General features: G+C 38.6%; 3 protein-coding genes across 5 annotated transcripts; 1 reads left to right on the forward strand and 2 right to left on the reverse strand.

The window, feature by feature from the left end:
• Positions 1 to 20,446: 20,446 nt before the first annotated feature.
• bloc1s3 (biogenesis of lysosomal organelles complex-1, subunit 3) lies at positions 20,447 to 22,604 on the reverse strand. Of its 2 annotated transcripts, none has more exons than XM_059331713.1 (5): positions 22,535 to 22,604; positions 22,218 to 22,361; positions 21,544 to 21,730; positions 21,337 to 21,437; positions 20,447 to 21,187 (listed from the first exon to the last, which is right to left on the reverse strand). In XM_059331713.1, the coding sequence occupies exons 2-5, from the start codon at positions 22,329 to 22,331 to the stop codon at positions 21,002 to 21,004; spliced, it is 588 nt and encodes a 195-aa protein (XP_059187696.1). In that variant the 5' UTR covers positions 22,332 to 22,361; positions 22,535 to 22,604; the 3' UTR covers positions 20,447 to 21,001. The 2 variants fall into 2 exon arrangements, with proteins under 2 accessions (XP_059187696.1, XP_059187695.1); XM_059331712.1 differs by having other exon boundaries at positions 22,443 to 22,568.
• A 222-nt stretch (positions 22,605 to 22,826) lies between these two features.
• trappc6bl (trafficking protein particle complex subunit 6B, like) lies at positions 22,827 to 26,884 on the forward strand. Of its 2 annotated transcripts, XM_059331715.1 has the most exons (7): positions 22,827 to 22,968; positions 23,288 to 23,385; positions 23,675 to 23,742; positions 23,832 to 23,949; positions 24,221 to 24,304; positions 24,479 to 24,572; positions 25,161 to 26,884. In XM_059331715.1, the coding sequence occupies exons 2-7, from the start codon at positions 23,290 to 23,292 to the stop codon at positions 25,190 to 25,192; spliced, it is 492 nt and encodes a 163-aa protein (XP_059187698.1). In that variant the 5' UTR covers positions 22,827 to 22,968; positions 23,288 to 23,289; the 3' UTR covers positions 25,193 to 26,884. The 2 variants fall into 2 exon arrangements, with proteins under 2 accessions (XP_059187698.1, XP_059187697.1); XM_059331714.1 differs by having other exon boundaries at positions 22,933 to 23,385.
• A 7,865-nt stretch (positions 26,885 to 34,749) lies between these two features.
• Positions 34,750 to 39,331, reverse strand: zgc:114130 (uncharacterized protein LOC570332 homolog). Its single transcript, XM_059332079.1, has 2 exons — positions 39,162 to 39,331; positions 34,750 to 36,717 (listed from the first exon to the last, which is right to left on the reverse strand). The coding sequence occupies exons 1-2, from the start codon at positions 39,213 to 39,215 to the stop codon at positions 35,470 to 35,472; spliced, it is 1,302 nt and encodes a 433-aa protein (XP_059188062.1). The 5' UTR covers positions 39,216 to 39,331; the 3' UTR covers positions 34,750 to 35,469.
• Between the last annotated feature and the right edge of the window lie 32,758 nt (positions 39,332 to 72,089).

Raw genomic sequence — 72,089 nt, forward strand, 5'->3', positions numbered from 1 at the left:
TGCTGCCTTATTGCTCAGCATGCAAAGATATATCTTTTGGCAACAAACAGCTGGTCTTTAGAGCTCAGTTGTGAGAGCTATGTGTGTGTGCGTCATTGATTTCTGCAAAGCCTGAAAAGAGCGTCAGTAATGTAGCAACAGCTGTAAGATCATTGATTGAGACTTTCTGTGGAGTCAATAACACTACCGATCACTGGCTCCAATCAATATCTGTAATTCCTCCTTTCCCTGGCCACTCCATATTGTATAGACAAGGTACAGTGCACCACATAGAAGTCAATTTGTTGATATTGTATTTGCGTTATTAGTATTTTGCCTTGTTTACCCATAATCAAGTGCCTTGCAGCGTGATTCGGGTTAAAAAGGTCAGATTTCCTCACCATGAGATGTCAATGTCAAGAGTTTAAAATGACCCCTTTTCCATCAAGGCAGTTCCAGGACTGGTTCACAGCAGGTGCCTAATCAGGAACCAGTTCCTCGCGTTTGGACAGCCAAAGAACCAGCTCTCTGCCTAGAAAACTGGTTCCAGAGCGGCACCAACTCTTTGCTGATCTCAAACCACTAACTGCTTACGGCAGGGGCTGGGGGCAGGATTATTGTGACCAACAAGACCAACGTAAGGCTCTGGTTGGCAGGCTAGCTTTAGCGGGCTAGAGTTAGTGTACAACAAAGGCTAACTAAGTCTTACTTTTAGTGGTATTAAGAGCGTAATTGTCATCCATAGCATTCAAGACAAGCAGCACAAATGTGCCTAACCAGTTGAGTTTGGATGCCAATGTAGGCTCGCAAAGCCAGGAGCAACATTTGAAAAGAGACAATGTTGTCTCTCTGTCGTGTTTCGATCCCTGACCATGGCAGCCTAGATGTCAAAGTATCCTTGGGCAAGATAGTGAACCCCAAATGGCTCCCGATGCTGCGTTCATCGGTGTATGAATGAATCACCACCTAATGGTACCGTACCGTTTACGGTAGCCTCGGCCAGTATGAATGTGTGAGTGATGTGTGAGAATGGGTTAATGAGCGCAGTCTGTAGTGTAAAGTACTTTGGATAAAATCGCTATATAAGTGAACCCAGATACAAAAGCTTTATCCTGACAGTATTTAGAGTTCACTCTCTGCAACCCAAATAATTTTTGGTTATGTTAATGTGTCAAAGGCCCCACTGACAGCTGAGACAGACAGAGATTACTTTTATGTGTTAAGTATTGGACAACACACTGCAACACAGTTCTTAAACTGGTGCCAAACCTGGAATCTTGCAATTACATGGTCAGCATCCTAACTCCCCAGGACACTCGAAGACAGGGAGACTGGAGGTTAAGCAATAAAACTTTAATTCATTCATTTATTTTGCTGGCTTGCTGTTGACTAACAGCTGCCAGCTATGTGGCACAGGTGGTGTTGCTGGTGGCTGTGTGAAGCGAAATGAAATTTGCCGTTATTAAAACCCTTCTATGGTTATTACTATGATTCCTGGGTGGATAAAGCAGTGAGTCAATTCAATGTGACTTTTCAGATTCAGCATAATTAAACATGTTTTAGGGTATTTTTTCATTCCATGTTCCACAATAATTAAACATAATATATAATAATAAATACCACCATGGCAAATATACATTGCTTGTTACTTAAAATCATTAGCATCCACTGTGAATAATAGCTGCCCAAGATGATGAAGTAGACCAAACTCTTTATGGATGGTCAGTTGCTCATTAGCAGCATTGGAGTCAGTGCCAGTCAGTTCTAGTAAAAAAAACTTTGAGGACATTCAGTACTAGATCTACTTTGCTCGCTGTAAAGTTGTTGGTAAATTAGGTTCATGCAAGTTTTAAAGTATATGTTGTGTTTATACTGAAACACAACTTTATGCACACAACTTTATACTGAGAAAGCAAGAGCGTGCAAAAGTGTGAGGATGAAGAGAAAAACGTGGGATGACAGCATGTGCATGATTAATGTAAATATGCTATAATCCTCTATTACAAAATAAATGAATGTGTGCAGATACACACCTTCATAGCATAACAGTACAATTAGAGTACACATGAGATGAAATGTGTCTAGTCTACCTTTTGCTAATGTTTCAGACACACAGAGGAACATATAGAGTATCTTGCAGGGAAAGCTTGCTGCTATTTGGGACTTTAAGACACACATATTTTTTTTATCTCTTATTTCTTCTCTATCTTTTGTTCCATATATCTATCCAACCATCCATGTATCTAGTTGCTGCAATGCTGTAGCCAATGGGGATCCTAACTAAACTAAACTTGCCATACTCAAAGAGATGGAGGCTTGTGGAAACACAAATTCAATAGAAGCAGTAATTAAGTTACGTGTAAGTTAACATGTATTACGTTACATGTTACTTAATTACTGCTATAAAAATCAATCCACACACATTAAGGATTGCAATTTTCCTAAATCTTTGCAATACTGGAAGACACATACTTTCTCTTCTAAATTAATGCAAGTCGAACCCCTGGTGATGAGCCCTTGTCAGATACAATTAAATCTCATTCTCAGCAGACTTTCTTCCATCTGAAGTCCCTGAGGCAGTTCTTACACCCAGGGGTCACACTGCGACTCTACAAAAGCTCCATCCATTGAAATCTTACTAATAAAACATTCAAATTAGACAGTTTGTTTGTGAAGCTTGTTGAGAGCATGTGTAATGAGGGGCAAAATAGTCCTTCAAGAACATTAAACCTCCTGGTTATGTCTGCACAGATTAGTGGTTACCAGCTATTTCAGGGAAAAGCACAACTGCTCACAGTTACCAGAACTTTCTAAAACAAACTTTTAAAGATACTACCAATGTTTTTTTTTTATCTTGGTGTAATTTAAAATATGCATCTCATAGGCTTTTTTATGCATTCTCGATGTTTCCAGGAGATTGCCCAGATAGTGGATGTCCTCTCAGACTCACAGAGTAATGCACAGTGCCCTGCAGATGGACCAACTGTAGGGAAATCATATCACACCCTATATAAGTTAATTTGACAGCGAAATAAGCAGAGCAGCTATCTGCACCAATTATGATGAATATTATGCATGAGCTTCATGGGGCAGACCGCCTGGCATTGCTTATTCATTGGGGACGCTGTTGGTGAACTTCTCTGTGCTCTTCTGGATTTCTACTGCATGGCACTTGTGGTCCGGTTTAAAACAAAGAATAATATTTTGCATGTGCAGCTTTAATGACATGTTAACTAAAATAATGCCTGGTTTGAAAACATATATAAATGTTACGGAAGTAATAGATTTTTTTCTTTTACCATTTTACTACTTTTTAGTTAAATTCAGTTTTCATATATTGAACTCTTAAACTAAACAAGTGGGATGGGAAAAAGCCTTCATGGTAAAAAAGCAAGACAATCAAATTTGAATCCTCATGCTCTTTTGTGACAGTAATGTGGTGCTATAGTAGAGATTTGAATGGCTGAAACGAAATGGACATTTTCAAATATTAATTTGAATGGCTAAAGTCTTAAGCTGCTGTGGTTCATTAAGATGTGTTTGAAGTGATGGAAGGAGGGAGGAAAAGAAACAAAGAAAGAAAGAAAGAGTGGAAGAGAAAGAGTGTGTTCTTGGAATAACTGTGTGTGTTGGGAGTAGCATAGTCTAATGTGTGAGCTTGTGACTGGATGGTAGAATGCTGCTGTTGGCATAATACTGTAAATAAATAGCGTAAATATGTGTAGCACTGACTCATTCTCCCTCTCTATATGCATACACATTCACAGCATACACATACATATGTGCTGTGACAAATATATTAAAAGTGAAATGTTGTAAATGCCTAGAGGATGTATCACAACTCAACAGACATGTAGAGAAAAGGGTATATGCGCACTCAAGTGTCTCTTATATTTCTGTCTAATTTCAAGTTCAGGGAAGACATAGGATATAGGACAGAGGACATGAAGTGAACTTTAATTAATGGTAGTAGACAGATATAAAAATATCAAAGTTCAGATGAAGATGCAACCCAATTAGAAGTTGATTTTCTCAGAACACTGTCTGTACACGATAGTGCCTTAATGACGATGGCAGGCTTACTGGGGCTTAAATGTCGGGCCTGCTGTTCTTCTGTGTCTCAGCGTGGGTTCTCTCCAGGTCCTCCAGCTTCCTCCAACAGTCCAAAGTCCAGCTTAGGTTTAATTGGTGACTCTAAATTGCCCGTAGGTGTGAATGACAGCGTGATTGGTTGTCTGTCTCTATGTGTCAGCCCTGCGATCGTCTGGCGACCTGTTCAGGGTGCACCCCACCTCTCGCTGGGATCGGCTCCAGCCCCCCGCGACACAAGTTCAGATTAGCAGTTAAGGATAATGGATGGACAGATTTTAGAAATTTGCACCACCACTGAGAAGAACAATGTTGTGCCAGAGAAGTCACAGAGGTTTCCTGTGCAGAGCTATGATGATGAGCGCACTCAGTCCAGACCAGAGGAAAGACAAAACACATTCATATTGAATAGTTCAATATTATGTATGTTTATAGGCTAAAAGACAACCATGGAATTATATGCATATTTACTGTATATTTTAATAATGATGTTTAACATTCTGTTCAGTCTGTATAAATGTATTGTTATCAACTGCACCCTATTACATGGCTATATGCTAAAGGTTCCCGGTTCCCAGCCGGTGCCCAATTGCGAATGGTTCCTTTGGTTTTCCACCGCCAAAGAGCCGGCTCCCGGCCACGAAAACTGATTCTACAGCGGCACCAAGTCTTTGCTGGTCTTGAACTGCGAACCGCTACATCAGGGGCTGGGGGCGGTGTTATCTGACCAACAAGACCAACACGGTGCCGTTGAGAGAGACCTACTAAAACGTGTATCATTCAAAATTTGATTTGTTTAACTGCAATGTGCTTCATACGGGCGAGCTAGTGCTAATGTTAGTGGGCAATCAATATCGTGCTAACGTTAGCCGGCGATCAATATCGTGCTAGCATTAGCCGGCTAGCAAGACCAAGACCAACACGGTGCTGTTGAGAGAGACCAACTAAATCGTGTATCATTCATTTATTTGACTTGTCTAACTGCAATGTGATTGATATGGGCTAGCGCTAGTGGGCTATCGGGCCAGCGCCAGCAGGCTAGCATTAGCTTAGAGCAGGGGTGTCAAACTCAAATACACAATGGGCCAAAATTTAAAACTTGAATAAAATCGCGGGCCAACATTGAACAAATTAACCTTTTAATATATACCAAACATGTTTTGCTTTAACATTAAATATGGAACCAGCAACGCTTATAAACATACAATCTATAACTAAATAGTGCAGACATGCAAAATCAAATTTCAAATAAAAAACACATCAATGTCATTAATTTATTAAATAAAAATGAAATAAAAATTGTATGCCTCTTTTCTATTTGCATCCTTCTGATTTAAATATCAAAATAAAGTTTTTCAACAGGTTACTACATTTAAAAATAAAATAACAATAATAAATCTAGTATTAGCGGTAAATGCGCCGTATAATACCGGCGGGTCAGCTTTTACAGTATAATAATAATATAATAATTTGGTATTGCCTCACGGGCCAAATAAAATTACACTGCGGGCCAAATTTGGCCCGCGGGCCAGAGTTTGACACCCCTGGCTTAGAGCAAAGTCCAACATTAACATCTTACGTTCAGTGTTAATAAGAATGTATTGGGCGTCCATAGTCATTAAAATGAGCAGCACAGATGTGTTGTAGAGACATTTAGTCTGCCGTTGATATTATACTTGCCGAGAGGCCGAGACATACAGACGTTAACAGTGATGTAATGACATGGGTCTAGAGCATGTGGAAAATCAAAGAGGTTCAGAGCTGGTTCCTAAGTCGAACCACACAAACACCGGCTGGGAACTGGCCCTGGTCGAAAAAGGGTATATAAGAGTAACATGATCAGCACCATGGACAGCACAACAGTCAAACAAGCAAGACTATAAGAGCGTGCAGCTCAGGGGACATTGTATTCTACTCTCACATATCTATTATTCGACATTAACAAATATTCCCCCCCAAAAGAACCAATCATTTTAAGCAGCTAAACGCTATAAAACAATTCACGAAAACAATTTGCACAAAATGTTATGTGTTGCATCAGTGCAAACAGGCCTACTAGGCTAATAATTATCTTGACTTATTGTCAACTTATTGTCTCACTTGTATATTCATGAGTTTTATATTGTGTGTACTGATTAGAAGGGCACTCAATTGACTATTTGTTATTGTCTATTGTTCCCATGGGGGGTTCTCAATGATTGTTGCAGTGGCATACTGTGACAGGAGGGACTTTAAAACGTCCATAGACCCAGGGCCAAAACCTCTGTTTGTACACAATGTTGCATGCAAAATATGTAGTTATGTTAAGCCAATTGTACATATCAAAGTACTTATCCTTAATAAAAAGTACAACATTTTAAAAGGACATGTACACTTAAAAAGCGTATAGTTTGACATCTGAAAAAGAAAATATTGTACTATGTATCAGTATTTAGTGGCAGATTATTTTCTGAACTTCATTGTGCTTTTGGTCATTTTTAGTGGGCCTACAGTATGCACTATAGTTTGTGTGTTAATGACTGATCTGCAGTTTGATTTGTAAAGAAATTGTAGCTTTAGCTGCTGTGGACAACAATGAGGAGTTCAGTTTCATGTTTCACGTTTAAAGTGGAAAACACTCCAACAAGTGGCCAGCTGTTTTCTCTCACAGCTCCAGGGACAGAAAGTATAACCACAGTTTTGTTTGCAGGAAACAGTTTCACAGTCTGTATTGAGTCAAACTTCATTACAACAACACATCCTATTATAACACTTGGACAGCTACGTAAAGGTGAAAGGATGTCCGTATGTCATCTCTTCTCTCTATTGGCCTTTCTTCTGTTCTCATCTACGCCTTGTTTCCCCCATATTTTGACATCTCCTTGCTTGTTTCTGTCTTTTATCTATGGCCTTTATGGCCCTGAGTTTTGAGGTGTGCCATGCATTCCCTCTAATTGGGTTGGAAATAATCACGTTACACTGTTGAATGGCTAAGCTGCATCAAAAGATAGTGCTATGTCCCTGTCCTTACTCTACACAAACACACACACGCACACGCGCAAACAGACACATGCACACACGCACATGCGCACGCACACACACACACACACCCCTGGGCTGCCAGAACAGCTGCTGGATGTTGAAATGTTTCCCAGCGCACCAACAAAATGAAAAGATAGAACAACAAGTGGAGATTAAAGCAAACATAAAAGAAGAGGAGGCAGGAGAAGAGAGATGGTTTTTGTGTTTACATGTACAGTAAAACAAAGAGTTATCCAAGGGAGTGTCTTTTCAAATATCTGTATTACTTGAATTGAATAGATGTGAATTATTGACAGAATTAGCCGAGGTGGTGGACCTAATTGTTAACAGTTAGTGGAAATCTCACATCCTGTGTAAAGCCCAGGAGTCATTCTCATTTGAGCACACACAGAGATATAAATACACACACTCTCCTCTGTCCTCATCCTAACCTCGCTCTCTCTCCCCACTCCCAAACTGTCTCTGAGGACTGCAGATAATTCCCTCATCAGCATCCTTTTTAACAGACACCATTGATCCTGCATCAGCACGAACGCTTAGTGAGGAGGAAAGAAGACGATGAGCAGAGATAAGGGGGACTATAATAGGGATTTTAAGACCAGCTTAAGTTTATTGATGTTTTTATGATATATTGATCATAAATGCAATCTTATCTGAGTACTAATAGAGGAGGGACAAAAGAAAGGGATAGGGAAAAGTTGAGGAGGGAGGAGAATAACAGAGTATTACATAAGAGGATGGGGGGATTAATATTAGAGGAGAAGAAGAGGTCACTGCTGATGAAGATGAGGTGAATGCGAAGAAAGCCTGAGGAGCATCCCGGTGTGAGATGTTCCCCAGGTCAATATCCTCTTAATGTGACACATGCAGGAGACCTTTCAAACGGTTTTATGTCCTCAGAAATGGTTTTCCTAGAGTTAAAATGTCCAATGTATACTTGCCTGGGTCAATATGTTGAAATCCCCCTACTGCTTATGGCCTATTGATGTTTTACAACTCAATACGCCCTAAAACTTGAAGGTGGTCTTATCTCCACAGTGGCTGAACAGATTTTTACCATTAAACTGTGTACACTTCGCCGGGAGAAGAGTGGACAGCAGTTCTGGACAGGGACTTTCAGTTAGCGGCTGTAGCACCTCAACTTCAGCCAGAGCAAGCCCCAACGATGGGGGTCTCATCCCAGACCGCCCAACTCTCCGTCGGATCAGGAAACTTTCTTTCGATGCTGCTGACCGCCTGGTTGTGGCTCTATTTGAGTTTCCACAGCTGCTAACTGAAGGTCCATCTCAAGAGCTACTGTCTGCTCCCCTCCAGGCAAAGGATAAAATCAATATATGTTGGTCAATGTTGATATTATGACAGGCTGCAGCACATAAATATGATGGATTATTTCATTCAAGTTGAGGATTTTATTGAGGATTTTATGTTTCGAGTGATCACATCATAAAAGTTGATGATAGTCATTCAAAGCTTCATTCGAAAAACTCAATAGAATGTAAATAAAAAATGACATTCAGTAGAAGTGAGAACAAGATCAGTAGGAGAAGTAAAAGTTAGAGTATAAAGGTGGGAAAATATGAAGAAAACAAGATGGGATGATGGCCAAGCTGAGTCAAAGAGAACTGGAAGAATGAGAAAAATGAAAGACGCATTTATTCATACTGGTGCAGATGTGGGTCAGACAGCACACAAAGTAAAAATCTCATTTCATTCTCCACTGAATTTTAATGTTTTATTTATTAATATTCAATGCCCAAATGCATGCAGAGACATGTTTGTGACTAAAAATATGTTCTAGGGGAAGATATTCAGCTACTCTGTGTCAATGAAGAGCAAAGAACTCCAGCACACTGCCTTCTACACTTGCAATTATGTGAGATTTATTGGGAATAATAATAACCTGATGAAGGTCTCTGTACCGAAACACTGCTCCCGATGAATCTCCTCTAATTACAAGTGTAGAAGACAGTGTGGGGAGTTTTACATTCTGCTACATTCAGCCACCTGTCAGCCCACAGGTGTGCAGAAGTTCTGCTTTTTCAGCTCCTGTGTCAGAAATAATTAACATGTTTCTTTCTCTTCTGCCCCCTATTTCCACTCTCCTCTGCCCTTCCACCTCTGCCCTCATCACTGTCTTCATACCCAGGTGTCGCGCCCTGTGGGGGTGGGGTTCTGTGATGGTAACCATGGTCCCCGGCAGCCGCTATGTCTGCAGCGCTCACGCCAGAGAGGAAGACGCCACCAACGACCGCGAGGAGCGAATTTTAGCCGTGCTGGGCATCATCGGAACCGTGCTCAATCTTTTAGTGGTCATATTTGTCTACATCTACACCTCCGTCACCTAAGGTTTTTCTGCACAAGAGACGTTGGCACTGTCCCCAACTTTTTTTCTCTACACTGCCAGCCTCCTCCTCTTTAGGTATTTATGAGAGGGTTTGATTATTCAGAGTGAGCAGTAAGATGTGAGGATCATTGGCAGTGTGTTCAGCTGGATAGTAGCCATATTTATCTACACCTGCATCACTGCTTATCCCTTAAGACAGCTTTGCTCTGTTAGACTGCTGCCAGTCACAAAGAAGCAGCTGTATTTGCACATACTTGCAATTTTCTAAACTGTGTCTTTCCCATTTTTCAAGACAACTTCAAAAATCCACATGTCTGTTGACAGTGTGTCCACCCTGGTTATGTCTCTGTATTTATGACATCTGGTGGTCACTCATGGTGGTCATATGTGACTGTGTTGCATTTTCCACCATGTAGAAGTGTGTTTCTTTAACAATCAAGCTACTTTTTGAAATTTAAAACAATATAACTGCCACTCAAATCTATATATTTGACAAAAAGACACTTTTTAGTATGACATGAAAGGTGTCAAAAGGGACCAACTTTGCCGAGTGAGTTATTAATGGAGGAACCTATAAGCCTATCTACTTCTGAGCACCTTTAAAAGTACTTGAATAAAAACATAGAGATAATTACTCACATCCACTGCTAAAGTCCAGTTTCTGTAGGGAATATAGTGACTGAAAAAAGGTTTACATGGACCTAATGTGTCCACACCTGAGCACACCAGAGGAGAGGTTCCTGGCTGTGCTGGGAGTCATCGGCATCGTACTCAACCTCCTGCTGCTCATCTTCGTCTATATATACACCTCCGTCTGATTTACACAGTGTCAGATATGAGGTCCCCCTAACAGCACCTGCCCCTGTAGAGTGTGTTGTTCAAGCACACCTGTATATAAAGCACAGCCGGTTTTATGGCCGATTTGATGAAAGAACTAAAAGGGGAAAGAAAAGCTTAAGAGAAAGAGATTTTTATAATAGAAATAGACTTTAAAAATATATGGGTTTTTTGCATAAATGGGTGTTTGTGTTTTTGTAGATATAGTGGTATTTCACATATGTGCATGATAAGATGTTTACTTAAGCTTGGATTATTATATCACACTTAATGAAAAATTCCTGATGTAAAGACTGTTCCTACAGTATTCTGTTTGTTCTACATGCTTATTGATGTTAAAAACACCCAGACATGGAACTGCATGGTGTTGATGTTTCAGTGTGTGCAGTGGCTCTGCACACCCTCAAAGATCCCTCTGTGGAAGGTCAGTACAGCGGGATAATGGTCTATTTTCTAGTGTCGTGTTTCTGTGATTGGATCTGTAAGCCAGACACGGACCAGCATCGGAGAGGGCAAAGTGTGGAACTGAGACAATGTCCAACAAACGGAGACAGCGGCCTGTTGCAGCACGACACAAAGGAATGCAACAGCAGCAAAAGAATCAGGTTGAACCAGTGTGGATTGCCTGAAAAAAGAGGAGATAAAAGCTCCGTACAAGGCCTCACCATCTGTCTTGAAACTCATAAAGGCACCAAAAACTCTGTGGGATTGGGTTACAACATTTCCACTAGAGCTGCATGTCACTCTGGATATGATTTTAGGTCTAAGCACTGTGCCTCTAATGGAGGAGCAAACCTAAACGCAGCTGACACGCGTGCGGAGAGGACTGGCCTGAATCTACACTTCATCTTCGTCATTCTCTTCTCTACCAACAAGCTAACGCCAGAGAAGACATAGTACTGAGAGGACACATATGAGTCTCTGCTGTCTTTACACAAAGCACAATACTTTTATACATACACACACACACACACGCACACACACACACACAACATCAGTCAGACTTCCTGGAGGTGAAGCCAAAACAAGGAGGACCCCAGAAACAGATTTCTGCTTCTGTGACTGCTCACTTAAGAAATTCACATGCTGGCTTGTAATAATAGGTATATGACATTTTTTATAATCATTGAATATACAATTTCTTCTTACATAGTGTGTGTATGCTCTTAGAATTAGCATCAGTTTATTATTGAGTGTTTTGTTTGGACAGGTTTGCAAGCAAATCCAAAAGTCACGTTCACTACATTGGAAAATATTTGGTATGAAACAAATATCCTATTTTTATAAAGTGTAGAATAGTACAGATAAGTATCTCCATGGCCACGTCTACAGAATGCTGGATCAACAAGTGACCGCAATTTGACTGCAGGAATACCATCAATTTACCAAGATATTAATGCTTTGTTGAGTTCTAAAACAGCAAAGAGGACGAATCTAAATGGTATTCAGCTACCTGACTTAGGACTCACAGCCACACATATTCATTTACTTCAGGACCCTATTGGACAAAATACATCATCTCTAACCTTAAACACAAGCTGCTTAATCACAATACTTTATCTAACTTCATCCTATTTCTGGAAATCTAAAAGGGAAAATTAAGGCTTATCACAATTTGGGTTTTTTTTTTCCTCGTCAATTCTCTCAGTTATGTTCACATTGTACTTACCAACGTAATTGCTGAGATGTGGGAACAAAAAAAATGTCCACTGCAGTAACTAACAACCTTGACTAACAAGGTTAGTCAAACTTATTTGCAAGAGAAAACTGAGGCAAAACTTTCAACAGTTATACCCATGCTGTCTGTTTAAAGAAAAAAACTTCCTTGAAAACTTTGACCTACCATATTTACTGTAATAATGCACCCTCAAGAATTTGCTATTCAGTGGGCAAATATTAGCAATATTACAGGTTTACTCACTTTTGATTTTACCTTCAAATGAAGCTCATCTGGCAAAGATATTGGCTTTTTTTTTTACTACTTGTATAAAAAGCTGAGAGCTACTGAGATCTTAACAATTATTTCAGAATAAGTAATTTACAGAAATAATACCTGAATTGTAGCAAACCATTATTTTAAGTCTTAACCCTTTGAGAAGTGAGAACCAGGCAAAAAAATCTCACTCTCAAAACCTAAAGCTCACACTGGTCCTCACAAAGATAGAAAGATGCACATCTCCTCATGAGTTTTATTTTACACTATCTTTCAGCACACATCAAGAGATCCAACTGTTAGCACGCTGAGATCGATGTGACTTGCACATTTACTTCCTGTCACATCTCATAACTGTACAGTGGAGTTTGTTGAGCTAAATCCATTTTAAGAGTGCACCAAAGCACAGCGTGAGCCACCTTTGGTTTGCCAGACATCTGCTGTCAGACTGTGACAGTCCAAGCCACAGCTGTGCAGATACACATTCAAAGCCACTTTGAAATACTTAAAAGCTCTGGAGATATTTTTGGTTCACTTTGTGTTGCCTCTAAATGGTCAATGGATGTAAGCAAACAAAACTATTAGCAATTATTCAACTCAGGTTTACTAAGATACGGGAACAGGCTCTAAGATACCACTGTCTGATAAAGGCCTCTTTATAAAAGGATTTTATCAATGGTTAAAGTGTCATATACAAAAAAACATCAATAAGAATAACTTTTGGGTTGTGTGTTTATTACTTCTCACCCTCCATCTGAATTTTGGCCGTCATAATAATCACGTGAACAATCTAAAGGCTTCTTCTTATAAACCCCTTTTAAAGGGCCTCACTCCAAAGTGGTATTAAATTAACTGAAGTAGGTTATCAAAGGCCATAAGTAAAAAAAAATATTTGTAGATATTGTGCTGATAATAAATATTTTTAACTTGATAATTTCCATGCCAATATATTACATATATATTAATAACTCCAATGCAGATTGACACATATTATACAGCTAAGACATTCAACAAAAATGAGTGCAGATTTATAGTGATTATCATAGTTAGGAATGATGAGAGAGAAACTTCCATCATGTCAGCAGCTTCAACTGATTTTAGATCAAAGTCTGTTTATTGGCTACAGTACCTGAAATACATGTAATTGTGTTTTCTGCCTGCAGTTCAAGTTTACACTTGAGACCAGTTTTTAATATGACAGACTCACTGCCAGGCAGGCCAATGAGAGGAGAGAGCCTAGAGGGAAGGTCCCGGCCATCTGCTGTCCCAACAGACATTCAGCCACCTCCTCAAAGTACACACATGCATACACACACAGCATGGACTTTAACAAAACGAATGTCTCACTCATGCATCAAATTACAGAACTTTTCACATGGTTTATGATCCATTTGATGCCTGCTATTGGTCTTTTTATTGGTCTTTCTTTTATCATTTCACAAGGTAAATTGGCCGACATGTGCACACACATTGTGTTATGGAAATAGTCTTCAATGCCAAAGGAAAAACAGGTGCATCAAAGTACATCTGGGACTCCTAACCACTGCCCCAGGCACAAATTGTTAGCACAAAACAGCGAAAACAGGAAAGCAATGTTCAAAGACAGGCAAATGCTCATTCTGGAGTCTGAGCCAGCCAGCGAATGTGTTATGTTCAGCCAAAGCAAAGATGGATTCTCATGTTTTTTCATGATGTATGAGCTGAATTGATTTTTAGCCTGAGAGGGCACATTGGACACAAAGTGTCTCAGACAAGACAAGAGAAAATAATGTGGATAAGAGGATCCCTAAGATATTTTAATGTCATTTCAAAGCAACAAAGCTGAAGAATATTGAATTATCAAAGACTTAAGTCGGAAAAACACTGATTTGCATGGGAAGGCTGAATACTGCCCAGTTTTGTATACATTTATGCACAACATATTCCAGTTTTACAGTAATTTCTTCATTAGCTGCAACACAAGGTTGAGAAAATGCCCTGGCATTTATGTGATTCAGGCAACTGCCATGTGTAAGAAAGCCTGGGAAATTATGTTGATGTTGAACCAAAGTTTTGTGTGACACAATGATTTACTCACTAACATTCCAGGACAGAAGCTGCTAGGGTATTAATCAAGCAAACTGTAAATTTTAAATGGGAGACCCCACATATAATGTTACCCTCTATCAGAAAGTGATAGTTATTTTATAAGAAGTGTTTCAGAAGTGTGAAAGGACATAATTTCTAGTAAAGCTGATAAAATAAACAGTTTGTTACGATCCTTGAGAGTTACCTTTGAACAAATGCTGTGAGATCTGGTGTACTTTCATGTAATGTGTATAGTTATAGTAATGCCAATAAAAAATGAGAAACACCACTGTCAAAGAGTAAGACCCTTCTTTTATATGACTGGAAAAATCTTAAATATTTTTTAAATTTTAAAATACCCTTAGCTATGTGAAATGTCAGTGCATATTGTTTTTAAACTCCGAATTTCAAATTGCAGACCAATGAGGGGGTTGTTCTTCAGGGATTACATTTAATGGGCTGAAAACAATATGGTTTTCTTCAATTTCTTGTTCATTTTATTGCCTGGTACAACTAAAGGTACATTTGTTTGGACAAATATGATGATAACAACAAAAATAGCTCATAGGATTTTAATCTAAGAGCTGATATCTAGACATTTTCCATGGTTTTCTTGATAATGGTTTTGGTTATTATCTAGAAAACCATGGAGAATGGCTAAATATCAGCTCTAAAATCAAAATCTTATGAGCTATTTTTGTTGTTATCATTATATTTGTCCTAACAAATGAATCTTTAGTAAAACCAGGTATTAAAATGAACAAGAAATTGAAGATAACAATGGTCTAATCATTTTTTCCATGACTGTAAATGGAAAAACCCCCTTCACATTTCAAAATAAGAGCAAATATGAAAAGCGCATATTGTTTTTAAACTCTGAATTTCAATTTGCAGACAAATGAGGGGTTTGTTCATCAGGGATTACATTATATGTGTTGAAAACAAGCAGCAACCCTGAAAAATGAATCCAAAGTTGAAGTTCCAAAAACTGCAGATCATCAAGTTGCCACTTGAGGCTGGTTCAAAAAACAAGTAAATCCATATAGACCCCCATGTTAAAAAGCCCAACAGTAAAAATGTTTACAGCCTGGTACAAAATATGTATTTGGTCTCTAAAGCTAATTTCTCCATTCATGACAACTGCACAGTGGGTGATTTTTTTAAATATAAACCACCTGTTTAATTTATGTTATCATATAAAGTTATGCATAATTAAGGGCGTGGCTGCTTTGAGTGACAGGTGTGTGCCACCACAGGTGGTGTGTTTTAGCAACCTGTCTGAAGTCAGGCGCTCCCAAGATGGCGACAACCATACTGAGCTTCATTTTGGCTCTTCAGAAATCTATATTTTGTACAGTCTATGGTTGACATCATGATCATATTTGAGGTTTCCATTTTCGTACTTCTATCACTGAGTTTTTATAACCTTCTGCCTCAATGACTCTTGCCTTAAATTACTTCTGGGACACTGAAATTTAGTCCAATCAAGTTGAGCAGCCTTACTCCTCCAAATTCTTTTTAGTCTTGTTGTGTAATCACATTTTCACTTTTAACACCCAGATTGAACTTGAGTGCTTGGTGCTGTTGTTCGCCTTAGCTCCTCTGAGAGTTTTTCCTCTTGTTTATTCTTCCGGCTTGTCAGTGGGATGCATCCTAATTTTGTGTTGTCTTGAATGCACTATCTGTACGAAAACAAGGTCATCACCCACGGAGCAGAGCTCTTTTAAAGTAGTATAGCTGCTTTGGCAGACCTGTGCTGTTGTGTGCAGCCATGTTCAGCCAGCCAAATAAACTAACAGTGTGTCCTCAGGCGCCCAGTGATACAGCCACTGACCTGGCTAACGTGGGTGGCTGCCCCCTGCACACACACACATACACACACAAATACAAATGCATTTATAAAAGACCAGCCTATAGTCCCCGGAATAGATCTGACTACACTTCAAATGTATGATTTAATAATCTAGTGTCTCTGTCCTCTCTCCCTGCTCTCCTTTACCCTCTGCACCCTCTGTACCACAAACACTTATGATCTATCCTCATCGCCCTGGTCCATTGTTTGCCCTGTTCCTATTTTAGTCTTTAGTTAGTTTGCCAACTCAAGCATAAACCCCATCCCTGACTCTGAGCCCCGAGCCACTGTCACTGGAACAAGGAAAGATGTTTTATGTAAACAGTAAAATAATGTCCTACTTGCCTGTTGAGTGTAACAAGTCCCTCAGAGGTTCACCCAGCCTTGAAGGAAAATACCCACTGAGTCACATAGTTTATGGTTTCCAACCTCCTTCAGATGCACCTAGGTCTCTGTTTACTGCACAAGCTACGATGTGTCCGCGAAGATTTAAGTCATTTACATTTCACTTTCAAACTGAATCACATTCCCACTGGGATAATTCCCGAAACAGGTCCCAAAACAACATGAGTTTAGTTTACCACTGTGAACCTATTTTACTGCTGACCTCATAATAAGGACACAGTAAAAGGGAAATGATAAGTAAAATAGATATATATTTTTAAATCCTTAGTTGAAACAGGGTTCCCTGCATTTCTTTCAGCAGCATGCAGCAAAAAAACAGGTGCATCTCAGCTCTAGGAAGAAAAAAGAATCAACGAGGTGTCATTTCCTCATTTACCTGACATCATTGTTCACATTGGTGTTCATATTGCTATTTGACAGCCAATCTATTTTCTCGGCCTCAGCTTTAGCAAAAACAGAAGTACAGATATTTTCTTGTGAACAACATATTGTACAACTGTCCACATTTCTGGTGTTATTTTAATACATTTTCTTTCTAATAAGCACCAATAGAAAGGATAGGAGAATGTAACATTGATCATAATCTTCATCATCCTCATTTGGGTGGTGATGTTTTTCTTTGTTATTAATGTTTTGGTCCTGATAGTGTTTTCAGTGTTTGCCCTCATTCTAAATTAATTATCACTCATATGCCTCAATCAGGACCAGGTCCCATTATACTCATGTTATCTGCATCCCATGAGAGTTTCTGATCACTTAATTAATTGCTTCCATGGTCTGCTACCTCTGTTCCAGTGAAGGGAGAAAGATGAAGCCCAGTGTTTTACCTGATCGTACATACAGCTATCATTCCAGGGATTTTTTTTACCAGTGTAGATAAGGTAAGAGGGAGGATAAGCTGGCAAAAAACAATGCTTTTACATATATATTATGTATGTACAGTCAGTTACAAGTTCATTAGGTACACCTTAAGCTATATTTAGCTGCTATAATGCAGTCTTAATTTAATACGTCTTTCTGTTATTTAGCTGATCTCACTGATGTAAATGGAGAACAAAATCATAGAAACGGTCTTTAGTACAATGCATTACAATTCAACAGCACCACAAACTAATACAAATATGAAACAGTTGATTTAACATCTCTATACAGTTTAAACGAAGAATGAAAGTCAAAGCATTCATTAAGGTTCCATTTATTGCATGATTCTTTTATTAGACTGAATTTGCTTTAGCTGCTAAATGTAATAAAGTAATTTTGATTTGATTTGATTGCTTTAGGTAGTTATTTGTAATTTGGTAGCTGCCCTTAACAGCTTGTTGACCAAAAGTAAGACTTATGATTTAACCCTCGTTTTTCAATTTATGGTATCAGTAATCAGGCGCTATCTGCTCAAATGTATTTCTAAAGCTGAAAATTGAACAGAGCATTTTGAGACAAATTATAGTTTGCAAGAAGTAAACTAGTGGTATCTGAAGACAAATGACCTGAGGGAGCTTCATCGTGTCCCACACCAACACTTCGCCTCTGCCCCCCAGCTTTACCTGTAATGAAGCCCCAGTGGATCTCTGTTATCAGTGTTCTACAGTTGTTCTATAAAGGGGAAACTAATTCCCTAAAGAAAACTGGAGTAGTTGGATATGACGGTGTCTGGTAGTTCTAAATAGATATTTCTACACACACACACACACACACACACACACACACACACACACAAGCACATCTTATCCATCTCACTTGAAGACACAGCAATAATTAGAAAGCAGACACACAAACACACACATAAGAGGGCACCAGTGAGGTGTGAGACCTCTTCTCCTCTATGTGTGACCTGACACAGAAAGAGTGGCTTAGCAGCGGAGCAGCTTCTTGGCCTTGTGTGACAACCATTAGCCACACAGCGAAAGAAAACAGCATCCCTTTATTCTCATTTATTACAGACCCGTGGGTCTCTGGAGCCCTGGGAGAAGAGGATATAAAGAAGACTCTAATTCGGAGAGCTACCAGTGGTGCACAAAGTCATCATCCCTGTGAATATTTGGATCTGTTTGTTTTGGGGACTGAACAGGATTAAGTCTGAAGTGAATTTAACTATGCTGAGTGATTTTGGATGGAGAGACATGGAGCCAACTGAGCCGAGGAATGACAGAATGAAGGGAAACAGCAGAGAGGTACATTTCAGAATTTCAGCTCATGAGAGGAAATATTACTTCTTTTTATTTGTCACTATGTTATCATATTACACAGAGTAGGGAAAAGAAAGAAACAGAATATGCCACACATTCATGTGTCTATAAATACATGCAATATAACTTATACTGGATATGATATTAGACCAGTCGTGGAGAGTAACTAACTGAATTTACCTAAGTACTGTCTGAGTTACTTTACAGATTCAGATAAATAGCCTAATGTGGAACACAATCAACGAAAAAAAAAAAAATTATTATGATTTGAAATTAGCTCCGCCTTTACCAGTCGCAACATTAAAGTGATGTGCATCAATAAATACATTTACATTATTCGGACGTGGGCCATTCTGCATGGAAAGTACTTTTACTTTTACTTAAAATATATTGTGATGCAGTGTACAGTCACTTAGATGTAATTTTGCATGCATGACTTTTACATAATTCTACACTGTAATAATGCTACTTTTACTTAAGTGCATGATCTGAGTATTTCTTCCACCACTGCATTAGACTATTATTAGATTAGATTATTACGCATAATTAAAGACAGGAGATAGACAGCAGGCATGGATTTAAGACACCAGAAAGGAAAAGAAACATTTTGTGTTGTTGTTTGTGTCGATGGCGCCATCTGGTAGCTGAAAGATGTCAACGCTAACATTTAATCTAATAATCCCAACCTAGAGTGCATGTACATTGAGGAGACACACTGCAAATATTTCTGTCTCTTTCTTTCAGGTGGCTGATCCCGTCTGTGTGCTTCCGAAATCGGACAGATGGAAGGTGGACACGGAGCACATGCTCGGCCTCACCGGTATCGTGAGCACCTTTCTCAACCTGGTGGTAGTGGTGTTAGTGTATGTCTACACGCCTATCTGACATGCCTACATGCAGATGTTATGGATGGATTTATTGTGGAGCTACTGACTGTCGGATGACATGGACAGGTGTATTTAATGAAACATCACCTAATCGATGGATGGATGGAAGGACAACCAGAAAGATGCTTTCAACATAGGAGAGTGTTTTCATGATATGTCAGGCATATAATATCAGTAGCATTCTAATATTAGAGCTGAGAATAATTTGGTGGTATTCAGTCTGATAGAACCAACCTTAGTTGTGTTTGTAACAGTGATTAGGTCACATGACATTCTGAAAGTCCTAATCCATGAGTTGAGATTTCCACCTCCACTGGGTAAATTGTGTGTGCTGTTGATTTTCTGTGAGTTAACAAACTTTGAACAGGACATATTTTTGTGAATTTTGTCGGAAAAATGTTTGCAATATATGTTTGTATTTGTTTTGTGCACATGATTGATGCCACTGGGTTTTAAAAGTAGATTTATATTTGTAACCAACACATTTTAAGTGAGTTTATCTCATTAAACCATCGGTGCAGCAGCAACTGGCTTCTATTTCTATGACTGACAGCTGGAGACAGTATCTCTAAGGTATTAATTGAAGCAACCCAGTACCAAGTAATATTGTAAATATCTGTCTATACCTAAACGCCTAAGAGACGTCTATATATCTAGACATACTAAACTGGTGTTTCTCTGCATTTTTGGACAAAATGCACAATGACCGCTTTGGACATTTTAAGACATATGGAGGTATGGCATTTTTATTACAATGTTTGGACATACTATAATTTGGCTTTCTTTTTTTGCATTTTTTAACAAAATGCACTATAAACGTTTTTTGACATAAAACATTTTCCAGCATTCAGGTTTCCAACAAAAGCAGTTTATATTAGTGAATTACATTAATGTCACAATATTAACATACAGGGGGGAAAAATGAACACATATTTAAAAAATAGCATGAAAAACGTGTACAACTCTGCATTCCTGACCTATTACAGAGGACCTGCAGAGGTACTGCACAGATTGAAATGATATGACTTGTAAAAAATTAGTCTGCAGTGGTTTAAGAGATATTGTTTTGTTATATTACTTTTTTTTAATGCAGGGGAAAATTCCTATGTAAAATCAAAATGTAACCCAGGAAGACAACAGCAAATCATAGGTTAACACAAAGTCCTCTCTTTACAGAAATATCCAGATATCCCGACACAAGGACAGAAGATCCTGACAAATAAAAACATATAAAGTGTGTGGCTGTTAATATAAGTATTTGTTTATATGCATGGGCATTGTTTGTAAACAGTAAAGTAAAGCCACCATGTTACTTTTTCTAATGCAAAAAACCCCTGATATCCAATGAAAATATACCCATAATGATATGTATATTTTAAATACTTATATTGATTTGTTTCTTCAAGGTACAGGTGCGGTATTATTATTTGGATTATTGATGTTAATATCAGGCAATATTTGACAGCTGGTGATGATGTCAATTTTCTCGGACACAGCCTTTAGATCATCCAGGATTAATCTGATGCTGTGGGAGGCGTTGATGATGGCGCCCTGCGAAGTCGTCAGCTGACCTGTTGCACTTTGCACCTTTCACAAAAACAATCAGTAAGAAATCAAATGATGGCAGAATAAAGCAGTGGTCTCTGTAGTAGTGATGAAGTATAAAGGGTCATTAGGGAATCTTTGTATTCCAAATTCAAATATTTGAGGGTAGGCATAATAATACATCTACATACCTCTCTGCTGGCACTGCCATAAACGTGCCGTAGTGTCTGTCCCACATCTGAATACAGCCGGCTGTTAGATTCCTGCAGTTTCTGTTGTAAAAGGGTGTCACCTGAAAACAGAATTATATACTGTGAAATAAAGTATTATAATTGGAATATTATTCCATTAATTTGAATATTATTCTTATTATGACATTTCTATGTGACATTTCTCACCGTGTGGCCTGTGTGTGGGACTTGGCCTGTCTTCCACTATCGACTGTATATCAGGATGGTCTCTAACTACGATAAGAGGAGGCAGGTCTCTCCTGAGTATTTGAGCGCTTTCCTGGCTCAGTGAGGAGACTCGGCCCGCCTGCTCCTCCTCACCCTCACTGTCTGTTTCAGACGCCTCCCCAGGAACCTAGCAGCATGCAATAGAGTCATGGAAAAAAATATTAGACCACCCTTGCTTTTCTTCAGTTTCTTGTTCATTTTAATGCCTGGTACAACTAACAGTACATGTGTCTGAACAATTATAATCATAACAACAAAAATAGCTCATGAGAGTTTAATTTAAGAGCTGATTTCTAGCCATTTTCTATGGTTTTCTTGATAATAACCAAAATCCTTATCAATACCAGGCATTAAAATGAACAAGAAATTGAAGAAAAAGGGTGATCTAATAATTTTTTTTCATGACTGTATATCACAGGCAGAGCAGATTGCTAATTAATGACAGGAGAGGTGGAGATAGTGGTTGTTTTTGAACACACACAAAGGATAGAAAATATGTGCCTTATCAAAATGAGTCTACAGTGGCTTAATGGATATTGGTATGTTATTTTACTATTTACAATCACTTTCACTCTCAGATCACATATCATCACACATCATGCATGCAGGACAACCTTGGCACCGATTGTGGCAGTTTGGGGAGCAGGCATGGAGGTAATGTACACTTCATCATCAGAGTCTGTCTCAGAAGCCTCGCCCTGCACCACTATCTGGTAACTGCTGGACATAGCTGCACACACACAGCGATCCTTCGTTAGCTACATTGAAAGAAAGCATAAGTTATTGCTTCAAATAATAACAATGGTATTAATAAAGCAGTCCTGAAATATCAGCCTCACTTTGTTGAATAGGCTACAACCCTGCGAGAATCTATAATATAATGTTCGCTAAAAGCTAAATGTTAAAATAAAGAGTTCAAAAACTGCCAAACCTTCTCTGTGATGAAAACACAAATCACATGAGCAGTGAGGAAGTTACTTATTTTTCAAGACCCAATCCCAATAAGGATGTCGTGTCACGTGATGTCTGACGTATCATGTCGCTATTGGACGTTCCACGCAATCAAGAGTTCGTTTGATTGTAATTCGGCGTCCACCGACATTTAACATAGTTTTCTATGAGTAGGAGCCAGGTTCTACGTTACCAAGTTTATTGGTCCTCCGCACCAGTACAGTATGTTGTAGTACTGGGTTTATGATTTCCTGTTGTTTTTTTGGAGCATGTAATCGACCGCCAACGGGTGCTTTTTCAGGTTATTATTCTAGTCTGGGCTGGCTCACGATCCCGAGGAGTACCATGGTGTTTATATCGAGTGCACCCAAGGAGACTTGTGTTTACTTCGTGTAGCGTACAGCCAGCTGACAGGTACAGTAGATTCCTCTCTTCGCACTGTTCAATTTATTAAATTAACTGCAAGACATATAAACATAAAGTGAGTTGTGTTTTTGTTCACATTCTCTCTGTTGTGCCGATATAGTGAAAAAATAGCCCTGGACAATGTTTGCAGCAAACAACACCAACCCTAGCTAGCTATCTAGCTAACGCTAAGCTACTATAACGGGTTTTCACATTTAGCTAGCTCTACTGCTAATGTTGTCTGTTGAAGCGCAGCTATGGTAACTAGGATAACTGTTTGACGTAAACGTTGTATTGGACTGTATCATCATTTTTGTGTGTTTGACAGGAATGGCAGATGAGTCTCTTTTTGACTTTCTCCATATGGAGATCGTGTCTCATGTTTACAAGGAGCAGCAGTCCACTAAAAGGGAGATGGACAATAAGGTGTGTGTAACAGAGGCATGAATTAATCACTTGACACAATATAAAGAAGAGCCCAGGCCTTGCGTTACACTGTGGTCTGGTATCACCTTACAAAACACCATCTAGTGTTAATCTTGCCAGCTAATCTGTGCATCTTTGCCCGTTGATCACTTATCCGTTTCTTGTGTTTCCCTCTCCCAGGCTTCACAACAGTCACTGTTACATTATACTATTGTAGCATTTACACTAACATACATATAAAGCCTGTTCTTGTCTATGAAAATAAACATCTTAAATTTCTTCTCTTCAGGACAAAGCTGCCTGTGTTTCTGTCCTTGAAAGCATGGGGTTCAGGGTGGGACAAGGACTCATTGAGAGGTAGATGAACACAAACACACACTGTATGTGCAACAGATAATGCTGTGAAATATGCAACCCCACTTATGTTACGTGTTTGCTCTGTCAAGGCTGACCAGGGACTCTCCCAGCTTCAAGGATGAGTTGGATGTGATGAAGTTCGTCTGTAAAGACTTCTGGACAAAAGTGTTCAAGAGGCAGGTGGACAACCTCAGAACGAACCATCAGGTAAAATAAAAGTTTAGAGTAGTCTTTCCACCAGCAGGACTTTAGGTTGTGATAGATATCACAGATTATTATGGCAAGGAAGAGTTTGCAGTATTCTTATCCTCAGTAAAACATAATTGTTGGCATGTTATCAGATTGCCTCTGAATTATAGGAAACCTCTCTAGAAGAAACTAATATAAACAAAAGCATTTTCAATGTTTTAAACATTTTTGGTAAATATGTATCACTAGTTGTCACTGTCACTATATGTGGATTTTCTTTCTGCCATAGGGTACCTATGTTCTGCAGGACAACAAGTTTTCTCTACTGACTCAGCTCTCCAATGGGAAACAGTACCTGGATCAGGCTCCAAAGGTTAGTATTCTCTCTCTCTCTCTTGTTCCCCTTGCTCTTATATTTCTACTGCTGTCACTTAGGGATCAATTACTGTAGCAGTATGCACTTAAGGTTTTTTTTGTATACAGACAAATAAATCAGAGTCCAAGTCATAGCTGATAAAAATGTATTTGTGCATGTGTTTTCTCTCAGTACCTCGCTTTTTCGTGTGGCGTGGTGAGAGGAGCTCTTTCTAACCTTGGTCTGGACAGCGTGGTGACAGCCGAGGTCTCTGTTATGCCATCCTGTAAGTACTATAAGAATACTAATCCATTAATTTCTTTAATTAATTTAGCATGCTCATTGGATATCGATAGAAGCTTTATTGTTGTTACTCATGCAAGGTGTCTGAATGGTTGTGTGCTCAGGCTATTAAACAAAATTTAATACATTTCTTAAAGGGACAGTTTGTATTTATTCAAGTGGTGTTGTATGAGGTTCTTATATAAAGGCAGTGTATTACCTTCAGTAAATGGTGATCAGCATGCCCCCAGTTTGGAGAAGTAGGCAGGACTACAGGCAGAGAAGCAAAGTAATGTACTGCTGTGAATGGGGACAGCAGCAGAATGTATTTTAGCCACCTGAAAAAATCTATATCCGTTTAAGTGTACACTATATTTAGAACAATTCCACTGCTTTACCTCGCTGTCAGACTGCCCAGATTAAGTTAACACACGGGGGAACTGAACCCGCAAACTATTCTCTCTTTAAAGCCACCAGACTCCATTGACAAAAACAGTCATTTGTACCTCATACAATACCACTTAAAAAAATCTAACTATCCATTTTAAGGTCCAAACAAATGATTCACCTCTCTTTTATTTTGTCATGCCAGGTAAGTTCCAAGTTGTGGTCCAGAAGTTGTGACCTGATCCCCTCTGCTACCCTGGAGCTGATGAACCAAGCCGGGTGGGGTTCTGTTCATCCTTGGGCACTAAATCATAAATACATTTATACATGTACTTAAGAGACAATAGTATAGGATAGTAGTTCCTGTCCAACCACTGAGGGACTGTAACACCACCCTGATTTTCACATCTGGGTCAAACGGGGCTAGCCAGGTACCCAAGACAGGATAAAAAGGCTTAGCCAGGTCTAACCTTTCACTGGTTATGCTCTGATACAGAAAAAGATTTGTTTTTAAGTCCTTTTGAATTTTAATGATTTTGATATAGTTAATTTCTCATTGAAGTGAAACATGAAAGGATGTTCTCACCTTTAGTTTACATTAAATACATTGACCTTGGCAGTGACTGACTGCTCTTGGCCAAGTCTTGAAAATAAATTTGACTGTCAGTGATGTGAATAGAATAATGTGAATGTAAAGTAAATCACAAGGTAATTTATTCTATGTAATGTGTTGAGTGTTGAGTGCCCAAATTAAGAATTACTTTGTAATACAAAATAAATAATTAAAAATTAAAAGGAATTTAGGATAAGCCATCAACTGCCAAAGCATTTCTTTTATCATCCACCTAAATGATAGCTAGTGAACCTTTGAAAATCATTACACCTGGCACACAAACTGTAACTAGTTCCTGGTGCTTTGCTCTGCCTTGTAGCAGATTGCCTTTAGGAACTGTGTGTTTCATGTATGCTGCTGGTCTTTTAATTTAAAGGTAAAATGCAAATCTAAAATGAGTCATTGGTACAGGAATTTCATTTAAATTGCAGTCTATTACTGGATATGATAACAGTTCCTGAACATCACTCTATTCCTCTATAGTGATATCATATTTCAGAGTTGACCACTCAAACTGGGTTTACAGATTATTTTTTGTACCAAAATGTACATTTTCTGTCCTTTTGTACAGCATTAATATGTGTTTTATGGAGAATTGTGACTTTTCTAGCATACAATAAGGTGCAAATGTGATGAATGGTGTTGTATGGCTTTGAAATAAATTTACATGGATTTTTGGTTTATATTTGTTAATGTAAAAATATCTCAAATATGTATCCTAAAACAGTAACCCGTTTAAACTGCGAGGCTGTGCAGCAATGCTTTGTTTTAATCATTTCATTTTCTCAACTTTTCATTTTCTGTAAATGAAATAGTAATGTTGTGACAAGAACACCACAAAACAACACCTGTTTAACAAGAAGAGACAACATAATCCTGCAGAAACTCACCTTGCTTGTAGATGCTGTTGCCTCTTGGTGCCACTAGAGGGACACATTTAGCTGTCATTGTTTTCATATCTGTTGCTGTTCTGTCCAGTGTTTCCTTGTCTGTGCTCCCTTTTTTTTCCATCTTTGAGTTCTAGTTTATCCGTCTGTTGTATTTCCAGTGTTTGTCTGAGAGTAAGAAGAACTCATAGTTAAACACACTTGGTAGCACAGTACCATGAAAAACACACCTTGTATATTTGTTTGCACAGTTTTATGCAACACAATTATCTCTAAGAATTCTGTTATGCAAAATAGTTTGTCAGTCATTACATATTTACCTTTTTATTATTAATATATTTGTTATTATAACATTAATGGGTGTAACACAAGATGTTCACGTTACCTGTGCATAATGAAATACACATTAAAAGAGAACTGTTTAGTGTTTACCTTGTCTCTTTTTTATTACTCCTGTGTATTACAACACATGCATGTGCACCAGCTACAGTGGTTTCATTTCCCATCATCCCTGCTTAAGTTATTAATATTTCTTTCATGTTGTTGATCCATATCATGAGTTTGGTATTAAGAGCGTTTACTGTATGTTGGTGCACTTAGCTTCTGAGACATTTAGTGTCAAAGTTTTGTCCCAGCAGGTGAAACTGTAACTACAGTTTTCAAGAAAACGACGGTCAATCTGAGTTAATGCTTACAATAAGTTCTCTAGGTTCTGTCAAATCCATCATCACATTCGCTGCAATATTTGACACTTTAGATAATAAGCCTCTAGATTTCCATTATAGTTACATTTTGGGATGGCGCCACATTGTCATTGTTGTTCGAGTTGATGGATTATGGTTCTCACTGCTTTTATTTTTGTCTCCACTCTAATAAAGTATCCCTGACCGTGTTCCAGTACTGCCATCTGTGTCATAGTTTTACACAACAAAGCCCTGTGTAAATGTAACTTAATCCATTCAATGTGCTCCTAGTGTGACTCCAAGGCTTGAGCCACAAAAACTGCTTTGTGGATGTTATTTTCAATATTTCCCTCTACTGCTGTGACAAGAGTAATAACAGCCTTTATTAGATCCATCAAATAAGTTTTATTTCACCATGAAAGGACAATTGTTATTCTCAGTATTTGATTGGATATTTCACATTATGGCTATTATGATGAATGACAACATCAGAGCGAAATTTGTATGTAAAAGGGCTATCAATAGGGCAAAATATGGTCAGCTCAGTAGCCAACTGATGTGGACAATAACTTTAGAAAAGTGAGCACTAAATCTAGACGTTCCTTTTGAGTAAAAACACTACAGTTGATAAACAGGCAGATATCCTGAAAAGCATAGCCAAAGTTTGACCGAAATAATGGCCTATATATTTTATTTTTCACTGCTGCAACACCATGATACCACAACATTAAAACAATAGCGACCCAACTCGTATATTTGTTCACAAACTCCACAATGAAGCATAGATGGATGTCATAAAATAGTGGGAGGAGAGGACCTTAAAGCACCTTAAAGAGACACTCCACCAATTTCCAATCAGCCTGCGAAAACAGTTGTAAAACAGCTTCTGTGGCTCCTGAGGGAGCAATTTATAATGAAAGAAAAATAATCCTGGTGATGTCATAAGGGTTATTTTGACCTGGGTTCAGAGACTACAGCCTTCTGATTTTTATAAATTTTTCATTTTAGAAAAGAAAACTGCATTACAAACTAACAGCAGGGACTGGAAGGGTCTAATATAAGATTTTCTGTTGGATGTACAACAATACTGCATTATCATATAAATGTATGTATATATATATATATATATATATATATATATATATATATATATACATATATATATATATACACATATATATACATATATATGTATATACATATATATGTATATATATATATATATATATATATATATATATATAGTACAGGCCAAAAGTTTGGACACACCTTCTCATTCAATGTTTTTCCTTTATTTTCATGACTATTGACATTGTAAATTCATCAAAACTATTAATGAACACATGTGGAATTATGTACTTAAGAAAAAAGTTTGAAATAACTGAAAACATGTCTTATATTCTAGTAAGCAAAGGGTGGCTACTTTGAGGAATCTAAAATACAAGACATGTTTTCAGTTATTTCACACTTTTTTTAAGTACATAATTCCATATGTGTTTATTCATAGTTTTGATGCCTTCAGTGAGAATCTACAATGTAAATAGTCATGAAAATAAAGAAAAACGCATTGAATGAGATGGGTGTGTCCAAACTTTTGGCCTGTACTGTGTATATGTATATATATATATATATATATATATATATATATATATATATATATATATATATATATATATATATATATATATATATATATATATATATAGACTCCCTTTGTCTAAAACCTTTGCTTAGTGCTCAACCTGGGTTACGTCCTTACTTCAGTATGGAGGCCCTCAAGACAAGAGTTCTTGAATGAGCTTAAGGGTTCAAGAAAAGTTAAATCAGATCCCTGGTTATAAGTAGACTGCTACTCTACCCCTGCTGATCTGCCTAGTGCATTTAAGGTGACAGTAAAATGTGTGATTTCTAGAACTTCTATTTAACTGTAGGAATGTTGTGAAAGAAGAAAATGGTAAGGAAAATTGAGTTAGGCATCTGCATAAATGTGCAGCACCTGACTATGGCCCACTCTTTGGCCCATTTGTTGCAATCCATTAAACACTTTGCCCAAATCCTCTCTGGGGAGAAGAAAAACAGAAAGGGGGATTAGAGAGAAAGCCTGGGAGGGGGCAGAATTGTAGAAAGTGGGTGGAGGAGGAGAAGGGGAGATTGAGAGAGAGGGCAAGAGGAAAATGAGATGGAGAGAATGAAGAGCCTCTACAGGAGGCTGGAGGGAAATGAAAGGAAGAAAAGAAGTTTATGAGAGGTGGGGTTGGAGAGGAAGTAATGTAGGAGAGGAGAAAGATGAAGAAGGTGTGAAAAGTTTTTAATACCGCTACCTAAATGTCTCACTAACAGTATGAAGTGAGGAATGATGTTGAGAGTTCAGCAACAGCTGTTTTGTGCTGTTCTACACAGCTCCGTTCCCCTTCCTCCTGCTCTACCCTGCATCACAATATCACCAATACACTCACAAAGAGGAACAGTGAATGGAGCGAATGGGGGAGAGTAAAGGAGGAGGAGGAGGGGAATGTTCAGGGGCTAGAAGAAAGGAAGGAGGTGTTGGGGGTGTGCAAGTAAAACCAGCATTCATTCTCTCAAATTGATGACTTGCTAAAATTCTGTAACACTTTCCACATAGGCTGGCTGAAGTCTTTTGTAGTGTGAGAAGTTGACAGAGACTATTGATGTAGGTTGGGTTTCCTGAAAGCTCACTTTAGTTCACTTCAGCTTGTGAGCAGTAAAAAAATAAAATCACCAAATACAATTTAAAGTTGTTGAACCCTGACAAAATAAAGCAGTGGCAGTTTAATTAAAATGATATACTAAATAAGGGTCCAAAACGATCTAAGTTAAGTAGTAAACTGATCTGCAAAACCACATGTCCAAATAGGTACCCTGCTGTACTCCATAAGTTCTTTTTTTATCCTACCTATATGCTAAAACAAGGACACTATCAATAAAGTTTGCTGTGTCTAGTTAGTTGTTATTATTTATTTTTCATATTTAAACATGTTCAATATTAGTGAAGTAGCTAGGTTAGGCTAACTAGCAGTAGCAAGTTATTAAACTGAGTTAGCAAGAATTAACATTAGCAGTTAGCTAATTAGTAAATAGCAGAGCTAATTAACATTGCTAGCTAGTACATCAGAGGCTAGCTAGAAATTTATTAATTAGCTAACTGCTGATGTCAATGCTTGCCAAATCAATTTAATTACTATATTACATTACTAAAAAATCTGTAATGTTATGGCACATTTTATGATGAAAACTTCTGACCTGAGCATTTTTGTATGTCTTTCTTCAAACTTTTATCTGCTCATATGTTTTATTCCTAAATTAATTGTAGTAGCTATACTTTTGGCTACTTTTGCTACTGCTAACAATAATTTTCATTGATTGATTTTTGGATTTGTTAATTGTTTGGTCCATAAAATGTGAAAAATGTCCATCACAGGAACTTAAAGTCCAATGTGGTGTCTTTAAATGTCTTGTTCCAGTCCACATATTCAGTTAAATATGATATCTCTGTATTTGGTAGGTTAAAAACAGCATTTTCGACTAATCCTTTCAGCTCCATAATGCTAAAAAAAGAAGAAGAATAATCTAAAGCATTAAGTCTCACCGCCTCAAAAGGCTGGCCTCATTCAAGCATCCTAACAAATCCACAGACGACCAAGTGTGCTTTATTTAACAACCTGTATGATCTCACAGGATGCCGCCCACTTTCATCCTCTCAAATTATCCCATCACGTCTTTATCTCAAAGCTTCTTTTTTTACATCTTTTTTTTTCTGGCCCCACTATTACCTTTTTTCCCCCTCTTCCCACTCATTCAACTTCCTCCACTCATGCATAGTAAGAGTGAGATTCTCTGTCTCACACACACAAACACAAACTTTGTCTCTCTGGGCCATATGTTGACCCATGGTGGACCTGAATACAGCCATCTGCCTGCCTTTCCTATGTCCCACAGGGCAAGAGTGTGGGAGAATGTCTATCAGACACAATAAAGCACACACACACACAAGGAAACCATGCAAGCACACACATGCCTTTAACCCCTTCACAGCCACTAATCACTCCCAGAGGGCCAGCCCATCTCATGTTAACAGTGACAAGATAATAGCTCTTGTGTGTGTGTGCATGAAAGAGAGATTCCTGGAGGGTCAACCATGCATCTATAGCTGTTTTCTTATTTCTGGGGGACATTGTGAATGGTGGAAAAAAATTGTTAAGTCTAAAGGGTTTTTAGAGTCAGTGTATTACTACAGTAGATGGCTGCCTGGAGAAGCAGGAGTACCAGCACACACGGTAAGCAATGCACAGCTGTGGACAGGGGCTGAAGCAAAACTTATTTAATCCACTTACAAAACAGTTTAAGTGCACATCAGACAACCGTGTTAAAGTTTACGTGGGGGGAATTTCAGCTGTTATCTTCGCTCTCCAAAGCCACCGGACTCTGATGGAAAAAAACCCAGTAATTTTACCTTGCAGAACATGGGAGTTGACAGCAAGGTAGAGCAGTGAAAATATTGTAACTGTAGCTTACACTTTAGTTGCTATAACTTTTTTTTAGGTGGCTTAAATACCTTTTGCTGCTGCACCAACATGGTCTCACAGGAATCCGTGAAATAGCCACGGATTTGCTTAATTCAAAATCCGTGGAATAGCCATGGAATCACTCAAATTTCCGTGAAACTGACACGGATTTCTCTACAATGCAAGTTAACGACAGTCATATCCCTTGGCTATTCCAACATACAAAGTGATTATGTACATTCACTGAGTGAATATTTAGAAAATAAAACATATATTTCTCGCTAGAAATGTGATCAAAATCCATTTTTATGCAGAAACTAAGTCAAAATATTGATTTTTTCACTGAAAATGAGAGAACTGTCCGCCATGTTTTTTGTTCTGACCGCCGGGACCTTGAAAGTCACATGACTTGGAACAAACCAATAGGAAAAAATATCCATGGAATAGCCATGAGTGTCAGTTTCACGGAAATGTGAGTTATTCCGTGGCTATTCCACGGATTTTGAGTTAAGCGAATCCGTGGCTATTTCACGGATTCCTGTGAGACCAGGTTCGCTGCACCCATCCACAGTACAACATTGCTTAGCTTATGTTATAAATCATAATATGCTAAATTATCCCTTTAATGTAATTAGAATAATTTAGACCACAATTTGGCTTTATATCCCAGACTGTGTTCCTACTTTGTTTTAATTTATGACAAGTACATTGCCCTGATTTCTGCACAAAGATTTGCACTGAATAAATATAAAAAATATTTTAATTTCATAAGGACCAATTACAGGTTTTGTGGTTTAACCTGCTAATGAAGACCCTACCGCTACAAACATTTAAAAAAACTCAGACTCAGCTGCTTCACCGAGTGTAGAAGGTGGAGAGGTAAGAGGATGTAATTGAAGGAAAGGAGAGGAACAAAGTGAGGGAGGAAGGATGGAATCAGGAGGCAGTGAGGGAGAAGGGACACGGGTGGGAGCCCCCAATTGGTCAGATTAAACCTCAAACAAAAGACTTCTTATCTCCACATGAAATTTCTATGGCATGACTACACACACCCCAGTGTCTTGCTATCACACAGCAGATTGGATGAGGTTTAAATAACTTCTGAAACTCGTGAAAGAAACTCATAACTTCATTTTTTGCAAACATTAAATATATAAGAAGATATTTTTGCTATTATGTCTTCTTTAGAATTTAAGACCAAGCAGTACCCTTTACAGCTTCAATTTCAGAAGAGTTTGCATTTTCTAAATATATGCATTTTACTCCTTTTATTAAGTGGAATCACAAAAAAAAAAGGTCCCAATAGCAATCAGCAACACTGGACTGGTTGTTTTTTTTTCTTTATTCTGAGAATAGAATCGGATGGGGATGAAAATAAAGTTTATGGTCTGTGACTACCCATGTATGGAGCCCCTTGGGGTCAGCAGGGAACAAAAAAAAAAAGAGCCATGTGTAAACCCTTGTGCACGGATTATAAACTGTGCCCAGGGCATGGGGATTTAAAAACAAAACAAAACTTTACAGCTAAACTAAAGGATCAAATATTCATTTATGGATTGAAAAATTCTTATCCCAACCTTCTAAAAACATGTATATTTTTGGCCTCATCATCCAGTTTCAGTGCCGTTTACCAACCAGTCTAACTAATATGAGATATCAACTAAGGTAAATTATTTTACTTGTTGCTTTTGACACAATGCACATACTTATTCAGTTAACCTCAACAGGGGAATTTGATCTTCAATGAAAACCATAAATGACAGTTCACTCATTTCCTGCTTGCTTCCTTCCTGCACCTTGTATCTAAAACGTCACAAATGTGTGAACATTGTTTGAAAGATACTACAGCCAGTATATAATACATACAACTAGGCAGAAAATTGAAGGAAACAACCACAGGTCTCCTAATTCTTGTGTTGTTGCATCAGCACCTCAATGATGAGCGGATGTGTCGAACAGCAGAACAAACAGGCAGTTAAAAAGATAAATCAAAACAAAAAACTTTATTTCCAGTACAAAAAAGCAAAGAAAGAGAGAAACCAAATATATTAAACTTGATACAAGCATTACCAACTCCAAAGTCCTCTATAAATACGTTAAAAATAAATTAAAGAAATTAATTTACTAAAGATTATCACCTTTAACACTAAACAGGCCTCAAACATGTTGATGAAAAGGCAATTTTAAATAGACCAGTAACAGCACATATTCTGTTCTTCTAACAAACTACATTGTAAACATACAAAAACAGCCAAGTAACATTTCTATAACACTAAGCATACATACCCTAACCCTACAGAATGGTGGATCTAGCTCAGTAAGGCAACAGACCTGGGTGCACAGTTCACATACATGTGACCAGGAAGGCCACACATTCACAACAGTACAAAGCCGTAACAGGAAGTATTAATACTGACGGAGAGATGGTGGGGTGAGTCACAAAAACATGAATATTAATCATAAATGAAACACCAGTGCTGCCTATGGACAAGGGAGGAAAAAAAATCCCACTCCTGGGAATGTTTGTGATTAAGATAATCTAAAATACACATTAGCACCACAATTTTTTCAAAAAAATAAAGTAAAACGGGACTTGCATGACACATTTGCCTGACTCGATTAAACTTTCTTTCCATGTCTAGTGCTTTTAAACTCGACCCATGTTCAGATTATATTACACACAGATGCAGAATAAAGTGATTGGTATCTCATTTAGGTCCATAACTGACTCTCAGTATTGAGATTCCCATGTTCTGCTTTTCCCACTAGTAGATAATACAGTAAATGTCACGAACATTGGGATTTGAAAAATTATGATCGAGCCCACTCTGCTTTTTATGATTAGCTCAAACTGAGTCCCCCTTCCTCCTCTTCTAAGGTTAAATTTGGTCATTTTACTGGTGGCAGTTTGTCAATAATGCACGAGAGAGAGTGAGAGAACACTTGTAATCATCTTAACAACGTAGGGACCTGAACTCACCAACACTAGCTTACTTCTCTAAATAAAAAAAAAAAGACTCACACCCGGCCACACTCGTCTCCGAACAAACCAGCAGATCTTGTGACATGACCTGGTAAATAACACTTCAATTGTTTAAAAAAAAAAAAAAGAACTGTAACATTCGGGTTCAAGGCCAGTGATCTAAACAGAACCTCAGACTGTAGTAATGAGGGGAAAAAACATTTCACCAGCTTATAAACACAACACTGTGTACAGTCAATAAAAAAAAAAATCAACAAGTCCTAAAACATTGGTCACATTGTGTGTTGCACCACCATAATCAAAACATTTGAGCTACAAAGATGTCTTTGGCTTTGTCGCATTCTTTAGATCACTCAGATATTAGTAAATGTAATATAGATGGTGTGGTTTGACTCAATTACAGGCAGCACTGAGGCCAATCACACTGTGATTACAATATCTATGAGGCAATTTGCCATCTTAACATGCTGTTTTGGTTAAGCATCCATCGCTTCCAGCACTTTTTTCTTGATATGTACTCTGTTTTGATGGCAACATACATTTCTGCATCACTGCGGCTTCCCTTACGCACATGACGGTGACATTTTAACCACATAAATCTTATAGCTGAATCGCTCTGTATGATCTGAGTCACTTCCTTTGATGCCACACAGGTGCAATGAACGTCTGAGGTGTGTGAGGGTGTGTGTGCATTTATAGGGCTCTTGTGAGTGCTTGAGCATGGGTGTTTGTATACTGCATATGTTGTTTTGAGAGTATGCTGGGTCTGCATGTTTGTGTATGAATGTACGCAAATGTTTGTTTGTGTTCACAGCACGCTGCAACCTAAAGGCAGAACCCAGTAGCATCCTCAGGGACAGAGAGCTGACTGAACACGGCCAGACGTCTGCCGTTGACTTCGGTAAATCCTCCGCAGGATTCAGAGCCGCTCAGCGAGCTGGCGGAGCTGCTTCCGTCCTGGTCCTGGTCTGACAGAGAGGTGTAGGACAGAGAGCGGGCACCCAGTGGCCCGGAAAAGCCCCCGGTAGCGTTGGGACTCTGCCTCAGGGAAGGCGAGGCGGTCGGAGACAGCCCGCACGGAGAACAGCCAGAGTCTGGGGAAGGCAGGAATGGAGATCGGGCATCTGCTGCAGTGGCCTGGCCCATGGGGGGCTGGTACTGGTGGGCGGGGGAGGCCTCGAAGGAAGAGTCCATCTCCAGAAAGGCATGAGAAAGGAGATCAGTAATGTCAGCGCAGGAGGGAGGAGAGGCCGATGGAGCCCGTGTGAAAGGAGCAGTGGCAGGAGGAGGGTGAGCGCTGAGGCCAGGCTGAAGGGCCTGCTGGGGGGCTGAAGGGAAGCCACTAAAGCTGAAGCTCTGTCTGACGAGTGGAGGTCTGTGCGAGCGGAAGGAGGAGGGCGTCTGCTGGGAAATGCTTGAGGAGGAGGAGGAAGAGGACGAGGAGGAACGAGAGAAGGAGTGTTTCTTTTCCTCCTCGTTGTTGTGGACAAAGTGGCAGCGGATCCCGTAGGGGCAGAAGCCGATGGTGTGGAACGTACGACACGGCTCAGTTTTGTATTTTGGGTGTCGGTTAAGATCCCGCAGCTCGTCCATCCCGTGAGCAAACTGGCACTTCCCGCCATACTTGCACAAGCCGCTCTCGGTGAAAGATCGACACAGTTCAGTCTTATAGCGGGATGAGGAATAGGAAATGGATGAGGTGGAGGAGGAGGAGCTAGTGTTCAGTGCAGTGGGGCTGATGTCACTTTGGGAGTGCATTATGTCAGTTCCGGGCCAGCCTAGACTTGCTGCTTTGGTGCTGCCGGTCTCCACCATGCTGATGGAGCGCTGGGCGAGGAAGCCCGACTTCCCCCACTGGGTGGTATTAGCAAGCTGGGAGGGCTGAGAGCTTTCCGACTGCTGCCCCCATTGGCTGGAGGTCAGAAATGCACCGTCTGAAGGCTCAGTAGGGAGGCAGGAGAGAGAGGAGAGGGAAAAGGACATGTTGCTGCGTGGCTGACCGATGCATCCTGGTGTCCTCATCGCCAGACTGAGTGGTCCGTTCTGCTCCCTCAAGTCGAGACTCAGTAACTGCTGTAAAAAGAACAGACAAAAACACAGTATTAGCCTAGTTATTTTACAATTAATATACCAATTCTGTAAATTAAAAAAAAGCCAAGTTAGCTGCATGGTCCTCTAGCATCATGTCTTATATGACACACCCTCTTTTATGTTTTCAGTTTGATCAGTCCATCCTAACTGTCTATTACACATTTCCTCTCAGGGCCTAACACATGTTATCTTAAATAAACAGCTAGGAGACAGAAAGTGAAAGTTCACATGAAAATGCAGACATGGATGATCATTTTAATTTGATGCAATATTCAAGGCAAAGTAGTATCCTTTAAGAGTGGGTTTAGTATATAGTACTGTAGAGGAGTTTCATGTGCTTTTGGCAGTTTATATGACAGTTATTTATAGATTTACCATAACAATGCTAAACTGAAACCAATTATTGAAATGATAATCACATTGCTGCCATTTGAGCAGTGGGGTGGCTCTTTACAAATGTAACAGAGCAGAGCTGAAAAGCTTCTCACATGAACAGTAGCAGTATCAGCAACGACTTTTCCTGCCTTTCTAAATGCACAGCAACAAATTTAAACGGTTTGAGACTTGGCATCCTACACATACTTGCCTCATCTAACAGAAAAAGGCAAGTTAAAGTACAACGTAACACTATTAAAATAATTTCCTACGTCATTTTTTGTCAAAATTGTTTTTTTTGCCTAAATCATCTCCTCATTGCCACCTATGGTAAAATCGCCTACATCCTCTGTTGATCAGATCATGTGATTTTACCCCTTTAAGATAATGGCCTATGTCAAGTGTGTGACTTAAGCGGATTATTATGCGTAAGTCAAAATAAAATGTGACTTAGGCAATTTTTTGAACATGCCTTTGTGACTTAAGCAAGATATGGTAACACTTTATTTTGAAGGTGTCTACATAAGAGTGACATGAGCGTGTCATAAACATGACATGGGATGTGTCATGAACATTAATGACACTTTGAAGTAACGTTAATGCTCATGATACCTGTCATGTCATGTTTCTGACAGGCTTGTGTGACTCTTATGTAGACACCTTCAAAATAAAGTTACCATGTCTTGCTTAAGTCATGTTAAGGCATGTTCAAAATAATTGCCTAAGTCATTTATTTCTCTTAAGTTACATAATTTACACACAGTGTTATTACTATGCCAATAGCCATCCTTTGTTACATCCCTTTTGAGTGAAATGATCAATAAATGTCATATGTTACACTTTTGGTGAAGATTTTTGTGTTTCCTGCAAAACTTGAAAAAACGAGTTAGGCGATTGTTTTAAGTGTTAAGTGTGATATTCGTATGCAGCGCATGGAGTACAGTAAAACCCTCGTACTAGACAAAAATTTGAGTAACACAACTTGTTTCTACTTACTGGCACCCAGTGAATTAGAAACATCTCCGTGCTATCACTTGAGCTTGACAACTTTTCCTGGCGATTTTCTGTTGTTTCGATCATACAGTTGTGAAGTTAGTGATCTAACGTTGCCGTGGTGTTTTGATTCAACTTGTTGTTACCGTTAACAGAGAACAACTTGTAACCGATGTGTGGCCAGTGGAGGGGACCCTAGAATAACCACTCTAACTAACTAAGTTAAGACTAACTTTAAAACGCTAAATTGGCCAGTTAGTAGACGATTTAAACCTCTGAAGTCCAGGAGATTTTGGTTCAAATATGTCAACTTCCTATCATTCATTTCTGTCTCTGTTTAGCATCTTTCAGTCTGTCCTTACATCACATGCATGGCTCCTTTATCTCCACACAAACTTGGCTATTAGTCCGATTTTTAATTTAATTTTAATTATTTTAAGTATAAAGCTTCCAGGAACCCAAAATACAAACAAAAGACACAGGTGTCTATGGAAATGTACCATTAAAAAAAAAAAACATGTATACACACAAAAACAGCATAAAAATATAAATACTAAAACTACAAAACAGTCTTTTGCATGTAAATGAAAAATAGTAATAGTTTTCATTGTAGAAAGAAAATTCGCGTTTTAAAAATGGTCTAGAAACATAAATGGCACACTATGGTTGCACTTTAACTGGCTTTCTCAGCTTGTCTACATATCATACATACATAAAGTTATTACTGTAAGTAAAACATGTGGATTTTCAATAAATAGATGGACTCCAGAGGGTTAAGGGCCCATATTACGATGAATCGTAACATCAACATCTACAGCGAAAGTTAGCTTTTAAAGTCCAGGCTTATTTTCAGATCTCATAAAATCATCAACCTAAGAGTTAAATATATACGATTAACAGAGGACAACAGCAGTATCTGCCTAGCAACACTGGAAAAGAAGGAGAAACAAACGTCGTAAAGTTAATGTTAGCAGTGTAGCTAGCTAGCTAACGTAAACCACCCGTGACAGAGCCAACTTTTTTTGCTCCGCTCAACTTTCTTTGCGCTTTTCCTTTACCTTGCACATCATCTCTTCCAGGTCAGCAAACTGGTTGAGGGGGAAAGATGGCATTTTGTTGAGTTGTCAAAAGTTTCGTCCGATCCCGTCTGCCCCCGCAGTGATAGACGTGGGCAACTCGCTGGCATGAGTTGGTCAGAAGTTTCTGGTTGTGTACGCGGTGCTAAACAAGCCCAAGACCCAGACCACGTGTGGATTTAAAACCTAACACTGCTGTTAGCCACTCCCACGCCTCCCTCCGTTAGTCAGCCCAAAGTTGTTTTCACCAGACCCAGCAGTCCCTGAACTGCAAGAGGACACCCAGCTCGATAAAAAAAGCTGTTTTATATTACCTATTTTTAATTCTTTAAATATAGAATAGGGCCATATTTCATTATAGGACCTCTATATTTTGGCATCATTCTCCTTAGAGTATGGATTATGGAGTTAGGGGCAATAAATGTCTTGCCCCCTCAAATCCAAAATTTTAGAAGTTGAGAAAGCACATTTTAATATACTCACAAAATTAATATACATTACAATTTGACAAAATTATCTGCAGTAGTGGGAAAATCCGCCGAAAAAGGGACACACGATACACAACTGTTGGTTGAAATCTGGATAAAGGATGTTTTATTTTATTAATTTAATGTATTTTTATTTTTCAGTTTCCCCCCTGAGGGATTGCCACCTTATTGTGGTCAGGGGGTTTGCGTACCTCAGTGACCTTAAGAGCTAAACCAGCAGGAGCTTAGTCTTCAGGTGGGACACCTGGACAGGTCTGAAGGTAGAGGCCTGACAAAGTGCAATTCACTTCTCAAGGTTGGGGTTGGACACATAGACCCCTTTCAATGAAGAAAGCATCGTTACTATAAGCACAGAAAAAGTGCTGGAGCATGATGTGTACACATGATGCCCCCTTCACATTTCTGACTGCCCCCTCATATATGCCTGCGTAACACCGGCCCTGAAGTTAGCTTCATGCTTCCAGTCTCACAGTGCAACAAATATACCCTATTTTAAAGTGGCCTACTTAAACATTAAAAATGCTGATTTCTTATCTCATTCAGACAACTTTTAAACCACTATGTTTGAAATATGCTTCTGTGTTATCTTCAGCTGCACCATAACCTAATGAAATTAAATTAACAGCTAATTAACTTAACTAGGCCAACAAAGGTCTGTGGTGTTTGTCAGACATACGTATACATATATATCTGTATACAGACATACTTGTTGGATTTTATTGAGTTTACTTAAAAAAAAACATATTTTTTGAAGTTAGGCTATACATTTTGTTACAGAGTCTTAGCGAAAATATCCTCCAGGACGTTGTTCTGGTAAGTGCAGGTCGTGTGATATCATCCTTGCTATTAAAATATTTAAACCTAATGCAGTGTGCACTTTCAACCATAATTTAACCATGTAAAAATCTCATTGAGATTAAAACCTCTTATGTAAGAATGACCTGGCCATAATATTAATATGCCATACAAAAAGCAGTTATAATGAATAAACCAGTACCATTTTCGAAAACAATTAGAGCAATCAAATTAATCAGGAGTAGTTGAACCAGTGTGAAAGCCTGTGGACACAAAGATGACCATTAAACAGCACCATACAGAGATAATCCTGATACTATATGCTAACATCTGCTGGCTGATGGCAAATGCTTATACAAGTCATAAATAGGCTGATCTTTTTTGTTTGTTTTGGAGTTATTTTCAGCTAGATAGTGACTAAACAGTATGTGTTTTTATCAGTGTGGACAGAGGAGGTGCCACTAAAACAAAGTAAAGAAAGGTTATAAAACAAAGAGAGCCACAAGAAATAGAGAGCAGACAAACAAGAGCAAGAAAAGGCAACCACAAGGACAAAAAAGGAACAGATGCAGAAAACAGGAGGACTGAACACATGGGTAGAAAGGACAGTATGGAGACAGCCTAGCCCTATGAGACAGACAAGTGGGAGTGAAGTCTTTGATTTCAAAGGTAAAGGTAGATGTGTGAAAAATTCCACTGCAAAGCAAAGCCATGAGAATATGAGAGGACTATACTCACACACTCACACAGGTTTGTCTCTGTATCTTTGCGAGCACCAAATTCCCTCAGCTTAAACCATATCACTACCCAAGCCATAACCCTTAGCCTTAACCTGGAAAAACTGTCAAAGTGCACTGACAATAAATAAGACATGTGGTCCTCACAAAAACAGAATTTCAAGAAAGCACACACAGCCTCACAGGTCTGCCAGGAGTGAAGTTGTCACACCTCTGGGATTGTAAGGGGGATTGCGACAGCATGCCCAGTAGCCTTACGAGCTGGCAAACATTTGGCTGCAACTACAGGGGAAAGAAACAGCTTTCAGAGCTTTTCGCTGCTCAAACTGCAAGAGTAGGCATGTATGGCTACAATATAAGTGCCAAGAGGCTTAAATTCGAGATGACAGAATCAGAATATTTTTTATTGCCAAGTAGGTTTTCACACACAAGGAATTTGCTGTGCTGGATTGGTGCAAAAGAACAAGAAAAACAGTGTGCACTAACACATGTTGCCATCTTGGACAGTGTTCACTTTTGGAAAAGAGGAGGGAAATGTTGTCATAAGATGACTGACACAGTGTACAGTCCTCAAAAGAGCTCTCAACAAGAAAATAAATAAATCAGAAATTGGTTGAAAAGGTTGACATAAATGAAAGTTTTGAGATGCTGGGCCCCAGCTACAGGAGAAACATTCTTGAAACCAGCACATCTGAGCCCCTTCAGAAGGATGAGTTCAGCTGAGAACAAAGCCTGCCCAAACGCTTTGTTTTGGTGACCAAGTGGACCAAGTGGTCACTGTTAAGTCTGTGTGTGTGTGTGTGTGTGTGTGTGTACATGCCTGTGTGTGTTTGACAGAGGGTCTCAACCCCCGCCACCCCAACCCTCTACCCTCATCCCCCAAGACTGTGATCTGTGATGATGTAATTGTAAATAGGTCCACTCTATACAGCCTGGAGGTTGTCTCAGTCAGCCATGTTTTTGTCTTGTTTGATGTATGCAGCTGAATTGGTTTCCATTCTCACATATATGCAGTTAAAGGGGGCTCTTGTTGTCCAGTGTCCAGAATGAGAACAGCATCCCAAGTTTAAATCTTGACTCTTTATTGTACATTGTCCCTTTTTTCTTTCTTCTAACTCTCTGCTGTTACTGAAAACCTTTGTCTGCCTCTGAAACCAGCACCTCAGTTTTACAATGTAAAGTTTAGATGCAGTATCGTCCACATACATGAGATTATCGAGATGCATAGAATCAAGTTTGCCTGCAGTTCTCACATCATAATGCATCCTAAATGCATCTTGAGACATGTTAGAAAAATTGCATGAGGAAACCTTGAAAATTGATAATCTGTCACCGACAGAAAAAATCTGTCACCAACAGAAAAAACCTCACCATTTTTCTGCGCATTCTTTGATGGGGAAATGAAGAGCTGGAGACGTCCAAGTTTCTCAGTTTAACAAAAGTTTTATTACAATACGTCAAAAAATGTGCACTTTACAGAGATCTCCGGGTTCAAAATTAACTCATGTCCCTGAATACAAACAGACGTGTTCAGTTCGTGAAATCTGAACCACGTCTCCCTCCCTGGAACCCATTAAAATAACCTTACAATTGTTTACAAAACATGCTGGTTGATTTCCTCCAGGAAGTCCCGCCTTCATGATCGCTGATTCGCCAGTCTTCTTTCATACCGTCACACATCAGGCCACCTGGGCAAAACAATCCCTGCTACCCAGGACAAGGCCTTTTGGCCTGCTAACAAACTTGTTAGCACAAACATTTTTCCTTGTTATGACTTACAGACATTTTCACACGGGACTTTCACTTGGCCTTCTGTGGCCCTCCTCTCCAGACACACATACACACACAGCAAAAACTGTGCATCAATATATCTGGATGTCATTCTTTGTGAGTTATAGAATCTTAATCAGTTTAAGCAAATGGAATATATGTAATTAAAGTAATCATAGTTTTCTACATCAATATTAACACACAAACACAATCAATGTATCAAATCATATTGTCTGACTTAATATAAATGCATAGAGATATTTATTACAGTCAAGGTTTGACCTTTGATAGTGACCTGCGTCACTCACAGAGAACAGAGACAGACCACAGAGAAATAAAGCATAAAATCACATACCAATATAGAAAATAATCAATTATTTTAACAATTCCCTCTTTTGGCCTAACATTCATTAGGCCAACTCAAACAAAATTATGAATAGTAGCAATATCAGTGAGCAGCAAAGCATTTCAGAGTGGATTTATGTCATTTGATGTGGGGAAAGGGTTTTACCTTCGATAACCATGGAGATGCAAAACACAGACAGAACAGATATGAGAAATACACACAACACACAACACCACTATGCTTGTGTCATCAATATGTCAATTTCTGTACATAATATAATAATATTACCACCGTCCACTCTCCCCCTCGGCTCCAGGTGACACAACAGGAAGCACTATAAAGAGAGATAGCAGAGCAACACAGGACAACACATCCAAAACAATCTTTCTGTACCCATTTATCAAAAATGTTTTGCAGTATATAATGTCAAAAATAATTGATTATATGAATATGATTTTTTCATGAATGTATGATTCTCACAGCTCTTTTTTAACCTGATATGGACTTGCCCAACGTGGTTCTGTCCACTTCCTGTTGATGACCTTCAGCCACACACACTCTCGGAGGGTCTTGCACCCTGCCAGAGCTTTTCTCTGTCTGGAGCTGTCATGTCTCCTGGACCTGTGTGGACAGGAGGCTTCCAGTGCAGTTAATGTACAGCAAAAGGACACATGATCCAACTGTGGTAAATCCAGGGGCACCCCCCTTTCACCCACAGTGGCTGGCCCTTTAAAACATTCACTGTAGAATAGTGAAGCACACTCAGTGGAAATGAAACCATAATGTAACAAAATATCTCAGTACACTGATAACTGAATCAGTATCGGAGAATAAATTGCAAGAAATGTTGGGGCAAGAATATAAATTCAGGCAGATTGTGAGTTCAAACATCCAAAAAAAAAAAAAAAAATTTTTTTTTAAATTACATACAGTTCGTAGCAAGCAAGTTGCCCAATCTTTTCTTCTCTTGTCAACCCATACTAATACCTTCTTTTTTGTCTCTCTTCCCCTACGTACTCTTTTCCATCTATTACACTCACTTGATTTCAACCACCTGTCATCTATCTTTTAGCAAGATGTCACTGTCATCTATCTTTTAGCAATATATCACATCAACTTACACAGGAAGTTGAGCAACTTGCGTTAACAATCTATATCAGTTCCAAAACATAACTTTGACCAATGGGGTAAAAACAGACTGCATTTAAAACGGCTGCAATTTGCTATATAAATATATATTTGCAATATAAAGAATGGACAAAATTTAAATATGCTGACGGGACTTCTGATAAATCCCCCCTCTTTTATTTTTTATTTTTTATTTTTTTTTTAACTGGCCTTCAAGACAAGTTTCACTCTGTCTTTTATAATTTTGTAACCAACGTCAAGGCCAAAATGTTGTGCTATTTTTAACAGCTGCTTTTTTGCGCAGAAAGCCAACAAGCTCCACTGAAAGGAGAAATAAAAATAACTCAACACTTGTCATACTTGGGTGTGTGCAAAAAATCAATACAAAACCAGCCAAACACTATGGCCTAGACAGTAAACAATGCTCCCCTCTAGCTGACTACCTGACCATTACTATCTAGCTAATCTCAACCCTAGTCTTCATGTGGATGACCAGCGGCGGGTATTTAAACACTGAAACTCATGGCGAGGGGAAGCAACCAGAACTGGCCACTTCCCCTTGACCATGATGTGCTCCCGAGACAAATGCTCTAACCAGAGCCACCACAGCACTAGTAAAACAAAAAATAAGACGAAACCCAAAGGGGTAACGCCACTTGGCCTCACAGGGGAACATTTGTTTACATTACAGTAACATTCTGCACACCAGTAAATTACAATTATACTATGCTTCCACACAGAGCAGGAAAAAAACAAAACAAAAACTCCTCCACCCAAAACACAACTCATAAAGGAAAACAAAAAAACATGAACCAAAGATAAAAGTCAGAATAGGTAAGTGAGTGTAACTGTTAATTTGAAAAGAAAAATGTTATGTCTCCATAAACAAAACAATCAGGCCTGAAGGAGAGAACAACACCAGGCAACCTTGGAGCCTCTGTCTCTCTGCCTGCTTCTCTCTTTTCTCTCTCCACACTGAAAATAACTCAAAAGATTTACTTAAAAAATATATTGTCAGTATTTGCACACAAATGATTTCAGTAAAATGTAATGCAATATCAAGTAAATTTTATATTCCATAAAACATAACAGTTCTGAAGATATTAAGTAACATTTACTTAATTCCATTCCACCCAAGTTTTAAATTATATTTATTTAACCAAATTAAGTAAAGTCTATTTGTTTTTTCATAAACAAGAACATCATTTTACTCAAAAATGTAAGAACACTTTATATATCTGTACATTGTAAAAACAAAAAACAATAGCTACTCAATAAAAAATGAGGCAACAGTTTGCACGCAAGGAAGTGCCTGTCAATTAGAAACAGACAAAATTCTCTTGATTTAGAATTACATACACATAAAGATTATATTTAATATGATCAAAATAAGTAGAATACTTCTCAAACATTTTTATATTTAAAGTTACTTAAACAACTGCCTCAAAATCAAGGACACATTTATATTGAATACATTTTATCAAATATATTAAGTAAAACAAAGTGACTACAGAACAAGTCAATCAATCACCTTTGACTTTGTAAAAATAAAATACAATAAAAACTGAGCAGGTAAAATTTTAACCAAAATAGAAACTGGCAAAGCTGTTTTACTGGACATGAATATTTCATTAGATTGTGCAGGTGTCCCAATTATTTTGTACTTATTACAGATCTGGAATAGTACTTTTTAAATATGTAGTGAAAACTTATCACCCTCTTTCAACATTCATTACAGAAATCACACACTCAGACACGCTCAAAAACGTTTCACTCACACAGACATGCTCAAAACAACTTCTGGGGGAAGGTCAAGACAGAAACAGTCTCTTAAACTTTTAGCAGTGGTATAAGGATTATTCATACCCTTATTTAAATGGAAAAACAACCAAACAAACAAACAAAAACAATTTTTTTTTTTTTTTTTTTTTACACGTACTGCATTAAAATTTGTACTAACAGTAAATTAAAGATGTCTCTCCAGCAAAAGGAATTTAAAGTAAGACTTAGTATATTTTTAAAAGAAAAATATCCAAATTTTAAGTACAAGCAGGGTAGTGACTGGCCTTGACCAGTGTGTGGATACTTCCACCTATATTTTTGTATGTATAACACATAGTAATGTAGTATTTAAACTTATTATCACCATTATTAACCTACACCACCTGATACCATCCCCCACACACACACCCACGCAGCACACACTTTTCATCTCACACACCTATTTTCATCCCTATATTGAGTGAAGACATGCTCTTTAAATTTGACTTTGAAGTGTTTAATTCTTCACACATCCCATTCCAAATTTTTACTCCACTGAATGAAATGCAGAACCTTTTTTTCTATGATATATATGTTCAGATAAATTACTTTGCAACCCATGCTGAGTCAGAGATTGTATTGGACGCATTGCCCCGTGTTATGAACCAGACTGAGAAGCTTCTACAACATTTAAAAGAAATGTTGCGCTCAGACACTTGGAGTTAACTCAGTTCGCACACAGTTTTAAATACAATCTTGACAGAGTCATCAATTAAATCAACAAACCTCCCACAATCCCCACAGACAATTCTCAGAGTAGACACACAAGACGTGTAATCTTTAAATTAACTCTATGAGAAAAGACCCAGCCCATACATTTCAACCCTTCATTAATCACTCTGATTGATTATTATATAAACACACATGTTAATAAAACTTCTTGATTAGAACAGTCTTAATTCAAACATTTTGATTGGAATATTGATTGGAGAAATACAGCGAGACACTTTGCCTCCTGATTTTTGGCCGGATTTTCTAAAAAGAAAATCCCCCTTTAAAATCAACACAGAGAACCGTATTCTCTGTCTTCAGGCTGGATTAAAATCACGTAATCCACCTTTTCTGCAGTTTATACAGCGGACTCCAACCGCGGATCCCTGTTTTCGGCGAGACACCCCGGTCCCCCTTTACATCAAAAAGGCCTTACAGCGGGACCGTTATCCCCTGTCTTCGAGCTGGACAGTCGTATGCCCCCTCTTTGTTCTATTTTTATTTTATTCTATTTTAATTTTTAATTAAAATAAAATGTTTTATTTGTTTTATTTATTTTTTTATTATTTTTATTATTTTTTATAAGTCAATAAATCTTCTTGACGTATTGTATTTCTAACTATGACATCTGTTTTCTATTGACAACAACTCAATTTTGCAATTAGGCCAATTTGCACAGATTTTATTAAAAAGGTTTGTGCTCACCTTCCTTTTTTAGGGTACCCTGCTGTTGTCAACAAAGTCTGGATGTCAGTGGTATCAGCAATAATTCAGGCTGTTATCTATTTCCAAAGAGAATTACAGGTTACATTTCAGATCAAGCATATATAAAAAATTAATTTTAATACTCACGTCCTCCAGCTTCCATTCCCCATCACGTCAGGGTCACCATTTGTTAGAAAAATTGCATGAGGAAACCTTGAAAATTGATAATCTGTCACCGACAGAAAAAATCTGTCACCAACAGAAAAAACCTCACCATTTTTCTGCGCATTCTTTGATGGGGAAATGAAGAGCTGGAGACGTCCAAGTTTCTCAGTTTAACAAAAGTTTTATTACAATACGTCAAAAAATGTGCACTTTACAGAGATCTCCGGGTTCAAAATTAACTCATGTCCCTGAATACAAACAGACGTGTTCAGTTCGTGAAATCTGAACCACGTCTCCCTCCCTGGAACCCATTAAAATAACCTTACAATTGTTTACAAAACATGCTGGTTGATTTCCTCCAGGAAGTCCCGCCTTCATGATCGCTGATTCGCCAGTCTTCTTTCATACCGTCACACATCAGGCCACCTGGGCAAAACAATCCCTGCTACCCAGGACAAGGCCTTTTGGCCTGCTAACAAACTTGTTAGCACAAACATTTTTCCTTGTTATGACTTACAGACATTTTCACACGGGACTTTCACTTGGCCTTCTGTGGCCCTCCTCTCCAGACACACATACACACACAGCAAAAACTGTGCATCAATATATCTGGATGTCATTCTTTGTGAGTTATAGAATCTTAATCAGTTTAAGCAAATGGAATATATGTAATTAAAGTAATCATAGTTTTCTACATCAATATTAACACACAAACACAATCAATGTATCAAATCATATTGTCTGACTTAATATAAATGCATAGAGATATTTATTACAGTCAAGGTTTGACCTTTGATAGTGACCTGCGTCACTCACAGAGAACAGAGACAGACCACAGAGAAATAAAGCATAAAATCACATACCAATATAGAAAATAATCAATTATTTTAACAGACATTTGAGTGACCTTTTGTTGTTATGTTTCACCTCCTCAATCACATTTTATTACATCATTAGGAAACTGACAACCTCCACTGGCTAAGTCCCATCTGCTGTGTGTTACAAATAAAAAATAGTTAAATTATACTTGGAATTGTTAAAAAAAAAGTCTTTGAGGGTTTTATTGTAGATTATAGAGTCTCTGAAAAGTTCAGTGTAGTCATGGGTGCATTTGCATTTTTGCTTTCAATGGTCGTCGTTAAAGAGGTGACAAGAAATGAGGGGAGAGAGCAGATGAATGACATGCATCAAAGGTCCCTGGCCAGAAACCAAATTGAGAACACCATCTTTAACCACCAGGCCAACCTAATGCTCCACATATGGGGACAAATATCTGGGATCCCAGTGTGCATTCTGGCTTTGCTGACTCCTGCTTGCTTTCACCCATGGTGCATTTAATGCCAAGTGTGAACAAGGCCTAATTATATTGCGACTGACCTCTGGGTGCTAACCCAGACATGAGACACTGCCCTAATTAGTCATTGTCTTAAGAGTTTGGCTGTGTGTTTGTTTTTTTCTCGAAGATAAAGACCACCACTGAGAACAACAAGCCATTAGCAAGATGTCAACAACACGAATGCCTTGAGGAAAGCAGGCTCTTCTGCTAATTTGGTTGAGTAAACAAGTGTTATCTATAAACAAGCTATTTGGTGGGAGAGTAGAGTTTACTTCGATAAACAAATCCCTTTTGGGTGAGTTGGGGATTACTGGAAGTGGAGAGAGAGACGGGGGAGTTTTCTGAAGGGAAGGGGGAGGGGAGAAGGGAGGAGAAAAGGAGGAGAGAGATTTGAAAGAAAGTTCTTGCTTCTTGTTGAGTCCAGCTGGGCTCGAGGGCCTTTGGAGCACAATGAGCTCAATGAACTGCAGAACCAACTAACAAACTAATGGCCCGCCCTCTGCGACTCTACCCCTGCGTGCACACACACACACACACACACACACACACACACACACACACACACACACACACACACGGTGGAAATAACAGAGCGCGATGAATGGGTGGGATAGAAGGGCTTGTTAGGAGGAAAGAGATGGGGGGGATGAAGGGGCAGGATTGGGGGCTATTTAAAAGCAACAGGGGAAATGAGAGGAAGGCATTAAGAAGGAAACAGAGGAAAGAGATGGTTTTGTTAAGACTGGATCTGCAACAAGATTTATTTACAGTTCTGGGATTAATCAAGCATATGTATAAAGATGTGTCATGGGACGCATTCCCTTGCTTTGTCACATAATCTTCCTGCAGTGAAATAATTAGCGAAGTCATTAGGAAAGCATTTGCTGATTCAACATCTGTTTAATATTAGTAGAGATTTACTGAGGTGACATTACACCATGGGGTTGCCCTGAGACAACTGACTGCAGGGCACAGCTGTTGTAACCTAAGACGTTTTACCTTACCTAAGATGTTTTTGAAGAAATGTGATGAAACAGTGAAGTAGTTTTCTTAGAAATATTTGACTCCTTATTAACAAACACTGCAGTGTGTTTCCATCAACAGGAAGAACAGCAATGATGATGCGTTTGGGGATCTATTGATGCAAGTTGAGTTAGCATGGTAGAAGAGCTAGCTAACTGTGTGTGTGTTTGTGTCTGCAGACAATTTACAGAGTGAAACAAATGCATTGCAACACCACTTGTTTTCTGTGTGTGTGTGTATGTGTGTGTGTGTTTGTGTGTGTGTTACAGAGAATGCCACACACACTTGCACACTCAGCCCATTGAAACTCCCATGATTAAGTGAAGTCATTCCTCTACAGCCCCACAGGCTTCTTCAGATAAGAGGCTACTATTGCCATTGAAATATTAAGGAGAGGGGAGGAGGGGTTTGAAGACCTGATGAACATCTGCTCCTCTTTTTCTCCCCTTTCTTCACCCCCCTCCTCCTCTCCACCTTCCTTCTTTCACAATGTACCCCCCGCCCCATTCACTTCTGTGCTTGTGTGTATGTGCATTTGTGTGTTGGTGCTTACAGCCTTTGGGAGTCACAAAGAAAGTTTGGGATTTAGGAGGAGAGTTTCTTTGACAGTTACATTTTTAGCAAATATACAGTTGGTGCCTGAAAAATAATGCAATGAAATCAAGAGCAAACTAGCAGCACCTTTTCATTCAGTCGTGGGATTTGTTTTGTTCAGCTGTGGTTCAAAAATATGCCACCTGTTGATGGAAGGAATAACCAACCTGAAATTCTCTCTACTTTATTTTATTGTATTTTCCAAATTCCCGAAATAAAAGGCTGCAGGACACACACCAAGCTGGCTGTGATATGTAGTATTATATAATAATACATAATATAAGTAATATTAGCTGGTTTGCTATGTCTTGTGCTGCTGCACTTGCTTCATGCATTGTTGTCAAAGTGGTCGATCCCCCAATTTTTGATCGTAAGTAATGTAATCATCCCAAATGCACATTCATATTTCAGATGGAATTCTATGTAAGGTTGCTTTAAATAATGGTGCATTGCATTGACATTTACGTCGTCCTTCTTCCAACTTACACATGTTCATGAGCTTTAAGTTTTAATGTGGTAACCACATGGCTGTTACAAAGTAGATGCATTCTATGTTTTGGTCAGATCGTTTAAACAACACCACTAAAACCACACATGCTTTACCCCTTGTTTTCAGGGTTAATGCTAATAAATAACGCTTTAACTAATCTTGGTCGGTCTATGTGGACAGCAATTAACAATTTCAACCTAATACCATATTACCAATTACAGATTAGTGAGTAAAAAATGTTGTGCATTATGTGAATTTATAAAGTTGCGTAAATTTTCCCAATCACAACCAAATTTTTTCAGATTGTCCTGACACCACATGAATACAGGATAGGACTGTCAAATGAAGCACATTGAATCAAATCATTAACATAAAGGCATAGCAGTTACCTCATGAATAGCCAAGATAACCAGAGTGACTGCACTGGAATGTTTAGTTATGCATAAATACATAACAACTATGACTCTCTCTTGTTTCTGCTTAATGCACCCCCCCCCCCCCCCCCCCCCCCCCCCCCCCCCACACACACACACACACACACACACACACACACACACACAACCAGAAACGCTGCACAGTAGGGTCCTACTCACAGGGCAGAGGTTATAACCTAACCTTTGACCTCTGACATCACCTCCTCCCTCTCCAGCCCACTGGAATTCACTCCTGTGGATTCAATTAGAAAGTGAGAGAGAAGGGAAGCAAGAGAGAAGGACGGTGAAGGTTTCAAAACAAGATAGCAGTGACAAATGTCTGCAGAAGGTGTGTAGCAATGGAAAAGGAGACAATGACTCAGGGTGGAGCGAGGGTGAGAGAGTGAAGGAGGAGAGTTCACATCAGTTGTTTTTTCACATCAGTCTCATTTGTTTTGGAGGAAAGTGGCAAAATATCTGGGTCCTACAAAAGACATAATGTGGTATATTATATGATTAATAATTTGATTCCATATTTTTGTACTTTGCTTTGGAGCAGTTTTTCCACCATACTGTTGTTGTTGTTATTCTACTGTTTAATCTGTTTTATTCTTTCTTTCTTTTTTAGCTTTTATTCTGTTTATACAGGTCTTTTTATAGTGTCACTTTGTGATTGCTTTGTCTATCTTTTGGTGCATGTGTGGAAGAACTCCACTGGCCTATTATTCAACATCTTTGGGATGAATTGGAATTTCAACTTTAAGCCAGATCACCCAATATTAGGGCCACCCCAGCAGTTGTAGTAGCACATTATTGTCCATGGTTTGGGAATGAAATGCTCAACAATTGCATATTTGTGTCAGATGTTCAAATACTTTGTTTGGGTGACCACACTGTAGTCTAATTTATTCACAACTGACAGAAGAGGAACAGCAAAGTATATGGTGTTTGTCTATTTGCTCGGTTCCAGTGCCCTCTGCTGGATTAAAGTGTGATTACAAATGAGCACCAGCACCACTGATGGTGCTGTCCTTTAATTTACACAGCGAGCTCAGGTTGTAACAACCAGATTATATGGGTTGGGATCTAAACATGTCATAGGATTACTTTTGTATTATTATTTTTGATGTATTATAATCATAAAATAGCTACTATGCTAATGTCTCTGAGACAATGTTTACTCTGTAGGCTACACAATGGACCTAATAAATAACAATAACATGCTTGTCATGATGATGACAATAATTATACTTTATTGTCATATCTGGTCTGATTTTCTTTCTTGAACTGCTGTGAAGCAAGAACTGACATAAAGATTCAGCTATTGGCACACACACACACACACACACACACACTGAAACAGCGAGCAGTGAATTTGTCCTCTGCGTTTAACCCATCCTTTTACACACCAGTGAACACACCACGCTTAGGAGCAGTGGGCAGCACAATTCTGCACCAGGGGACTTAGGTGCCTTGCTCAAGGGCACATCAGTCCTTGACCTGTCAGTCCTGGAATTCAAACCGGGTCGCGGGTTACAAGCCAGATTCCTAACCTTAGACTAACTGAATTTTCCCTCCGGGATAAATAAAGTAATTTTAAATTTTGAATTAGAATTTGATGCTGATGCGTTTGTAGTTGCAGGACAGCAGAGCTCCAGAGAGGCAACACTGGAAAAAAAGATACCTGTTCAATACATTCACTGGTGCAACCTCACCTGGGCCGGGCCGAGCAGTTTGTCAAATGTACAACAATGCATTTTAACTCTATGGAGTCTTGGGCTATTTTGTCCATTTTTAAATCATTTTCATCCTGACTGTATACACCACTTAAAAAATGACTTACTGGATCAACATTTTGAACCAAAAAGAAACAAAGAAAAACCAACATAAATGTGATCTTGTGATTGTGTGTGATCCTGTCATCCAACTCTGGTTTTTATTATAGTGTGACTCTATTTTATTTGTGTCTTGTGTGTTTAGCGTAACAATTTTGGTCATTTTGTGTATTTTTTTTTTGTAATTTTGTGTCTTTGTAAGTCATTTTGTGTCTTTTGTAGTCCTTTAGTTCAACATAAAATGTGACTTTGAATCTTTTTTTTTTAACTTTCAAAACACTATCATGCTCAATAAAGAATTTTAAATGTTGCAAATGTGAACAAAGGTTGCAAATATAACATATAAGAGGATTACATCCAGTTCTATAATTTTATACAAAATATATTTGACCTTGTCGTCAGTTTTACTTGGTATATCATCATCAAACTGAAACTGGCCTCATGGAGTTTACAGCTAGAACTTTAGAGGTAAATTTACAGTAGGGCTCCACGCTGCTTTGTTTTCTAGTCTGGATGTGATGACGAAGTCATGCTTTGGTGCTTTTGGAGACTCCAGAGGGTTAAACTAAAGATAGTTTGTGTTAAGATTAACATTATTATATCTCGGTAAAGTTTTGAAAAAGATCGCACTGGCCTTTAATGCACCACCTGGCTAGCCCCCTAATGACATAAATCAAATACACCTGCGACTACGTTGCATACTGGGTGTAGCGATGCTAAATGCTAACATCTTCTTGGACATCCTCCACACGTACTCCCACTTTTACTAAGATGTGTCAGGCCTTTCTGCTGTTTATGAAACTACCCCTGATATGACCGAATAGGCCCAATTAGCTTGAAATGTTTGAAAACGTTGAGGACAGAGAGGCCGAGCGGACTGTTAAAATAAACGAGCAGAGAAGTTACCTACAGTCATTCAGACAGGTGAGTACAATACAGTGATAACTCACTGTACAGTGAGGGAAATGAACAAGACCCTGCAGTGTGTAAAAATGTGCATCCCTCTCTCTGCTGTATATCTTTGTATGTTTGTGGCTGCAGCTGATGTGGAGTAGCCCCAGTGGTAGTTGCCTTGGTGATGCTGTATTTTGCTTGTAAAGTGACAAAGTTATTTAATGTATGCAGCATAATCATGTTGCCTGCTCTGTTTTCTTTAGTTTTTTTTTCTTTGCTTTTTCTCAGGCTGAATAATGTATTTTCAGACAACTTGTGACCACATCTCTGGTAAACACATGATTTAAAGTGCTGTCTTTGCATGATTCTTTGTGGAGAAATTCACTTTGACAGACCACCATACAGTTAGTTGACTAAGAATCTCTTAAAGAGAGTTTTCTCTTTTCTGGTTAATAGTCTGGTTACTATTAAAGCAGCCTTTGCGAGTACAATATGTTAGATCTCTTTTTAAAAAAAATGTCCACGTTGGCAGTACACAAGGAACTTCTTGGGTTACGTTAAGTGCCTCATATCCACTTTGAAAGTCATTATTTGTAATAGAGGACATAAGTAGATGTGTAATTTAACATCAGGTTGTGACAGGTTGGCATAGTGTCACAGTAAACCTGTCATAGATCACACCTGATTTCATTGCCACATGGAAAAGATTATGTATTTAACATGTAATGATATGAAAGGGTATTCATGCAAGAGATGGTGTGTATCAGAGTGGATTTAATGGCAAAGACATTTCTAAAAGACCAAACTACAATTTATAATTCCTCTATATGTCTGATTCACCAGTGAGGGGAGCTGTTGCACCACTTCCAGTTAGTTTTGTGGACCTCACTGAGTGGATTAGATTAATATGGCTAATTCAGTTTCTGTATCAAGAAATTAGAAACACCATCTGCATCTGTAACCTACGGCTGTGTATGTTTTCATGTGTGCATACTACTATACAGATGAAACAAGTGCATTTTATGAGACACACATATTTAGAAAAAGAGGCCAAGGCAGCGAGCCAGAGCTGCTGAGTGAACACAGAGACTGGTAGGCAGGGGAACTTACACAATCAATCCTGGTCCCTGGAACCGAGCCACACAAGACTTTGTGTGTGTTTGTGTGCGTGCGTGTGTGTGTGTGTGTGTGTGTTAAGCAACAGTTCCTGGAGATCCTCCTGAACCCAAAACAAAACAAACAGCCAAATCTTTGTTGCAACAACACATATATGGTTTATCACTCTGTCTGTTTGGCTCATGTGTGACCAGAAGGAACAGCAAAGCCTTAAATGTGTCGCTCATTCAGGAAACAAGCAAAAGAAAATGTAAACACAAGGAATGTGATCAGAGATTTCCACTGAATGATAATTAACCTCAAGTTCCAAGTTTTCTTTCTGTGGTGAGATCTAAGCAGAAGATATGATTCCTGAGAAATTCATTTTTATTTAATGGAAAAATGTGCTTGATGTTTTAAATGAATAGCAGCAACATGTTGAGCCAGACAGAGAAAGTGTAAAGGATGATTTAATAGTCTTTTGTGTCTTTTGAAAATGAAAGAAAGCCCAAATAAACAGTATAGGAGCATGTATGTATGTGAAAGAGACAAGCAGAGTGAAAGTGAGTGGGCTGTGTGCATTTCAAATACTCTCACCTTGAAAAAAATGCGAGAGGCAAAAACAAATGTCATTTGAACAGTTGGCCCCGGTATTCTCTCTGAAGAGACTTTACTTAACTGAGATGTCAAAAATAATTGGAACTAATTACAAATACGCTTCAGTGAAAATCTCAGAGAGGGATTTTTTTCATAATTGCCTCAGGCTCGGAGAGGAACGAGATCATTAATGTAGAAAGAGTGCAGAGTGATGTCAGGTGTTTGGATACTGAAATGCAAACAAATGTAGAAGAAGCGTCATGAAGAGCTGGATTGCCACAGATGTATTTATTCAAGGGGGAACACAGACAAAACGCCCTATCTGCTACTCTGCAGTGTCAGGCATTTTTTTTCAGTGTGAAATTCCCCCCCTCGAGATCATTTGCTGGTGGTTTATTGGTTTTTGCGACGGGCCTGCTGAAGACGAGGGAAACTTATCACATCATCATAGTTATAGTTTTCGTGACGATTGAAAACGAACGAGTACGTTTAATCCTCTTAGATCTCAAGCAAATCCTTTGGTATTTTTGTTGAGATGAAACTGTGATAATGAAGGGTTTGCATGTTGCTTATCAGATCACATTTAATGATGGACATGTTTGTAGATGGCTCACAGTCTTAAAACCTACAGATGATACAGAGATGTATCTTGAACGTTCTCACACAAACGTTTAAACTCAAAGTAAATACAATCAAGTACATTACAAGAAAACAACTCAGGAGCAGAGATATTTCCTCCTTTTGGCAGTGTTGTGTGACACATACTCGATGCTGCACAGAAATGTGTGCACAGATAATGAGTTCCCTTGTGCAGACCCAACAATACTTCTTTAATCAGCTTTCCTGCATCTCTAAAAGCATCTTGGTAGCAATTCATACGGCAAAATAACATTAAACATGAATTTACTGTAACTGATGTGTTTATCTTAAAGCCTTGGTGTAAAGCAAGACATCATAATGTGTAAGAAGGATATTGGTGTTCATTTCTATTATCTAAAATATTATATGTTTCTAAACGTTTATATTTAAGCCTTTCTGTAGCACTGTGCCTGTGTGAAGTTCTTAGTGTAGGCCCGCCATGAGGCGAACTGGCTTGTGTGTTTGTTATTATTGTGATTATGTATGTGCCGTGGTGGAAAAAGTATTCAGCTCCCTTACTTAAGTAAAAGTACTAACACCATACTGTAAAATTACTCCACTACAAATAAAAGCCCTGCATTAAAAACCTAATTTAAGTGAAAGTATCTGCATCAAAATGTACTTAAAGTATCAAAAGTAAAAGTACTCGTTATGCAGAATGAACCCACTTAGATCTTTTTTTATATATTGTAAAAATATTATTAGATTATTTGTATTTATGCATTCATGTAAGCAGCATTATAATTTCCTCAATACAGGGCTAATTTTAACTACTTCATATACTTTTATGATGTTTAATCAAAAATATCTTATCATTTTAAATTTATAATGATCATGTCAAAAGTAACTAAAGCTGTCAGCTAAATGTAGTGTAGTAAAAAGTGCAATATTTACATTTACATTTACATTTAGTCATTTAGCAGACGCTTTTATCCAAAGCGACTTACAGGAAGAGTAAAAACAAACAATCAAGGTATAGTGCAATATGAGCTATTAGTGCTAGTGACAATCAAACTTTGAGGAGTAAACTTATCATGTGGTCTAGGAGAGAAGATGCTCTCTGAAGAGTTTTTTAAAGGTAGAGAGGGACGCCCCTGCTCTGGTAGGAACTGGTAGTGTGTTCCACCAGCAGAACTATTTACCTTAAATTGTAATGAAGTACAGTACTTGAGTGAATGTACTTAGTAATATTCCAACACTGTGTATGTGAAGATGGATTTTTCAGCCTTTGAGCCTATCCCTAAGTGGGGCAACAGGTTTAGCAGTCTATTTTCAGTTAGAATGTATGTTTTATTCACATTCACAGCAAAGCCACTTTTTTATACATGTTTTTTTTTTCTTATAACTTTACATCTATTCATGTCAGCTTCTTCCTACATGTATTTTACCCTATGAGAGCTTTGTGTTCACACTCTGTGTGACAAGATATCCTTTATACATATAGCCATGGGTTGTGTGTGTATGTTTGTATGTATGGAACCAATCCCTCCTCCAAAAAACATCTTATCCAACTAGAATAGTAGCGCTGCAGTAGTAGTAATGTGTGGATATGAGCGTCAGTGTGTCTCCATGCCACTGACTGCGGGCCAAAGGATGATTCCCCGTCTGTATATTCTCACACTGCACTCATCCAACTGTATCTAGGCAACAGCTCATAATATTGATCAGTGTGTTTGATCAGAGGGATATTGATGGATCTGGAGCCTCATATCAAATGACCTTTTCCACTTTCTTTTATTTATGTATGGGTATCCAGGAGACTTGGTATACAAACAATTCTGTGTGTGTGTGTGTGTGTGTGTGTGTGTGTTCCTCCATTTCCTTGTATTTTAGTACTTGCTGTTAGTTATTGATATAAAAGCTGGGATGTATGGCCCTCTCTGCGTGTGCTTCCCTGTATGTGCGTGTGTTTCATGACAGTACGTGAGTTTCTGTGTGATGGGAAGTGTCTGTGCTACACTGTTTCCTCTGACAACTTCCCCCAGTAGTTTCCATGTTTTGTACCAGTCTGGATGCCTGTTAACTATCTGTGAATCATGGCAATGACGCTGCCAGCTGTTGATGTTAGTGTCCTTGTCCTGGAATTGAATGTGTTGTCCAAATTTCCTGGTTTGCGTTACATCCTCTGGGCATATATATGTGTAATTCCTTTCCAGTATTTACATATTGCTTTCATCATAGTGCTATAGTATACTCAATGTCGTTGAAGACTGCAGTCTTGTTGTCCTTGGTTAGATAGTAGCCTGCAGTCATATCTGTGTAAAAACTCTTGCTAACTTCCACTTATTGGATCAAAATCTTCATTATGTTCATTATGTGACATAAGTTTAACTTGGATGTTGCCCAGTTGTAATGTAACTGATGAAACCATCAATCATGATTCCAAATAGTTTCTGTTACTCTTACTTTAAGATCATCTAATAAAAAAAATAATAAAAAAAATTGAAAATTGTATATTCATCCATCCATCCATTACCATTAACCGCTTGTCCGCATTCGGGTCGCGGGGGGCTGGAGCCGATCCCAGCTGGCATTGGGCGAGAGGCGGGGTACACCCTGGACAGGTCGCCAGACTATCACAGGGCTGACACATAGAGACAGACAATCACACTCTCATTCACACCTATGGGCAATTTAGAGGCGATTGGACAGACTGGTCTAAAGAGCTGGTTCTGTGGTTGGAGCCAGGTTGGACACACTGGAGGAGGTGGTGGAGAGATGACCTGTCAAGATGTTCGAGGCCATCCTGAAATACCCAGATCATCCGCTACACAAAACCTTTATGGACCAAAAAAACAGCAGTGGACGGCTCCTCTCTCTCCGTTGCAGGACGGAGAGATTCAAAAGATCCTTCGCTCCTACAGCCATCAGGCTGTCTCATTCTTCAGGAGCTAATAGACTAACTGAATTTCCCCTCGGGGATGAATAAAGTAATTTTGATTTTGATTGTACATTACAGCCAAGGCCATAAGTCTTCTGTTTTTCCGACCTCCTACCTACGCCGATCACCTGACTTACTTCTTTGCTTCCATCATAATTTCTATGGCCACTAGAGGTCACTGCCTAACAAACACGGATATGTGTCGTAATAAGCTGCTTGTATAAATAAAATAAATAAAATGTATAATAAACTATATGGACGTTTTTGTGGGGAGGAAAGCCTCTTACTTTGGGTTATTGGATGTTTGTTATCTTTTATATTGTATGAAATCTTGTTGATTCTATTATGTTTCATTGTCCTTTCACAGTAAAGACAGATAAGATGTCTCCCTATGGAAATGACCGGCAGTTCATTGTTAAAGCCTTACAAATACAGGACTGCAGGCGCTCATCCAAAAGTGGCTACATTTCCTCTACAGCATTAAGTGTTGTTCATTAGACTTTTTAATGACGGCATGCGTGGCAAAGAAACATCTAACTTATTAAAAATGTGAATAGCCTGAAGGTGATGACAAATCTCAAGCACATTCACCTTCAGGTTTTGTTGTTTGGAAGCGTTTCTAGGTGATGTGATTCTCTGTCTCCTTAGGAGCGTTCTAGCCAGAGTAACGTAAACATTATGTCATGATGAAGTGTGTGTGTGAGGGGGGGCTGTGGTAAAAGCAAACCCCAGTCTAAATTCTCCTAGGAACAAACAGGAAAGGAGAGAACGCACCTCTGGGAACAACCATCATGAAAATCCCCAATCATTTTTCTCCCATTGTTAACCAGTGCTCAATATTTTTTAGGACTGCAAGCCAAACACTTTGTCCAGTGTCATCACAATCTCTGCTTCCCCTTTTTACAGCCGTCAGTACTGCTAAACCACCTCACACAACGAGTCACTTCCCGAAAACGCAGCCCATCTCTATGTACGCAGGCATATATGTACCCTGGTCTTTGAAACTTCCCGATATGGGCTTGATCAGGTTAAAACCACATGTGGCCCATGGCTATACAGCATGTTTTTTTCTGTTTTTGTGTAACGGTGATTTCTTGACCGCTGCTTTCTTATAATGACGGTGTTACTGTTAATCCCAGTTGGAGGCAGGGCTGGACGGGAGGGGGGATACATTTATTGTGCTGCTGTAACTAGTGTTTACTGCATTCAGTCTCAAGCAATCGTACAATCTAGTGCAGTCCAATACAAAACTCCTAAAACAGAACTGTGTATGTAAAGGTATATTTGTTGAAACCGAGAGTTGTTGATTGAACTGATTATAGTTTCTAAATCCTTGGGTTTATCTTTCTCATGATAGGGTAAATATAAAAGTTGCCACGATTTTAATTTGAAGTTGATCAAAACGAGGTTTCAATTTCATCCATTTTTTTTCCCTTGCGCGCATCTGGAAGAAAATAAAACACTTCAAAGGCAACACAGTGTAGTTTACTGGTAGCCTTCAGTTGTATTTAGATTCAGAAATGATTGAGAAACAACAGAAGTCACCTCTATGGCAACATTTTGCCTTCCCTGTGCATTATGTAAAGAATGAATTTTGAATTTTTCACAGTTTTTTGTTTAACAGTTTGTTTCTAGTTGACTTTTGGAATTATAGACTACATTAAAAATGGATGCCACCTCCATGACATAACATCAAAGATTTCTGTGGTGGCTCTGGCTGTTGCTATATCATGGTAGTGCCTTATTCCTCCTAACTCCCAGCTTATCCAAAGAAAGGCAGAGCGGTGAAGCTGAATGAAGGCTGGCTGTTGAAACATGCCACCTGTGACACCTGTGATAATTTAATGAATGAGTTATATAAATATTCACCCCCTCACATTTCTCATAAATGATGAAATAAGCTATGAGTACCACAACTTTTTTCTTTTTTGTACCAGTCTGTAAACAGGTTTATTTCTGCTGTAACGTTGGACATTTAAACCAAATGGCAACCTCTGTGTCTGAGCAGGGAGGCAAACCAGGAGGTGTCTTAAGCTGCAGAAAATTCCAGGAGGGGCTGCTGGCCGTGGCTGCAGAAGCATTTCTGTCCATTCATTTCAATACAAAATGATAAAACTTCTCACTTGATTTATTACCTCAGAATTTTTTTTTTAGGACAACACGATGGTCTCAATCGCTAGTAAAAAAATCTACAAGACATTATGATGTTTATTGTGTAAATAATGATCCCATTTGGAAGAAAATAGAAGATAAAGAAATTTATGATTTGGGCCATGGCTACCTTTTAGGTAGCTATTTCACTTAACTTTTTTTTTTCAACATTTCGTTCATTAAAAATGTCTTGTTTAGCGCTTGGTTGTACTAATAGACACTCCAAGGAGTCGATGTCGCTCTATTTTTCTTAGGTAAGTAACATACATTTTGTTTTTGTTTTTTGGTAGCCGAAATTAACATCCCAGTTAATGTTCCAGTTAATGTTCCAGTTAATGCTAACATGAATTAGCAGCGACTTCGCTCAGGTTGCCGTTGTAGAGAGGCGTGTAGTCAGTGTTGTCAGATCCCTGTCGCTCCTCCACAGTACAAATATGGTCTGCTCCCCATTTTTAAAAAAAAAGATGCCGACACAAGATGGTGACGAGTGTAATGCTGAACTCGAAGCCTCAAACGGGCAGTCCACAAACCAACGGGTGACTTCATGGTGACTACGTCCATTATTCATACAGTCTATGATTTTAACATAGGAGGTGTTGGTGTTGACTAACTTTTGGAGCCAGCCTCTAGTGGCCATTCAAGGAACTGCAGCTTTTAACACTTCAGCATTTGCTCAATTTTTCAGACCCAGAGGTTAACGCTAGTTTGTGCTTAAAGAAAAAGTTTAAATAGAATTATGACCCTAAAATCTAATCGTGACACTCGTTTCATATATCAGAGTAGAACATGGAAGTTCTTGAGCTTTCAATCACATGTCATGGTCTTCATCAGCAAATCATATGGTTGCATATATGGGGCAGATTCCTATGATCTCCCCCATATACCACACGTTGTTATTTATGATGCTCCACGCTTGATAAATTGTGACCTCTCCTCTCGTTTCTTCTCTCTGCTCTACGTTTCTGTGATACTTATTTTCATAAGAAGGAATTTTGCTGGTCTCTGCACTGCCAGTGTCACTGTGGTATGTATTCCTGGGAGAGAAGCCAAGGCTAAACACACACACGCCATATCCATTCCTTTCCTTTCAATAACCAAACTCACCGCACACACAGGCACACGAACACACACACCTCGCTAACCACTTCATTTTCTGCCCACCTGTATAAACACAGCAGTGTGTATATGTGCATATGTGTGTGAGCGCTTCCTCACAGAGGGGCCTATTGTCCTCCAGGCTAAGATGTGTGTGCTGTGTCATGAATTGGCTCAGCGGCCACAAGCCCACTGCTGATTTTAGCTTAAAATAACACATCCACTGACAAGAAGCAGCTGAGCTTTAATACTATTCCCGAGGCTTTGGTGTTTCTAAGGATCAGGACCTAAATCACAATGTCTTAAAAGCTGTGACCCATAGAAAATAAAGTCACGCAGTGGAAAATGAGGATATTGTCTGTAGCAGAGAGAGAAGAGGTGATTGTTGTGAAAATGTCTAAATGGAGAAGAAGAAACGGGAAGCATAACTCGAGGCAACAAATCAATTTTTAATGTTCTCTGATGATGTATAATGTTTGTGTACATCACTAATGTGGCAATGTAAATTAGGCCTATTTTTCCAGTCATTTCAGTAATGATCTGATAAATAAAACAAAAATAATTTGCATTTTGAGGAATTGTACTATTTTTTTTAACTTGGCTAGAGTCAATCAAGCAGATTATTTATATATGTCTCTGTGTAAAATGAGCTGAAATTATATGTCAACCTTGTACAGTATATTTGCTTTCGCACTGACTCAAACTTGGAGACACAGATTCTTTGGTCAGTGAGAAAACTGATATAAACAGTAAACTGACATATCACATTATGAAGTTGATATGGCGGAGATGTTAGCAGACAGTTGTTTTACACATTCAGCTACTACTACATGGCACGAAGGTGTGCATCCTCGATTTTGAAGATTCTTTAATTCATTTTTCAAAATATAATTGCACTGTTTCCGATCGGACGCCTTTTAGGGGAGCCCCGCCCCATTGTGTGATAGGCCTACACCTGGTCAGTAACCCAGTTTGCTCTGGATTTCCACCCTGACTCATCTGTCTATTTAGCTTTATTCACTTCTCATGTTGCATTACTATGTAATTCAGGGATGACATTCATGTTGCTTAGCTTAATGCCTATAATCATTTGATATGAGATACTTACATGCAATATAGTATATCAGCTAATTGGGTTCATATTAATGTACTTTTAGAGCAGCATACTGCGTAATGTGCTATCTCACGATTAGCATGCTAAGCGGAGATTTAAGCCCTTTCTTCTGCATCAGTTTGATCCATTAAAAACAGGAAAAACAAAACTTAATTTACTAGCTAAGCATAATACGGACGGAAATATATAGTTTCTGTGTTATTTAAGGTTACACTAGCAAGAGGCATTAGCATTACATAGAAAATACAATCTCACACTATTCAAATACATACTTCCTATGGGCACTGCACTGTACATAAATGCTGGAAGTGATGTAGTTTCGAGGGTGGCGTGCTGAAAGTTAGGTAAAATGTCATTTAGTTTTGTTTTCACACGGGACATGAACGCTGTTTTCCTGGGTGGATGTCTGCCGATCTTCGACCCTAAAACATTACATACATTCAGAATAACACTTAAATCAGAATATCGAAACAGACACAATCCCTATCAAATTTGAAAAATTGTAATATTCGTAATAATAGTGGAATATTAGTGTTCGTCTATAGAACAATTCTCTGATCCTTTTCATGAACACGTAATCCTTTGATCCACTGAAATTTAATTCTGAGGCATTAATAAGGCATCCATTAGAATAATGACTGATTAAGATCGAAGGGGCAGACAAAACATAGATTGTGATGACTGAACACTATATTTTAATATAGTATAGACTATATAATATACTATAGAAGTAATAGACTTCGGTCAGAGACAGACAGATATACTCAATTAACTAGACAAACATGTACATTTAAAAAAACAGCCTATTGATCACATATAATATTTAATAGATTTAAATAATCAATGGATTTAGATTGTGGTACAGTTTTGAACCAAAGTGGGCCTCTCCTTTGGTATTTTTACTTTAACTCAGCAAGCATGTGCGGATCACACATCTGTTCTTAATAGACATACTGACGCAGTGCTAATTTTTTCATACCATATTAAGAAAAAGACATAAAAACAGGAAGCGTGAAATCTAAAAGCAGAAGCATGTACTGAGTGCGAGCATGAACAGGAAGCGTGCAGCGAACTTGTATGGGCCAGCCAGTTGTGAAAGATGTACTTTAATAACACAAACAGATGTGAAACTGTCTGAAGGGACTTTCGTCTTCTGCCCAACACCCCGATGTAACTGAAGTGACCGGGGCTAATGGTTTATTAAAGGCTAACAATTATGGCTATAATTTGATATGTTAGACTTACTCACAAACGTGTAATAATCTTGGCCTCAAAGTAGTTTCTAGACTGAGGGTCAGTTTTATCCCTGTTGTCAGGGACAGGGCTGGTAAAACAAGTTAAAGCCAAAGAATATGATAATAATATGATTATCTTGCTCTCCAGTTCATGGTCAGTGTAGCAGGGAAGTCTTCTGTGTTGTTAAATATATAGCAGCTTCAGTGAAAACATAGAAACTTGTGTAAAAGTGAACAAAGTCATACATCTAATGTTATTAATTGCGTCTTTTATATAAAATACAATAAGTTTTGCTTGTTTTCATATTGTTTTACCCTCAATAGTATGAATTGTTTATAAAAATAAATAGATTTTAGTTCAGGGAAAGTTTTTTTTCTGATTACTCATGCCCTCAAGAATGTAATAGCACCTAAAGAAACACTTTAATGACACATTAATGACTCTTAAGTTGATTTGTGTATATACAGTATATTGCTGTGCCTTTAATGCCATAAATTATCATCATAAATGCGTATGAGCTCGAACTCTGGTATCATCATAGCTTAAGTTTGCCATTGACGTTTTTTAATATCTGCGCAACAGGCCATGGTGGCGTTTCTGCTTTTTAGATCATCTAGTTTCACTTCTTGTTCGCAAAAAAAAGGAAGATCACCATCAGCCATTCTATTATAACATTTATTTAATAGCTGTTCTTGTGGATGAGTACGTTATGCTACGTCCTCACTTTTAAATGCAATGTTTTGTTGGCCTTTGTGAAGGTTTGTTTTTTACCAAACCTTTCTTGTATGACTTGAATTCATAGCACAGATCCCTTTGTTATTTGTGGTTTTAAAACGAAGATATGTTTGTTTAAAATGTGAAACGTTGCCCTGAGGCATTTCTAGGAAAAGAAGGGTTTTTCAAGATACCTTAGAAACACAATGAAAGGTGTTCCTGTGAATTGGAAGAAAGAGAAGTTTGTAATGAATTCTTTGCAGGTCTACCGGCTGTGCCAAATCACACCAGCCAGTGAAAGTAAAAGTGGAGAGAGGAAGAGTGGAGTGAAAGGAAAAGAGAAGTGGTCAGGAGGGCTTTAGTCGGGGGGAGTTTAGGGAATTTTTCGCTGCCTTCTCCCTCACAGTTTACCAGCTCCTCTCCCCCTCCCCCTCCTCCTCCTCCGTCTCCTCCCCCTGTCCCCTGCGTTTGCGTCACGCCACTTGGACCGGCGGAGGAGTGAAGTCTGAGGAAAAGAGGGCAGGAGGAGGAGTTGATTGAGTTCTGTAGCTGAGGAATGTGGCGGGGAGAGAGAGAACATGGCTATAAAAGGATAGCACTTCCACTCTGTTGCTGTGATGTCACTACTCAAATATTTCCTCCTTCTCTCACTGCCAAGCCTGACTTACTGATGCTGCTATTTCTCCTTAATTTCTCTGGCTCTCTCCTCCTCCTCCCCTTCTAGCTAAATACGTAGGTAAATACAGTATGTAGGTTAGCAGGGGGAGGGCTGTTTGTTTTGGTGCATGGATGGATAAGCAGATTAACTTGTATGCACCTTAGGTTATAGGCCATGTGTCCTGTCCATAATATATAACCTATCAACCTCTCATGAACTCTATCTCCTTTGTCCCTACATTCTCTTTAAAGCGACAGTTAAGCCTAAGAATGCATATTTTCCCCTTAGCTGTCGTGCTATTCATCAATCTAGATTGTTTTGGTTTTGTGAGTTGATACTGCCTGTAGGGATGTCTGCCTTCTCTTGAAATATAATGGAACTAAATGGCGCTTGACTTGTGGTGCTCAAAGCACCAAAAAACTCAACAGTAATGTCTCTATCCAGAAATCATGACCCAGTTACAGAGTTTGTTATGAGCAGTTTTATGTAGGAAATATACTAGAAAGAAAATAGTTCCTACATAAAGCTGCTCAGAACAAATCTTGAGTAACTGGGTCATGATTTCTGGAAAGAGACATTGCTGTTGAGCTTTTCAAATATATTATGTGTATTATATGTGGGTTTTTTCTTTGCTTGTGGGGTTCTTTTTTTGTCTCTTTGAGCACCACAGGTTAAGTGTGATAGTTCCTATGTATTTGAGAAAAAGCAGACATCTCTATGGCTGATATAACATTTGGAAGCTAACACCAAAATGACTTACCATTATAGATTAAAGCAAAACTACACATTGTTTATTGTGGGGTTAACCACACTTTAAACAATAGAGTTGCATCGACTAGCAGTGAACTCAAATAAATAGAGGTAGATAAGAAGCTTAGTAATCACTCATTCAGTTAGCTGATACTATTTGTTAGTGATTTAGTGGTCTGTAATGATAAAACAAGGCAAAAATGAGATGTGTCATTTTGACAGAAAATTATGGGTATGAGTCATAATCAGTTAGTAAAACAGTTTTCTCATGAGTTCTTCAGAAGCAATTGTAACATCTCTCTGAATTTGAGTTGACCAATAAATTAGAAAATGAAATATATATTTGAAAGTTAAATATTTTGATATGTTTTCTCCACATCTCCACACACCAATGCCGTGTCCCACTAACTCTTTTCACACCTTGACCCTCCTTCTGATAGCACGTGAGTGTGAATCACAGTGGTGACTCAAAAACTTTTAGTCACCATGCTAAGGATCATGGGAAACCCGCAACCTCATGAACAGTGGAGGGCAGTCATGCAACATTGAAGCAAATATGTTCTGCTGTTAAACAACAGGAGTGTAAGATGAAGAATGACCCTTCAGAGCTCGCCACTTGTCTTTAGAGATGGGTGTGGTCATGATTGTGTCAGTGCTGTTGAGTTTGCTTACCACTCTTTATACAGGCCTTTCCAAACTGCAGGAAACTCCCGCATGAAGCTGGTTTTTAAGGAGCGTACTGGGTCAAAGCTCAAATTACTGGTTTCTAAGTATTTTAGGGTGCAATAACCTCAGGTTTTTATCTTTTCCGGGTAGTGCTTTCCATTGAGTTAGCAAAGGAGAAGTTGCATAACGTACTCCGTCACTCTCTGACTGGTTGACGAAGGTTTGGGGTTGAAAGATTACCCAACCGTAATGCTTAATCTGCAGGTTATGACAGAAACAGAGGGAGTGAGGGAGGGAGGGAGGTTGAGGTTTTTGGGAGCTCTTAAAAAAACAAAAAAAATCAAGGTCGAAACCTGGCTGTGCTTGAGTATAGACACAAAAGCACACGCACACAGTTTGCAGGTAGGAATGTGACTGTGCGTGTTGTTTCTGGATGGTGTATCCAACCTTTGTGGCTTGAAAAGTTCCAACAGAACAGGCCCGACCAGCAGCAGCTTTGAAAACACAAACTCCTCCTTTTACCTGATGATAAGAACACATTCACACTCTTTACTTCAAACCATGAAAACTTTCAACCTTAAACAGCAGTGCTGGGAGGCTGAAGTTTCACCTTTTCTTATCTGCTTTTGGCACTTTTGATCCCTCTTGTCCTCCCTCGCAGCTCCGTTTTTGTTTCTTGTTTCTTGTACCTTGCTCTAAATCCCCCCAAGAACAAGCTCTCTGCTGTTCTTTGTTAGAAGTTAATGACGTGCATGAAGGCCTGTTTTGTCCTTTTGTTACTGTTGCTTAATTTTTCTTTGGATAAGAGTATCTGCCAGTCTCTTTCACACCTTTTTAAACTGCTTAATATCTAATTGCTTTAATAGATCTCCACCCAGGTTTGAACTTTATCTCTAAGGTGTGTGTGTGTGTGTGTGTGTGTGTGTGTGTGTGTCCACAGTGCTCAGGATCAGGTGACTTGGGTAAAGAGAGTTTTGACAGCAGCAGCAGCTTTGTGGTTGATCATTAACTGTCCCACACAGAAGCTGTTGGTGGTGTTAGGCCTGTGTTAACACAATGTCCTGTTGCAGTTGTTGAATTACAAGGTTGAGATGATATGGAACAAAAATTAGCCAAATATAAAAGGTAACAGTTAGACTAATCTTTAAAATACTTTGCAAAAAGATTAAGAGCCTAAACTGTGAAGCCTAGTGTTTAATTTGAGCTTAATTTGATATTGTTTGACAAATGGATAATAAATCGACCCGTAGTCCTGCAGTATTTTGTGATGTAAGAATTGTGCAGTGAAGTGAACTTTAACCAGTCTGGTCTATTAGAACAGACTGGGAAGTTAATATTTGTGAACACACAAACACACACACTGATCCTTTTTTTTGTCTTTGCTGTTTACACTTTGTGGTCATTGTCCATCGCCATGGCAACACATCCTGCCATTGGTCCAAAGGGGAACAAGACACAATGCACAGTAGTGGCCATAGCTGAGGTTTCAGTGTCTAGAATCTGGTCCCACAAAGAGTCTTAACATGCGTGTGGTCTTATTTTTTAAATCAAGCACATTTCAGTATTACATAAAACACACTATATAGGAATGGTACACTAAATAGATTGATAATATTATTATTACAGGCACCAAGTGCTTCAAATTGAACTGACATAAAAATGAACATATTAAATAAAATGGAAAACATCTTCAACCTACGACAGAATAGAGTTTGTCAACACCACCCCCTAATGACACATATGAGCGTTTGTCAAAATGAGCATTTCGCGGCTCGCGGCTATTCTAAAAACAGCACACGCTTCATTATACATACATGTATGGTTTGCGGTTGTAAAAAAAAGGCTGAATTTAGGCCACAAAAGCACTGACCTAGGTTTAGGGCAAAAATCTTCCAGGTTATGTGTCGTATAAGGCAGTTTAAATAGTAAATAAATGTACATCAATGCTGTAACTGAAGTAGTTACAAGGGTGACGTGAGCTATTAAGTTGCGTATAAAGTCGTTTACTTGCCGTTTGTTTGAGCCTCCCACCCCAAGTGCGACATCCATCAGTTATACTCCGCATTGGCGTTGATCATTACTACTTTCTACGCAAGAATGTGGCAGAGGACAGTTGAAAACGTAAATATGAGTTTTATTTTGCTGCATTTACAAATGCCTTTTATTTTGATGTTTTTGAGAGGAAACCAATCTCTTTATTTAATCTGAGACCACTGACTAAAGAGTCTTTCTGTCCCGACGAACACCATTTCAACGACTGGTCTTGTCTAATCAAAATTATTTCCACAATAATTCACCCCAGAAAGTCTTCCCACGGATTACTCTCATAGGTTGCATTTGGTTTTGAGTCCAGTATAAAACTGGCTCGGATAACTAACAGCCCAACCCCTCCAATTTCAATCTAAACTGTATTTTAGTTTTTGCTTAGTCTGTATGTTTAGCATTTTCAGCAGCATTTCTGTCAAAACTTGGTTTTTCATAAGCAAGGTGCAATACAGGAGTTTACCAAGTGTCATATAATTTCTGCCATAAGACTGTTTGAAAAAGAAACTCTGATTACAGGACGTGTATATCTGTATATCAATGTTAGGCCCACATAGCACACTTAGCATAGAGAAACAACATGTGGTAGACATTAAAGTGGGTGAAAGTACCCCTTAGAGTATAGTTTGGTTCCTTGGGCTGGACTAAAGAAAAAAAGTATTGTTCTCTTTAATTACTCCTATATTATGTGTTCACACAAACGAGCCAATTATTGAAAAAAAAAAAGGTTTTTTTTTTTAACCTGAAGAAAGTCAAAGGTTCATTGGAAGTAAAGGACAGTGTGTGGGAAAACACTTCTTCTAATTGAGGAACTAAGACTCTTTCCAAACCCACCTTTGTTTGAACCTATTGACACTTCCAGGATATTGTGAAACAGCCTGACACTCACATCTTGACATGCTTAATAGTCACCAAGGTTGCCAAATTATCTTGTATAAATCCAGTGTGTAGTGGGATTGGACAGCATACAAACTGTGAACATTTGCTTATTTTAGCTCTTCAATTGATATCACATATCCACTATCACACAATCCTGTGGTTGGGCCACCATATGTTCTCACCACAATTAAACCACAGCAGATTCTGTGTGTGAGTGGATCGAGGCCAGCGACAGTGTTGAAACCAGACCCAACAGGCTAAAATGTGATTGTGACGTTTCCAGAATGAGCGAGGATAAAACAAGTTATGGAAAAAAGAGAGGCTTCCTTTGCCCATTTCTGTAGTTCTTAAAAAATCCGCCCCCTGAAGTGTCTGATTTAACAGAACTTCCCCAGAAAAGGACTTCCGGAGAAATCTTTCTCAACAAGCTGTACTATCCAGACCTGGCAAAGTTACTTTAAATAGCTGTTTAAATGTCAGACAAATGCAACAACTCATCACTCATAAAAGGGCTTTTTTTTATTTCTATCTCTATTTTGTTCTTCCAGATCTCAGCCTTGCTACACAGAATCCAACGCTCTGACAGAATGTGCAGGGTTGTGGCTGGAGTGGCAGGTTGCCCAACACAAGATCACTCTGGGAGTGTGAAGTGGAAATTGCAACAAAGGGGTTTTCAAGAACTTCTGCTTAACTTGTAAATGTGCCTTACACAATCCCATAAGGGTTTTGTATCAGATGGCCTCTGAACACTGATCATTCAGCTCAGGGAGGTGATCAATCAAATCGGCTGAAAGCTGGAGATGACGGCAGCTGGAAAATTCCAGTGAAGAGAGCACACAGTGTGTGACATAACTGATTAATTAGATGGATTTTTCTAGAAAATGTGTTGCATGTAAAGGAGAAAATATAAAAAATCAAATTGCAGCCAATGTTTTTTTGATTCATATTAAGCACAGAGTCATTTATTTATGAGTCTAGATTTTGGGATTTTCCCTCATTCTTCCCCATTGTTTTACTCAGGCCGGATGAGTTGTATAAGGAGTGTCGGTCCATGACTAAAATCAGGTTTGTTGCCAGGTAGGCTATTTTAAGTTTTGAACCACCTGTTACTTTCACGTAGTAACTAAAAAATAAACAATTT

Source organism: Centropristis striata, chromosome 4 (assembly GCF_030273125.1).
Source record: "Centropristis striata isolate RG_2023a ecotype Rhode Island chromosome 4, C.striata_1.0, whole genome shotgun sequence".
In the NCBI taxonomy this organism is placed as follows: Eukaryota; Metazoa; Chordata; class Actinopteri; order Perciformes; family Serranidae; genus Centropristis; species Centropristis striata.

What these genes read in the sequence shown, in the direction of transcription:
- bloc1s3 (XM_059331713.1), bottom strand. Translation starts at nt 22,331, where the DNA reads ATGTCCAGCAGTTACCAGATAGTGGTGCAGGGCGAGGCTTCTGAGACA. An exon ending in TCCCACACACAGGCCACACG is followed by an intron (nt 21,438 to 21,543) that starts GTGAGAAATGTC and finishes TTCTGTTTTCAG; the next exon opens with GTGACACCCTTTTACAACAG. An exon ending in ATGGCAGTGCCAGCAGAGAG is followed by an intron (nt 21,188 to 21,336) that starts GTATGTAGATGT and finishes TTTTTGTGAAAG; the next exon opens with GTGCAAAGTGCAACAGGTCA.
- trappc6bl (XM_059331715.1), top strand. Translation starts at nt 23,290, where the DNA reads ATGGCAGATGAGTCTCTTTTTGACTTTCTCCATATGGAGATCGTGTCT. An exon ending in ACCTCAGAACGAACCATCAG is followed by an intron (nt 23,950 to 24,220) that starts GTAAAATAAAAG and finishes TTTCTGCCATAG; the next exon opens with GGTACCTATGTTCTGCAGGA. An exon ending in ACCTGGATCAGGCTCCAAAG is followed by an intron (nt 24,305 to 24,478) that starts GTTAGTATTCTC and finishes GTTTTCTCTCAG; the next exon opens with TACCTCGCTTTTTCGTGTGG.
- zgc:114130 (XM_059332079.1), bottom strand. Translation starts at nt 39,215, where the DNA reads ATGCCATCTTTCCCCCTCAACCAGTTTGCTGACCTGGAAGAGATGATG. An exon ending in TGGAAGAGATGATGTGCAAG is followed by an intron (nt 36,718 to 39,161) that starts GTAAAGGAAAAG and finishes TTCTTTTTACAG; the next exon opens with CAGTTACTGAGTCTCGACTT.